Here is a 70875-nt window from a genome sequence, read left to right on the forward strand (position 1 = left end):
CTTCGGGATTCATAATATTCATAATTTTTCTCCTGGATTCCCCTCATCACATGATTCATGATTCATGATGAATATAAAAAGCTATATCTTATCTTATTAATATATAAAAAAAAAATTAAATATACACATATTGAATTTATAAAATTGCTACATATCCACTAACTAGGAAGACCGATGAAGAGGAATTAGTCATGTAGAGACATTCAATGTTCATGACCGAAAACATCAAAATAATTATTATTTGAACAACTATATATATATATATATATATATATATATATATATATATATATATATATATATATATATATATATATACCTTAGTACTTTAAATTACCTTTTATTATATATAAAATATAAAAAATATTAGATGACCATAATATCTAAACTAACACTAAAAAATTTCATATTTTTTAATTAAAAACATTATTAGTCTCTTAACCATTTTTTTGGTTAAAAAATAAAAACTCGAACCCACTTGGTGTGTATTATATTCATCCCAATGAAGACCGATATAATATAATATGGATCCCGCTAGAGAGATAATGAACTATGACTGATTTTGGAGTTCACTAAGTATCGAACTCTTGAGTTTTCGGATTTAACATACTACTCATCCCAAAAATTTCAGCTGATGTAAAAATGCAATACTAATAATTATATCTCTAATACTCCTTATATACATTGTATAAATATTCCATTGGCTCCTCGTACTTTCCCATATAATATATAATATGGCTAATGTCCAAGTTTTGCATTTGAATAATAATACACATAAGTTACGGCTTAAGACTATTCTGTGGCACCTCGGTGTCCTCTCTAATAATATATATTCATATCTATCTTCACAACATGAATGAGTAGAAGAAGAAAACCATGAGAATAACAAAGAGTAGTTAGTTAAGAAGAAGAAAAGGATCGGAGAGAAATTAAAGCAAAGATGGAGGGGGACATAGCAAACTTACCGAGAAGCATAAGCAGGAGCAGGAGCAGGGCGGCGAGTTGGAGGGATGAAGTGTTTGCGAGCGGCCGCTACTCGCGGCGGACGATGAGCGTCAACCAAGATGAAGAGGCACTCATTTGGGCGGCCATAGAGAGGCTGCCGACCTATGACAGGCTAAGGACAAGTATTTTCCAGACTGCTTTAGACACTACCGCCGATGACGCCGCCGCCGCTGCCGCTGCCGCAAGGTTAGAGCGCAGGGAGGTTGATGTGAGGAAGCTTGATATGAATGAGAGACAACAGATCGTTGACAAGATCTTCAAGGTTGCTGAAGAAGATAACGAGAAGTATTTGATCAAGTTCAGAAACAGACTTGAAAAGTTAGTTCTACCGCTTAATTAATTCATCCTTTTATTTTTTTAAATTTCTATAAATATATATAACATTTAACTAATTTATATTTTAAGAATATATTTTAAAAATGGTAGAGTGTAATTAACTTCATGCGAAATTGATATCTGAAAGTCGTTAGATGATTTGACTGATTTGACTAAATTTTCATCTAACGACTCTAAAATATCAACTTCACGTGAAGTCGACTTAATTTTTTATATATACAATATATTAAAAATATAAAAAAATTTAATTTTTATAAAATATTTTTTTTATGATATGCTTAATAAATTAAAACCTTTATTATTCTGTAATTTCAGTTATTACTTATTACTGCTTACTACTGCCTTACATATAGTTGGACCTTATTTTTCTTTTCTACACATTATTTTTGACTAACTAGCATGGTTATTTATTACTAAGAGAGCAGAGTTAATTCCTTTCAACTAGCTAGTGTAGAATTTGTATACATGTCATATTCTAACAACAATATAATAATTATTACTAATAAAATAGGGAAACGTAGTTTTATAAAAAAAAAAATAATAGGAAAAATGTTTACAAATAATAACCGGTGATTATCATAATCCATAATCATAATTCATGGTATTGAACTGCGATTTTCTCTTCCTTCTATATATAATTATAGAACTTTTTAAAAAAACTGCGCTGCCTAAAATAAGTTTTTGTTTTTATTGTTTATAGAGATACCTTTCTTGTAGTCACCAAAAAAAAGATACCTTTCTTATAAAAAGAGAATTTTCTAATATTTAACTAAAAAATAAATGTTACTTGTTCAAAAAGAAAATTAAGAAAATCTATAAACAACGAAAATGAAAGATTTGGATATCATTACGATTTTGACTTTGAAACACACAGCAAAGCTAAGTCCTAAGGCTAAGTTAAAGGTATTCTCATACCAGCGGCTGTTTTTGTCATTTTTTCCTTAATTAATGAACCCTGATAGTGTACTTAAATTAACATTAATTAGACCACTACTAAATACTAATCCTTAATCCAAGGATCATTAGCCAGCAAAGCAATTATGATTAGATTAACCATTGACCCTGATTGTTACCTTTCATGTTCAACTTTTCTATATCATATAAATTATTATTTACAACTGTAAAAGTAATTAGTAACAAAAATAAAATTATGATCCGGATAGTAGGCTGGTAAAGAAGTTGACTAAGCAAGAAATGTTATTGCAGGGTTGGAATCAGGCTTCCAACAGTGGAAGTGAGGTTTCAGAATTTGACAATTGAGGCTGATTGCTATGTTGGAAGCAGAGCCCTCCCAACACTACCAAATGTTGCATTGAACATTCTGGAAGCTGGCCTCAGTATCTTTGGGATTAGTACTACAAAAAGAAGAAGACTCACTATTCTTAAAAATGTCAATGGCATTGTTAAACCTTCCAGGTATTAATTTAACTAGGTTTGTTAAAACTAATATGCTAAGCTTCTCAAAATTTGTTGTTATAATATTTAACCATTATGTTGGGTTTGTGCAGGATGGCCCTTTTGCTTGGTCCACCTTCTTCAGGGAAAACCACTCTTTTACTTGCATTGGCTGCAAAATTGGACCCTGAGTTGAGGGTATATTTTTCACTCCTATCATATATATTATTCAAATATCATGCTATGACTCATGATGCTATTATATATTATGCTGATCATACAATTAACTATTTGGCTTGATGTGAATGAAATAGGTGGAAGGAGAAGTTACTTACAATGGATACAAGACTAAAGAGTTTGTACCAAGAAAGACTTCAGCATACATCAGCCAAAATGATGTACATTTGGGTGAAATGACTGTCAAAGAAACTTTCGATTTTTCGGCTAGATGCCAGGGGGTTGGAACTCGATATGGTAACTCGAATCAACTTATCTTAAATCTTGGTTTAATGTTTGTATAGATCAGGATCAATGTGCTCATAATTTTGGCTTTCTTTCTCTAACAATGTTATTACAGACTTATTAGCCGAGCTTGCTAGAAGGGAAAAGGATGCTGGCATATTTCCAGAGGCAGAACTTGATCTTTTCATGAAGGTACTATAATTTATATATCAATTATGTTATGTACTCAACACATATATTAACTATTCTTGCTTGTTTTTGTAGGCTACAGCAATGGAAGGAATGAAAAGTAATCTAATTACTGACTACACTCTCAAAGTAAGTGATTTTTTTTTTTGTTAAAGAAAGATGGCTAAATTTCACTTTGATAATTGTGGTGCTTAACAACTTGATCATGTTATTATATATAGATACTGGGGCTTGATATTTGCAAAGATACCGTTGTTGGTGACGATATGCGCAGAGGTATATCTGGTGGACAAAGGAAGCGTGTAACAACAGGTAATAAGATCAAGAAACTATGTTATATATCCTTTGAAAACTTTGCAATCAAGTTAACATGTGTATATATGTGTATTGTAACAGGAGAAATGATTGTTGGGCCAACAAAAACACTTTTCATGGATGAAATATCAACTGGTCTTGATAGTTCTACAACATATCAGATAGTGAAATGCTTGCAGCAAGTTGTGCATATCACTGAAGCAACCATCCTCATGTCCCTCCTTCAACCTGCTCCAGAGACATTCGAACTCTTTGATGATATCTTCTTAATAGCAGAGGGTCAAGTTGTTTATGAAGGTCCACGTGAGCATATTGTTGAGTTCTTTGAGTCATGTGGGTTTAGATGCCCTGAGAGAAAAGGAACTGCTGATTTCTTACAAGAGGTATATATATATTGGTAACATTTGGATAATGCTTTTAAGAAAGATTGGATCATAGTGTGGTTAACTGTAGTATAATTTGTACAGGTTACCTCAAAGAAGGATCAAGAACAATATTGGGCAGACAAACACAGACCATACAGATATGTAACAGTGACTGAGTTTGCAAACAAGTTCAAGCAATTCCATGTCGGAATGCAACTCGAGCGAGAACTAGCTGTTCCATTCGACAAGTCAGCAGGACATAGAGCAGCTCTTGTTTTCAAGAAGTACACAGTTCCAAGAATGAAGCTTCTCAAGGCATGTTGGGACAAGGAGTGGCTATTGATCAAGAGGAATGCTTTTGTTTATATCTTCAAAACCGGTCAAATAGTCATTCTTTCAATTATATCTGCAACTGTCTTCTTAAGAACACATATGCACCAGAGGAATGTAAGTGATGGAACTCTTTACATTGGTGGAATCTTGTTCACATTGATCATGAACATGTTCAATGGATTTGCTGAGCTGTCACTCACCATTGCAAGGCTACCAACCTTTTACAAGCACAGAGACCACCTTTTTCATCCTACTTGGGCTTATACACTCCCTAATTTCCTCCTAAGACTCCCCATTTCTATTGTTGAGACTGTTGTTTGGGTTGGTATTACATACTACACCATAGGATTTGCACCTGAAGCTAGCAGGTATTGTTCATTTACCTAAAAATGAAGTAATGTTATGTTTTATATAACTGATTGATATATATAATATTTGATGCTAACTGCTAAGCATGCTTTTTCAGGTTCTTCAAGCACTTGTTGTTGACCTTTGTTGTTCAACAAATGGCAGCTGGGTTGTTCAGGCTTATCTCAGGAGTGTGTAGAACAATGATTATTGCTTTTACTGGTGGACCTATGATGTTGCTTATTCTATTTTTACTTGGTGGTTTTATCCTTCCCAAACGTGAGTAACTAATCTAAACTAGTTCAACTAACTAGTTAAGTTGAAAGGATTTTGCTTCCCAAATTAAGTAACTCTTGATTTTAACAGGTGACATTCCCAATTGGTGGGTATGGGGATACTGGATTTCACCTCTGGCATATGCTTTCAATGCATATTCTGCAAATGAAATGCTTGCTCCAAGGTGGAATCATCCAGTAAGTAGTGTAAAAACTCTATCATTATTAATATTAAATATGAACATTTTTCATTAGAAATAATGCAAGAACTATTGTGACTAAAACTTAATTGCCTGCAGACTTCAGATGGTTCTCCCACAATTGGTGAAGCTGTATTAAACACCTTTGATGCTCCTAAACACGCATATTGGTATTGGATTGGTTTAGGAGCTCTTCTTGGTTTCACAGTTTTGTTCAATTTTCTCTTCACCCTTTCACTAATTTACCTTGATCGTAAGACCTCACACTCTAATCAATCTTAATGTCTATTTGATTACTTCTATCACTCACTCACTAACTAGCTATCTATTTTTCAAATTTTTTTTGTTAGCCATTGGAAAGAAACAAGGAATCATAGAAGATGAAAGTGAAATGGAGGTTGGGGGAGACTCTAGAGAAGAACCAAGACTCGCCACGAGGCCTGATCCTAGAAGTAAATACCAAATTAGAAAGCTTTAACTGCACTTTTTTTTATGTAAAATGGAGTAATATGCTAAATAACCATGCTTGTCTTGTTTGGCATGAATCATTTTAGGAGAAGTGGCAATGCAGAGAATGATGAGCAGCCAAAGCGATGCTAGTGCTTCCGGAAACATTGAGTCAGCCACTGGAGTTGCCCCAAAGAGAGGAATGGTTCTACCTTTTCAACCACTTGCTATGTCTTTTGATAGTGTTAACTACTTTGTGGACATGCCACTAGTAAGAACCCTGTAACATATTCTGGTTTCTGATATAGCTTTAATATCCAGTAATGTAGGCACTTACAATGGCAATTTCAATTTAACTCTGACAGGAAATGAGAGACCAAGGAGCAACCGAAGATCGGCTGCAACTGCTTAGGGAGGTAACTGGTGCCTTTAGGCCAGGTGTTCTAACTGCTCTGATGGGAGTTAGTGGAGCTGGAAAAACAACTTTGATGGATGTCTTAGCCGGAAGAAAGACTGGTGGATATGTTGAAGGAGATATTCGAATCTCTGGATTCCCTAAGAATCAAGAAACCTTTGCTAGAATTTCTGGCTACTGTGAACAAACTGATATCCATTCACCTCAAGTTACTATCCATGAATCTTTGATTTACTCAGCCTTCCTTCGGTTACCTAAAGAAGTCAGTCATGACGAAAAGATGGTAAACACTAAGCACTATATCACTTCTGTTATTTCCTTAATATTAGTGAAAGATCTTTCTTTAAATGGATTTTATCTTTGTAGAAATTTGTGGAGGAAGTAATGGACTTGGTGGAGCTTAATAGTCTCAAGGATGCAATAGTTGGCCTTCCAGGAGTTACAGGGTTGTCAACTGAACAGAGAAAGAGGCTAACAATAGCAGTTGAACTTGTTGCTAATCCTTCAATCATTTTCATGGATGAGCCTACATCAGGTCTCGACGCAAGAGCGGCCGCCATTGTTATGCGAACCGTGAGAAACACAGTTGACACAGGAAGAACAGTTGTGTGCACAATTCACCAGCCTAGCATTGATATCTTTGAAGCCTTTGATGAGGTACTAATAAACTTCAAATTTTTAATGTCTCATGTTTCTCCTTATCTATCTATGTTACAACATTTTTGACATCTATATACTTCCTATTTCATCAGTTGCTATTGATGAAAAGAGGAGGACAAGTGATCTATGCAGGACCATTAGGAAGAAATTCCCACAAGATTATTGAATATTTTGAGGTATTACAACAAATTAGATATATTTTTTTTATTGCATTAATTCTTGCTTATTAAAAAGAGGTTTCAATATCTGATTCTTGTTTATACATTGATCAAAGGCAATTGAAGGGGTACCAAAGATTAAGGAAATGTATAACCCTGCAACATGGATGTTAGAAGTAAGCTCCATAGCAGCCGAAGTTCGCCTTGGAATGGACTTTGCTGATTACTACAAATCATCTTCCTTGTATCAGTAAGTTTGCAATACAAGTAATCTAAATTACCAATGTAACAATGTTGTTGTTAAGGGGATTGATTAAGTTATGTGTGTTCTTATGATCGAGTAGGCGAAACAAAGCTCTTGTAAATGAGTTAAGCACACCTCCTCCCGGAGCAAATGATCTATACTTCCCAACTCAGTATTCTCAATCAACATGGGGGCAATTCACATCTTGTATATGGAAGCAGTGGATCACTTACTGGAGGAGTCCAGATTATAACCTTGTCAGATTCTTCTTCACATTGGTCACAGCTCTCATGGTGGGGACAATATTTTGGAGAGTTGGCACAAAAAGGTTGGAGCTGCTTTCACTTCTGGAGTGAAATCCAATATTTTTCTTAGCTTCTGTTTCAACTAATTTTCTTTTCTATTGGCATGTTTTCACAGAAATTCATCTGGTGACTTGAGCAAGATTCTTGGAGCAATGTTTGGTGCTGTTATGTTTGTTGGTATCAACAACTGTCAAACCGTTCAGCCTGTAGTAGCCGTCGAAAGAACAGTGTTTTATAGAGAAAGAGCTGCTGGAATGTACTCAGCTTTGCCTTATGCCATTGCACAGGTTAGACTAATGGATTATACATTAATTTTTCAATATACATTCTTAATAATCTAGTAGAGATTATTATGCTGATGTTGCTATTTTTTTGTTTCAGATGCTTTGTGAAATACCATATGTGTTTGTTCAAACTTCATACTATGTAGTGCTAGTGTATGCTATGGTGAGCTTTGAATGGAAAGTAGAGAAGTTCTTTTGGTTCTTCTTCATCAGCTTCTTCTCCTTTTTGTACTTCACATATTATGGCATGATGACTGTTTCCATCACACCAAACCAACAAGTTGCATCAATCTTCGCCGCCGCGTTCTATGGAATCTTCAATCTCTTCTCTGGTTTCTTCATTCCTAGACCAGTGAGTACCCTTTTCAAATTTGGTTACACTTAATACGCTGTTAGTATAAAGTAGTTTTATACGTGTATAAGCAAAAACAACTACTTGATCATTCTTATATATATACTAATTACTAACTACATCATGTGTATATATTTCAGAAAATTCCAAAATGGTGGGTATGGTACTATTGGATTTGCCCAGTGGCATGGACAGTGTATGGATTAATTGTGTCACAATATAGAGATGTAACAAAAGTAATCGATGTTGTTGGAACGGGGAAAAATGTTACTATTAAACAGTACATTGAAGACGAATATGGATTCAAGTCAGATTTTTTGGGGCCAGTTGCTGGAGTTTTAGTTGCCTTCACTCTCTTCTTTGCCTTTATATTTGCCTTCTGCATCAAAACATTGAACTTCCAAAACAGATAGAAATGCCAGGTTTTGGAGGATCATTAGTAATAGAGATACAGTGTAAATCATGTTGTAATTCTTGTAATAATGTTTGTTTGTTTGCTACCACTTCAAACAATAAATTACTTGCTTTTTAGTTTGCAGTTGTAAGCAAATTTAGTTTGGTCATACTATTTCTTTCTCTTCTTTTTCATCAACTTTATAAATTTTTTTTTTTTTTTTTTAAGATAAATGGGATATTTTTCAACTCTAGTCCACAACCCCACTACATTTACACACATAATACTTAGGATTCTATCCGCTATTTGATCTTTGAATACATTCATTGTAAGACATAGAAGATAACCACTAGACCAAAGTCTTATGTGTTTGTATGATAGGAGTTTGAATTTTCTAATTCTAAGTTTTTTTTTTTTTGTGGCTTGACTAAGATTGGAAAAAATCAACCGAAAATGTTTAATAACAAAAAAAAAATTAGCCAAAATTAATCAAAATTTACTTTATTTAATATTTATTAATTATTACAGTAATTAATGACTGTTAAATAAAATAAATTTTGATGGTTTTTTTTTTTTTTTGTCTTTCTAACATTACCAAAAACCAACCCACACCAAAAACCATAGAACAGAGGGGGAAGTGAAGAAGAAACGAATCTCACATACTCTCTAATACCTACAGCTACCACTAAGACACCAATTAATTATTGGGTTACGCTAGTTCATCTGGCTTGCTGAAATTGGGCCTAACTGACTACCAAATTAAGCCCAATCAGGCCCAAAAGAAAAGAAGTGATAATTGATTCCTAAATCCTAAACCCTAAACTAATTCGTGGCAAATCTAAATTTTATTTAAGGGTCTAGCACTGATCAATAGATTGTACTTATTTAAACAGACAAGTGAACTGACTACTTGACTAAACCAAATTGATTCAAAATTGGAAAAATAGATCTTCTCCAATTTTTTTAATACTTGAGAGAATAAAGTATAATCTCTCACCTTTAATTCTACAAGTGAGATCAAAATTAAAGATGAGAGAAAACAATAAAAAATGAAATTAAACAATAAATGCCATCCATTTTTTTTTTTCACTGTAAATGATCCCCTCCCCAAAATTGGTATATCTAATATCCGAAATGTTTCACTCATATATATTTATTGAATATGTTTTAGAAATTGCGTTAAATATGATAAGAGAATTGTTAAGTCTATATCTAGCATTGACTAATAGAGAGTTATGAATTAGTTGAAGATGAGAGGAGTGAGGAGCACTAAAATGAAGAATGTGAATTGATTATTGAATGAAGAAAGAAAAGCGTGTGGTGTGCATTTGAATTGGCAATTGGCATGGCTCAGGAATGATGAGAGATTCAGTGAACAGTGATGACCCACTTTTTCTGACGTTGCTTTTTAGGACGCAGCCACTTGAACGTGGTTTCTCACTACCCACAAATCTATTAACACCTATGCTGTCCTACTCTTTTCTTTTTCTATTAATATTAATGGATTTATTAAAAATATTTTTATAAAAATATATAACATTTAAATTTTTAATATATTAATTATTAAAAAATTAAAATTCATGTTATAACAACCTTAATATATATATTATAAATACATATATTAACTAAATTCTAATATTAAATTTATTTTACAGTTTTAAAATAGATCAACTTCTTTAAATTATGAATAAAGTATCGTTTTTGTCCCCAACGTTTGAGGTAAATTATATTTGTGTCCCTAACGTTTAAATCGTCCTATTTGTATCCTTAACGTTTGTAAAAGTAATTCAATGTTATCCTGCCGTCAATTACACATCATAAGCGCTTTAGTTTAAGTTTTAAAAATTTCTTCTTGAAGTTATAATACAAATGTCTGGGATAGAATCGATGATCTACTCCAAAAAATAGCTCATCAAATGTTGAAACTAATTCCTACAACATTTACATAATTTACTTTTTTAGGACATAATTGAATCTAAATACAAATAGTGGGTATAATATTAAAATCGAACATATCCAAGTGAGACCTAATTGAGAATGAATACATCCAAGTGAGAATAATTGAAAAATATAATCTGATTTGTTAGTATAATTAATAGTAGGATAATATTGAATCACTTTTATAAATGTTAAGGATACAAATAGGACGATTCAAACGTTAGAGACATAAATAGAACTTATCTCAAACGTTAGGGACAAAAACGTTACTTTACTCTTAAATTATTAAAGTAGAAAAAGTAAGGGTGTGTTTACTTTTAAATTAATATATTGAGACTTACAAGTTTAATATTAATTATTCATTTTTTCATTTTATCAATTTCTTATTTTAAAACATCTTATTTTTCTTTGCAATTAAACCCAACATTTTATTCATGGACTTTTGCAATTGCTTGCTTCGCTTTTCAATTAAGAAATATCATTTTGTTTTAGACAACACGTGATGGGAATTTTTACTTCTTTACTTTCAAATTTCAAGAAATCAGTAAAAACCTCCACCGGATGCACCTTTTAATTAACATAACTTTTTATACATTATATTTGAAATTAAAAATATTAATAAAAAAACAAAGAAAATATTGTACAACTATAATTTCACTTTTTGTTTTTAATATTAGAGAAGAATGTGTATTTTGTTGTATTGTAAAAATGACGGATATATTACAAAATTTTGAAAGAGAAATAAAAAAAAATGTAAAGGTCAAATTTGAACATAAAAAATATGAGGATTAGTATTTGTGTTTATAATTTTTTTTATTTTTAAAATCACAAATCTAAGAACCAAATTTGTATATTTATAAAATCTCATCATAAAATTTAATTCTTAAATTTTTTATCTTCGTATTAAAAAAAAAAAAAAAACTCAACAACGAGCCATTTTAAACAAAATTAGCCCTATAATTTCTCCTGATTTAGCTGAGACAGAATTTTTAGTAAAGTAGAATATTGTCATTAATTTGTACTAATACTAATTTGTACTATTTGTTAGTTAAAAGGTTTGTGTTAATGATTCAATACTCTCACTGTTTCCTTTTGATAAGGTTCATTAAGATTTCTTTATAAGGATTCAATAGAAGACATTCATCAGATGTTGAATGAATATGTTAATATATTTATATTCATGTACTGCCTTCATTCATTAGTAAAGGAGGGGAGGAAAGAAATAAACAATTGTATTGAAAAAGAGGGTCAATCAGTTAGATTGAAAAATAATCATGCCATTATTCAGATTTTTCTTATTCTTATGAAATTAATTAAGTCATATTCATTAGTAGTTATGTTAGTGTGCCCCCCTTTAAAAAGAGAGGAACCTCCACCAGATACATTTTCTAATGGATTGACAATAAAACCCTTGGACACTAGTCCCAATCTATCATTGCAACCAATAATAATAATAATAATAATAATAATAATAATAATAATAATAATATATTTCGATACATTATCAGTATAAAATAATTTTATACGTATATTTAATTATGTATATATAATATTATATTAATAAAAATAACAATTTTTTATATTAATAATATGAATATTTATTTAAAAAATAAATAGAATGGAACGATTATTTTACACTGTAAATACATAAAAAAAATTCTAATAATAATGCGATTATTATTAAAGCAAAGAAGTGTGGGTACTAATGACATTGTGGATGTGATTTGCGATGTTAAATAAATAACATACATGCATGCATGTGTTGATTAGGTCGCTTTCAGCCATAGATATCTGCTTTTCAATAATACCAACGCAAGTTGGCAGAGATAGACGAGGGTCTGTGTCTCTTAACTATTTCTCTTGGATACTTATTGGAGGATAGAAATGGAGCTTATTTATTTGGGAGAGTCGTCCACTTTGCCTCTGCAGTATCCGAGAGATTAGTCATTGAATTTCCGGACTGATAGATACCATGGTACAAACCAAAAAAAAAAAAAATCTGCTTCTCAATAATGAATAAATAGCATGAGGTTTTGGTTGGAAGTTGGAACATGAATTCAAAAGTGAGTCATTAGTAGCAATAAAATATGGTAGCCTCGATTGAATGGCCTACAAAAGTGGCTAAACTCCTCTGTTTAACGCTAATTTTAGCTGGAGCCACCACCGTTTTAGAATTACTTGTCAAATTGCCATGAATTGAATTAAAATATCTCTAATAGTTGTATTCTTAATGGCCACTTAAATCTTTCTACGTAAAACGTTAAAAGTTAATCCTATAAAAATATTAAAGGTGTTTGATTTTTTCTAAATAATGGTTGTTAATATCAATTTTAATTTGTGGGAAATTTGCATGTGATAAATGTTATTTAGGAGGGTACAGGGTCCGATTCGTTCCAAAGATTCGGTCCAGTTTCGAACACTTTAAGAGTTAATTTAGTGTGATTTCATCGAGTTTAAAGTTGGGTAAGGGTCTTAAAAATAGATCCGGTCATTATTTTGGGTCTGTGCCATAGCTCGGGTCACCCGAACTCGGCTCGGTGGCCCGATCTTTGTACACAATTAATATTTTGTGTTATTAGTGATGGATGATGGCTATTCTTATGTGAAATTTAAATACTGTAAATCTTAATATTTTGTATTATTAATCATTATAAGATTATAAGTTAATGTTTTATGTTTAAAATGCATAAGACTTTAGACTAATGCATAATATTATGTTATTTGTATTGATTTAAATATTTGGTGTTATTAGATAATATTAGTATTGATTATAGTTATGCTTTAATTTTAAAGAATAGTTGGTTCTTGTTATATTTTTTAAGTGAATTTTATTATGTGAATTATGAAATAATGGTTGGAGATTCGGTGATTTTTATATGCCAAAAATTCGGTTTTTACCCGACCCGAAGGTGCATATGTTTCATTGAGTCTAGAATCAGATTAAGTTCTAAAAATTAAGCTTGGTCTATATTTCAGATCGGATCTGAATTAAGCTAAATCCGATGTGGCCCGAGCTATGTACACCCTAATGTTATTACCGCAAGCTGAAAATTGCACTTTCATTAGAGAAACATGGTGCTAAAATAATGAGGCTAATTAACTCATCAAAGGAAAGGATGACATTTATGAATAAAAGACAGTGATATATATGATAGGAATTAAGGGGAAGGTGACATATATATGAGTTACGACATAAAATGTTTTAGGATTATACTCATAAAACAAGGTGAACCACTTTCAACCACCATTGTTATCACCTACAATTATATTTGGTCATGCCAATCTCTCACCTACCCAATTTTATGCCACAACATTATTCGCTCCTCTATTTCTCAGTCTTGGATTTTAATTCCAGGATGATTCTTTCCTCTAACCTTTTCTTTTCGGGTTAAATTATGCTTAGACAAATCTTAGTATTTTGAAATGTTTAATGTTTAAACCCACTTGTTAGCAATAATATATTAATATTCCATTACATATTCTATTCTCAAAAAATATAATATAATATAATGATGTATGTTTTCATATTAGAAGTGCTACATATGCATTCCCCATATAGTAAATACACAATTTTTTTTTAACTCATTTTACGAATAGCTTTAATAAGTTAAAAGTAATTTTCACATTAGCACGCATATTGTCCATTATTAAAGATTTAATTATTGACAGGTCCGCTAATTATAATATCAGGGAATGTTGTTTGTTTGTAACTTTTTATGTTCCGGTAATCACTATTATTATTATTATAAGTAATTTTACATTGATGGAATAAGCATAATACACGACAAGATTAAGATGGCAGGGAAACCAAAACACAGAACATTGTATTTTGTTTGCAATCTAAACCCAAAACCCTGACCGATTGATACGAAAGCTTTGGTCATTGATTGAATCTTATGTGAAGTTTTGTGAAAAGGACCTCACTCTTATAGTAAAGTTCAGAGCATGAATAATAATAATAAGATTTTATTATTCTATTAGTTTTTATAGTTTCATTAAATTTTTAATTAAGTATTTATATTTTTTTTAATTAAATCTTTATATTATTTTTTATTTTGTAATTATGTCATTTTCATATAAAAAATATTAAAATTAGTAGAATATTTTTTTTTCAAAATATATGCGTTAAATTTTTTATTATGAATATTTTTAATTTGTAAAAAAATATTTAATTAATTCTAATATTTTTATACTAAAAAAAATTTAATTACAAAATTAGAAATACTATAAAAATCTAATTAAAAAATTATAAAAATTTAATTAAAATTTTGATAAAATTATAAAAAATAATTAAATAATTAAACCTAATAATAATAATAATAATAATAATCAATCTGAGGATGGTTGCTAAATCAATTTGCATTAGGAACATATATATTGTTTTCCGACATGATTCATAGTACTAATGGTAGTTCCTAAATTCTTGTTTGATTGGGCAGATGTCAATCTAGTAAGAGGCTTTAACCTTGGATACTGCCACTGCATGATACACTTGCCGCTACTCATTCCCACCTGTGATCACAACCCAATACATCCCCATGCATCGGAACAAATGTTTCACATCTTTTTTTATCCTTTTATGAAAACCATATAATGGGAAATCTCCAATTTATCCATTCATCAACTTGAGATTGTCTTTCACTATTTTAAAAAGAGAGTTAATCATTGAGAAATTTCGTATAATCAATACCTTTTAACCAATATTAAATTAACAACTCTATTAATCATTGATTAATTGATTTATTTTATATTAAATGCAAAAAAAAATTTATTATATAACATATCTTTTATACCATTAAATAACTCATCCATATAAGATATGAATTTAACTAATATGTTTTAAAGGTATATAATAAGAATAAATTTTTGAAATATTTTTTAATAAATACAAAATAAACATATTTAAAATTTAAACTTTTGTATTTATAATATAATTTTTTTATTTGTAATCTTAATATATGACACTAAATTTATAAAATATATTAAAATATAAAATACATATGGATTAATAGTTAAAATATTAATTAATAGTATAAATGAATACATGACATCTAACATGTCCAATTAGACGTTGAACAAATATTTTTATAAATATTTATCAATTTAGTCTATTTTTTTAATTAAAAAAAATATATTCTTAACCTAACAACATTAAATTGATAAATTTTTATAAATATATTTGTTTATGCTAGATATTATGTATGATGTGAGTTAACATTCTATATCATTAATTATTGGTAAAAATTAATAAGTGAGTAATTAAAAGACAAAAATAATTAATTTATAATTTTTAAAAAATCAATTTAATTAATAAAATCTTTCAAAAGACAATTTTTTTTGTGACTTCAAAGACGAATTTAAAAAATGAATAATCTTTTATGAACTAATTTAATTGTTAAACCCAATTCATAATAAAAATAAAATAAACATTATATATATATATGTACATACTATTATAAATATTTTATCAATATGATTAACAAAAACATGGCAAAGCCAAGAAATCACATTTTGATACAAAGTTCCTAATTAGGAAGAGCCAAATTTATTTTTTTTTCTCTTTAATTTAGTATTGAAATTTTCATACTCTAATAAATTAAAAGTGTGTTTGAATTAATTATTAAATTAAAATAAGCTAATAATTCACAAAAAAAATATACATCTTTTACATGAAATATATTTTTTTTTTGGTGACTTTACATGAAATATATTAAGTTATTAACCAAATATTATTAAAAAAAAAGAAGAAGAAAACAGGAGAATTAGTTGTAGTATTTGAACAAGTGGAGGGTAGTTCGGTAATCAAATGGAAACGAGTTGGTCGTGCTCGTGCAATTGGACCTCCCAACCTTCCCTTTTTATTTCAGAGAAAGAGAGAGAGAGAGAGAGTTGTACTTCACTTCCATTCTCTTCTCTTCTCTGTTCTCTCTCATTGATTCATTCATTCATTCTGTGTTCTCATTGCAAGAGAGAGAGAGAGAGAAAGGAAGGAAGGAAGGACACACTGAAAAGTGAAAACAGAGGCGAAGCTAAGTGAAGAAGAAGAAAGGGGGCGAGAAAAGCAAGGGAACCTTCCCTTAAGACTCTCTCCTTCTCTCTCTCTCTTTTATACATTTGTCTCTCTTTCTCTTCTCTTCGCTTATACACTCACCTCACCAACCAACACCGCACCGCTACAACTCTCTCTCTCTCTCTTTCTGTTTCTCTCTCCTTCTTCCATTTCTTTCGCCACCATGATCTCCTCCAGCTCATGCTCCTTCCTGGTATTGTATACCCATTTCTCCACATCAGCACTACTAGATTTGCATCACTTTGTTTTTCCTTCTTAACGTTTCTAAATCATAATGGCTTTATATTCTTTGTTGTCAATAATTTGTTATGACAAGAATCTAGAGTTGGTATAAAATTTCACTATATTTCTGGGTTTCTCGAAAAGTTTGATTTTTTATTTAAATTCTGATGAGATCAGCTGGTTTCTTCATCTGGGTATCGAGATTTCATCTTGTTTTGTTTATTTATGTTAACTTTTTTTGTGCAGAGCAACTCAGCTGTAGCTGGGTCTCGCAGCTTCTCTGGTGGTGCGAGGAAGGGTCCTTCGAGTCCTTTCAGGGTGGTGTGTTTGGCTCCAAGCAATGACAGAAACGGAAGCGTTGTGTTAGATTCTCCCGCGAAGAAAGAGCAGATAAGGAATGAACCAACATCGCCGCCTGCTGAAGAGGAAACAGTCTCTTCCGGTGGCCCTCAGGATGTCTACGGCGAGGATAAGGCCACGGAGGATCAGTTTGTTACCCCTTGGAATGTCTCTGTTGCTAGGTGAGATTCAATCACATTACTCATCTCTTAATTTATGACCCTTTTGGGTTTTGACAAATGCATGTGCCTTAAAAAGTTTCAACTTGTTTCGGTTTAGATTCAAGTTGGATGATTTGTATTTGCTGTTATCTGAATTGTGGTGTGCCGTACTGAATTTTGTATGAACAAGTTCTGATATTATGAAGGAAGGATAAATATTTTTTTTTTCCTTCCCTCCTTGTTCATGTTGCTGATTTATCTTATTATCCAAGTGTTTCAAAAGCTGGCAGCCGAGGTTGAAGGTTTCAGCTTCAGCCTGTTAAAATTTGTGGTTGAATTTGGAACATGTACTGTTCATGATCCAACCAGTTCAATTGGGAAAATCTCGTACGGCTTTTAAAACAATTCTCAACTTGTGTGGTCAAAGAATACGGTGTGTTTGTTATGTATTCTTAAAAAATGATTTTGTTAGTTGATTTTTATTAAGAGAGCCAAAGATGTTAAAAAGTGATATTTTTTAATATGAAAATGAACAGTCATCTTCATAGTTTATAATAATAATAAACAATAAAGTGATCTTTTGGGCGGCAAAAAAGATGAAGCAAACGTATATGCGTGTAACGCCTGTTGATTTGTGTGACATATGCTCCTTATGTTTGTTTCTTGTTGAATTTTAAATAAATTAAATAAACCAGTTATACTAAGCTATCCTGTATATCCATCTTTCAACATTTTAGTCCAGTTGTATAGTTTTATGTTTCTTTTGGGGCGAGTCTGTTATATGTGATCATTGATCATACATGGGCTTAACCTCCATTTCTTAACAGTGTTTTTTCTCATTGTGGTGTTGGTTGATAATGGCCTTGATGGCACTAATCTATGTTCCAAAACGAGAAGATTATATATATTTAATGGGCTAAGTTTTGTGGCATGATAAAAGTTCTTACATTTTATGTCTTTTGCTTTTTAGCGGTTATACATTGTTGCGAGATCCCCACTTCAATAAAGGGTTGGCCTTCACTGAGAAGGAGAGGGATGCTCACTACTTGCGAGGTCTTCTTCCCCCGACAGTTATTCCGCAGGAAACTCAGGTCGGATATCTGATTAGAAGACATTAATACTACTTTTTTTTTTCATACTTACCAAACTATTTGATTGTGTATATGAACATTAGTTAAATGCTTAAAAGTTTATTGCCACTTAATTGTGCAGGTGAAGAAAATGATCCAGCACGTTCGTCAGTATCAAGTTCCATTGCAGAAGTACATGGCAATGATGGATCTTCAGGTGTGGCCTTGTTTCTTGGCCAAAATACTTGTGATCTTGGCCCTTTTTTGCCCCATTATTTTTATATAGGACTAGGAAATTCATCTTTAATGTGAAATAATATCTTGGGGCAAGTTTCTTCAGACAGTTTGTTTTGTTAGCTTGGATTCGGCTTCTAATGCTTTCACTTCAATATATTCCTTATTGCAGGAGAGGAATGAACGGTTGTTTTATAAGCTTCTTATTGAGCACGTCGAAGAGTTACTCCCAGTTGTCTATACTCCAACTGTTGGTGAAGCTTGCCAGAAATACGGAAGCATCTTCATGCGTCCTCAGGGTCTTTATATCAGCTTGAAAGAGAAGTAAGCTTGACTTTGCTTGGAATTATTGTTGATGAATATTTCCTGTGTTATATGTGTTGCTTACGTTGTATATTGTTTGGGTTTGAACTTAAAGGGGGAGGATTCTTGAAGTCCTAAGGAATTGGCCTGAGAAGAACATTCAAGTCATTGTTGTAACTGATGGAGAACGGATCTTGGGTCTTGGGGATCTTGGTTGTCAGGTAATTTCTTCTGTACTTGTTGAAATTTATGATGTATATAGTCCTATGAATCAGGTCTAATGTTGCAATCTAATCTTTGGTAACATGTTGTGTCTTCAGGGAATGGGAATACCAGTTGGAAAACTTTCTTTATATACCGCACTCGGAGGAGTTCGTCCGTCTGCTGTAAGTATATCCTATAAATTATCGCTGCCTTCCATTTCTTGTCATGCCTATAAATATAATATAATCTGATAAAAATTTTCAGTGTTTGCCTATCACCATTGATGTGGGAACAAACAATGAGAACCTGTTGAATGATGAGTTATATATAGGGCTCAAGCAAAGACGGGCGACTGGGCAGGTTCGTGACTAATTTTCTTTTCTGAGTCATCATGGAGTTAATCATTTATCTAATATGTCATAATGTTGACTTCGGTTTAATTTTTCTGAATCCAGGAATATGCTGAACTTATGCATGAATTTATGAGTGCTGTCAAGCAAAATTACGGGGAGAAAGTCCTCATTCAGGTATTAGGCAATATGACAAGCCATCTTTTTTTATTGGATGTGAAGTGGTTACTAACTTGTCCCTTTTTTTATGAATCTGTTATAGTTTGAAGACTTTGCAAACCACAACGCATTTGATCTACTTGAAAAATATAGATCAACCCATCTTGTTTTCAATGATGATATTCAAGTAAGGAATACTAGTCATCAATACTTAATTCCTATACTTTGCTAACTATAATATATCCAGCTCTGAAACCGTATCGACACTGTTCCAGGGTACAGCATCAGTGGTCCTTGCTGGACTAGTTGCAGCTCTGAAATTGGTTGGGGGCAACTTGGCTGACCACAGATTCTTATTCCTTGGTGCTGGAGAGGTAGGTCCATGCAGTTCCGCAATTGTGCTCGTGCTTCCTTCATTGGTTCTAAGATGAGGATGAAATTCTAATGGTCTTAAACTTTTAATTATGTTGGTGATTGTAGGCTGGCACTGGAATTGCAGAACTTATTGCACTTGAAACATCAAAACAGGTTCCTTTCTGTTACTGAGATGATGTTTGAAACATTGAAACACTTTCATTAATGTTATGATATTCATTTGATGAGTACTTTAGATTTATTAAGAAACTACCCTTCTTGATGCAGACTAATGCCCCACTAGATGAAGTGCGCAAGAACATTTGGTTGGTGGACTCAAAGGTTAGTGTTGAATTCATCCAAGCTTCTCCACTTATACAAAGTAGATTCTGATTTTCTGTTAGTAACATTCTTGATCCCCTTACTTCTGCAGGGATTGATTGTAAGTTCCCGAAAAGAATCGCTTCAACATTTTAAGAAGCCATGGGCCCATGATCACGAACCTGTTCATCGACTCGTAGACGCTGTTAATGTATGATTGATCTTTCTGTCCATTACACACGTGCGCACGCGCGTGCGCGCACAGCAAAAATTTCAATATTCTTACATTATCTATGTCTATGTTACCCTCTCAGAAAATCAAACCAACAGTGTTGATTGGAACCTCTGGACAAGGAAGAACTTTCACTAAAGAAGTTATTGAGGCAATGGCTTCAATCAATGAGGTACTACTACTATTTCAATCTGTTTTTCTAACTACTATGACATAGTTCATGTCCATTTAAGCTAACAAGTCTATTACATGATAATGCATGCAGAAACCTATCATTCTTTCACTTTCCAACCCAACTTCACAATCAGAATGTACTGCTGAAGAGGCTTACAAGTGGAGCCAGGTAATAAGATACCCCTAGTAGTATTTCTATAATTAAGTTCGGGTTTCGAGTTTAATTTCGATGTTCTTACCTTGTACATGTTTGGTATCATCAGGGTCGCGCCATTTTCGCTAGCGGAAGCCCATTCCCTCCGGTTGAGTATGAAGGAAAAGTTTTTGTGCCTGGCCAGGTTTATAGTCCTTCAGAATTCATATGTAAGAAAAAGAAATGTTGCATAGAACAGTGCCTAATTTGAATGTTTTCTTTTATGACAGGCCAATAATGCATACATATTCCCCGGATTCGGTCTCGGTTTAATAATGTCCGGTACCATTCGCGTCCACGACGACCTCCTTCTCGCTGCATGTAAGTGCACCAGAACCAGCCTTAGAACATAAATTTCAATAATAGATAAGATGTGAACGTGTGTTATGTTAAGCAGTTTAGTCAAACATGTAAAATCATTTAAATCATTTAACGGTTCTGAGTTACCAAACATGACTTTTTGTGGAAACAGCGGAGGCTTTGGCTGCACAAGTGAGTGAAGAGAACTTTGAGAAAGGACTGATATACCCTCCATTCACCAACATCAGAAAGATTTCAGCACACATTGCTGCCAGTGTTGCTGCTAAGGCTTATGAGCTTGGTCAGTTCTTTCACCATTACATCTTTTTTCGAGTTATCTTTTTTTAAAAGATCTTATGGAGAAGTAAAAATAATTTTATGTTTGGATATCTCATGCAAAAAGATCTTTTTATCTATCAATTATGTTTGGGTATAACAATATAAAAGTACTTTTTTGTTTATTTATTACACGAAACACATCTTTTTTCTAAGGAAAAAAGATCTTTTAAAAAAAGATGTAAATTACAGCTTCTCAAAAAGGATGTTTTTTTTTTAATTTTTCTAGTGCTTTTACTTTTACTACTAGAAATTTGCCAAACACGCTAAAAAATAAAAAAAAAATCTTTTTTTATTGAAAAAAGATCTCTTTTTTAACAAAATAATGATCTCCAAACAAGTTCTAAATACTTTTTTTTTCTGATTATTTCTAACAATATTATTTATTTATTATTATTATTATTGTTGTCAGGGTTGGCCACTCGCCTTCCACAACCCAAGGATTTGGTTAAGTTTGCTGAGAGCTGTATGTACACCCCAGCCTACAGAAGCTACCGGTGAATCATAATAGCCCTTTAATCTTTTTTTTTTTTTATAAAATTATTACCTTTATTTTTGATAAAATCACTTTCAATTTTTTAATTTTTTTTAACCCCCTTGTACTTGTTCTGTTACTGTAAGTTATCATATATTGTATTGGGTAAGGGTTGGAATTAGGTTTGAGTAGGTTGGTGGTGTTAGTTTTAGTTGCCTAGTTGGACTATAAGGGTAGCTTGGTAATTTCTCATATCCATATGCAATGAAATTTATTTCCAAATATTTGAAAAGTAAGCATTCCCATGTGTTGAATATTTTATACAAGTCATATATATGATCATTTATTTATTTTTAATTGGAAGAGTAAAGAGTGTGTATATATATCTATATATATAGATGGAAATATTTCAAGTGCATCGGTACTACCGGTGTTTCAATTGTTTTAACCGTTGATTTAAATTATAAAAAATATATATAATATATATTAATTGAAATCAACGGTTAAAACAACAGAAATACTGGTGTTCTCCGGTGCACTTGAAATGTTTCCATATAGATATGGTTGGTGTTGAATTAATAAAATAAAATAAAATGAATCATGGCGTTGTGCAGACAACAGGAATGAATGAGCATCCAATGGTTGTGATGAATAAAGGAGGCTTTCTTGGAAATACTGGCAAGAATTAATTGTATTACGCGTCATGATAAATTAAATATGTTTTGACTTATATGGGAATAATAAATAATTTGCAACACTTGTGTTCCCTTGTGATAAATTAATTAATAGTAATTACTAATTAGCTTTCTGTTCTTGGCCTTCACTATTCTCTAACCTCTAACTTGCCGTATGATGCATCTCAATACATGAATTAATCATCCATTTCTTGCACGACACACACACACACACACACTTGCTATGTATTCAATTTTATCATTAATTAAGAAGGCTGGATTTTATTATCTTAAGTTAGTCTAGTAATTAGTTCATTTAGTCGAATAGTTAGTTCATTTGTTAGATTAAGTAAGTGTCGATAATTCGAGTTCTATTTTGTGTACGAAACAATCTATTAGCTATTCTTAAACTCCATTCGGATTCTATTTTGTGTACGTAACAATCTATTAGCTATTCTTAAATGGAGTTTAAATCTGTCACAGATTATATGCAAAATAAAAAATATATATTGAAAATAAACTAAACAATACATGTATTTAACTATTTATACACAAATATATAATTTTTTATATTATAAATCACAATAGTAGGAGTATCTAATCAATTGGAATTTAAAACAGGAAAAATTAAGTTTTAAGTGAGATTTTTTATAAGAGGATTTGCATTGCAGCATTTAAAATAGCATTTATAGTTGGGCTACCTTTCAATTCAAAATAGTTGTTGGTTCAAAAGTGTTATCATGGTCCTTAACATTGTGAGGTGGATAAGACATATAATTTGGGCCCATTACATTGGAAGAGGTTAACATAGCCGAGGTTGTCACATCATGGATCTAGGACACCCTTACTTGGGGTATGAATGCATCTCTTCCACAAAAATCCCATGATTGAATATCAAGTACACTCCATAGGATGGGTCACACGTTCTTTGAAATTTCTCACTAACCAAAAAAGATTAAAGATCAAAGCCATCATAGACTTGTGTTGTCTTAATCTCTTACCATGCGAAAAAATCATGGATGCCATTTTGTATTTTCTATCCAAAAAAAAAAAAAAATAGACAACAACCTATGAAGCACGTACACTTCGTTGTCGTGTCCGCGTGTCGGACACATTTCGGACACGACACTCACCAACACTCATCCGACACGCGTGTCTGCTATGTCCAACCGTGTCTTAATAAAAAATAAAAAATTCTTCTCCAGACACATCTGGACACATCTAAATACCATCACGTGTCAGTGTGTCCAGTCTTATTCTTATAATATATTCTTAAAATAACTTTAGATATAATATATATTATTATTTATTAAAACAAAAAATATTTTAAATATTTGATATAATTAAAATAAGATATTAAAAATAATTAAAAATTTTAATTTATATTTTAATATCAATAAAATATCAAGATATCATTACAATTCATCTAAAAAATAATTTATATTTTATATGTATGCGTGTCCCGTGTCATGCAAGATTTTAAAATTTGTATATCGACGTATCCCGTGTCAGTGTCTGTCCATCATAAACAACAACCAAAAGAACTACTATGCAATATGATGTGTGTGTATATACTCTATAGTTGCATTATATTTTGTCTTCTTCTACATGTCTCATAGTCTAACATAATAATATGATGTGAATGCGCCATCTTATTCTAAAAATTGCACTAAATATATATATCCTCATTGCTATTTCAACTTGACGTGTTAAAGAATGATTAGTTAAGTGTTAACAAGCGTGATTAATTATCTGGCCCTAAATCTTCATTTAATTTATCATGTGTTGCCATGGACACATGAAAACCTATTATTAGGAGTGTAGAGAGATTCAAGAAGTATATAACAAAATACCGAAAAAAAAAAAAGGAAAAAAGAAAAAAAGAGAGAGACGTAATCTTAATATCTGAGTCAACAGTCAAGTCTTTGCTGTTGTGTGATTTCTTCGTTGTTTATGGGAAATCACCCCAAAATTTCTTATATGAGTTATATCCTTTCCCTCCATTCATGAACCTAGCTACTCTCTATTCATGAACCTAGCTAGTTTCCTTTCATCTTCTTATGAAAATATTTACTATTTTTTTCAAGAGTAAATATCCTTTTTGTCTTCTGTTTTTTTTTTTTAAATTGACAAGTCGTCCCTCAATATTTAAAAAATGACAAATCAATTTCAGTTTATCTTTTTGTTAGACACAATAATCTTTTTATTAGACAAATTGATTTTTGTCTATTTCTTTCATTAGACACATCAACCCCTGTCTATTGGTCACAGAAGGATCAATGTGTCTAACGGAAAAAATAGACAGAAACCAATTTGTCATTTTTTAAAAGTTAAGAGGCAACTTGTCAATTTTCAAAAAATAACAGAGGTCAAAAAAGGTATTTACTCTTCTTTTCAATCCTTGTAAAGTATAGTTGTGACATAATACTGATGAGTATTATATAATAAAACAACTATATTACATAGTATATATTAAAATTAGTTATTAATATATAATACATATTAAAATATAAAATATATATTAAAAAAATTAAATTATATATATTTGTATAAAATTAAAATACATAATGACTAATTTTAGTGTATAAATAATATTTTTAATAATAAAAATAAAAATACTATACAAATAACTAGTTTCAATAATAACAAATTATTAACAGCGCATCTCTCTTGCTTTTATGGAATTATCATGTATAGTCTTAAAATTATTTAACTCACTATGATTCTTTAACAATTCAATGTGCTGCAGTTTATTGTTTTCCACACACCTTATACATTTATTTATAATTTGATAAATCTATGCTAGGCTCAGGTATTTTTGGAAGTTACTCACCGAGATAACATATTTTATTAATTAGTACCTAATATGCGTTCGGTGCATGATATTATAATTTTAAAAACTTAAACTATTACTTATGGAGATGTTTTTATATGAAAATAATAATTAAAATATTAATACATATTATATTAAAATTTATAATTATTATTTTGTTATGAATAATGAGTTTAGAAATAACATATTATTAGTTACACTGCTAAAGTATGAGACAGTGTGAGTGTAGGTGGTGCAATTTGAAAATGTTCCCTAATCCATGCCTTCACGTGTCCGTACAAATCATAGCGGATCTTTATCACTGGAGATAATCTTGTTTAGTAATAGGTCTGAATATTTTGAACACAATTATTAGGATCATAAGCTATCTATGCCTACCACTCCATATGTTTTGTCGAGTCAATGAATCTGACCTATCAAATTTCTATATGCCTGGATTGGAATTAGAAATATATATATATATATATATACGAAAAATATTAAAAAATTATTAAAATTTATTATTTTTTATTATTATTTAATTATTAATATCTAAAAGTGTAAATTAAAATATATTATTAAATTATTAAATTAAAAAAATTAAACTAATAATTAAAAATAATAACCTAAATTAATAAATTCTAATAATTTTCTAATATTTTTTTTTCTATATATATGCTCAATAATTTTTTCCCTCATGTTTAACCGAAACATTTGTGAAACTAGATTTCTATCTTTTATTTCTTTAAAAATAATTGTCATATAAAATATTCATATAATTCTTTTATAAAAATATTTCTTTAATATATTAGTATATGATCATGTACTAATATATTATTAAAACATTACAAGAAAAATAAACTATCTATAATATAAAAAATTATGTTAGGAAATTATTTTAATTTTTTAATTTGTTTGTGGGCAATACATATATTAATTATAATCACAAATTATGTTATTTTAAATTAAATGACTTATATAATGATGATCTCATTTATTGTTATAAATGCTAAATTGAATAAGTCATTATTACTTTTGTTTTGGAATTAAATGAGAATAAAACCAAATACTATTTTTTTTACCAAACATAGGAGATTCGAACCCGTAACCTCTTAATTGAGTATGGGAAGATTATGCCATTTGAGCTATAACTCATTGGCAACCAAATATTATCTTTTGTTCCTTAGATAATTATTTTTTGAATTTTAAATATATTATCTTTTGGATTTTAGATACTATTTTATTTGGACTTTAGGGTTTAATAGATGCTATACTCAAATATAAATAGGTCTTCAAGGTTTTGATCCCAAATATACCAAAACCGCCTTTGTCGCTTTTTCCACATCAGAAGAGTCACAATTCAGCCGCCTATGATATACAAGACTTTAGTTGAGAAATATCGAAAGAACCACAAGATCCAAACTCTTTCAATCTTATAATTCATGTCTATGAATTCAGATAAACTTCCGTATTCAAGTATTTTTTTTCTTAATGATTTAAGGTAGATAATTTTTGGGTTGAGAAAATGCTAACAAATTATACAAAATATAGCATATACATAATTAGCAGGGATATTATTTAATAAAAATGATTTTCACAACTACTCCAATTGTTTAATTCAAGAAATTAAAAACGAATTAACGTGTATGAGAGAAATCCACGTTTTTATTATCTTGAATAAAAATTCCAACCACCTTAATATATAGACTTGGTAGAACTAAAATAACCGATTAGAGTTCTTACTTCTTGCAAGTTACATATATATCCTCGTGTGACATTCATTTTAGATTAGGTGAGAAAATAATGTGACACGTAATGGATTATTTGAACCCACGTAAACTAGAAGTGGGATCCTTGAGACACGTGGCATTTTTTTATCCTTATTCCTTAACTACATTAATCCAAAAGTATTAGTATTAAAAATGATTAAATATTTATTTACAATTATTTTTGCAGTGGTTAGTAAGATTTTTGTGTAAATTTTAGTTTCTACATTTTCAAATGAATAATAACTGAAAAGTAAAAAAAAAAAAAAAACCGACCAGCTGAATCCACATGGATTATGAAAGCATTCATTCTTTGAGAGGTGTCTCTAAGAATCCAACAAAATTTTTTTCCTTAAATAATCAAACACTCATACGTTATCCAAAATGAATCATATCTCTTCTGAAACATTATCTATGAAATTCTGTTTTCATTTTAAGATAACAATTAACAACCACTAATATACCTTTCAGTAAAATACTAAAATTCGAATGCATTAGTATTAATTTAACTTATGTTATGTGTTATATAGTAAGAAGGGGTAGTAAAGTAAATGCACAAGAAAGAAAACGAGCGATGGAGCGCGTTCTGCTAACATTATATCGAAACACTAAAATTAGAATTCCAATTTTGACCTCGAAAGTTTGAAAATATCCCAGACTTATCCATCCATCACCCTCGTTTTTCTGCCATAAACAAACACATGCAATCTTTCTTTCTCTTCTCTTCTCTCTCTCTCTCTATCCATTACGAATCACCAATCAATCATCACGTAATCTTCATCTTCTTCTTCTTTTTTTTTTCATTTTCTTTTTTTTTCTCTTCCGTGTGATTAGTCCTTCCACCGAGTCAATCGGCATGACTCGGCGGTGCTCACACTGTAGCAACAACGGCCACAATTCCAGGACATGCCCCAACCGCGGCGGCGGCGGCGGAGGCGGCGGAGGAGTGAAGCTGTTCGGTGTGAGGCTGACGGATGGATCAATCATAAAGAAGAGTGCGAGTATGGGGAATCTCATGACGCTTCACCACCATTGTTCGTCTCCTTCTTCCTCCTTTGTGGCCGCCGCCGGCGATAACCCAGGCTCGCCTGACCCTGTCGGTTACTTGTCCGACGACCCTGCCCACGCCTCGTCCTTCGCCAACCGCCGTGGCGAAAGAAAGAAAGGTATAGTTATCGCATTTCACGGAATGCAACCAAAAAAGATGAATAATCAACATTTTCTGAATTTCTTATCGCATTTTAATTTCAAGCTAGGAACTTTCTCCTTTTTCTTAGTTGTATTTTCCTTTTATTTAAAGAAAGAACATCTATTTCGGCATTTTTTTGTGATATTTGAGATGCTAAGGAGAATTTAGTTTTGTTTGTTGCTGATGATTGTTAAGGTTAAGGTGAAGAAGGTAACGAAGCTGCGCATTTTACTGGGTTAGGTTTGCTTTTTAGATCTCTGGATTAATAGGGTGCATGAAATTCGTTCATTTTGTGGAGGAAGTTGGGTTCTTTATTTTTTTTCCCCAAGATTTTTCTTCCTCCAAAGAGTATGTTTAAACTTTGCGTGGTGCTAGAAAAAGAGAAAGAAATGAGTGAAATGGTGGTAGTGCATTCTCTGATTGATCATTAAGGGTGGGCATTTATGATTTCAATATAAATGTGAAGCATTTAATACCATGGTACGTGTATCATAAGCATGTTGAATTTATAGTGCCAACAAGAGAATGTTGAAATCTGTTTCCAAAACCATTTTGATATTTATGGTTTCTTCTTCCTTGGAGTAGGAAATGTCGGTGGAAAATATTATACTTCATGCCTTCTGTTACATATATTTCTGGCAGTTTAGGTTGAGATCAAGTTATTGAACAAAAAAAGGTTAAATCTATATCTATTATTTGGAAATTACTCTTCCATGGAGTAGTTTTTTGCTTGCTTGATTTGAGTCAATTTGCTTTTCTGAACCATAAGCAATGCCCTTATGTGGCTTAGCTAGTTTTAGACACTAAGGTTTCTTTTGGAGAATGCATATGTTTTTTAGTGATTAATTTAGTTAGCAAGCCATTTAAGGTTGTAGTGGTGTGGGCCGAGGCATGTATGTATATGAGCCATGAAGCTCCTCCAAGAAAATTTTCATCCCAGTTTTACTCCCAACCAAACGTACCGTAATGTCATTAAGTCATTGATCAAGCACACTTGCTTATTGGATTACTCTATTTTCATGTGTTTTAGGTGTTCCATGGACCGAAGAAGAACATCGGATGTTCTTAGTTGGTCTGCAAAAGCTGGGGAAAGGAGATTGGCGTGGAATATCACGTAATTTTGTTGTATCAAGGACCCCTACTCAAGTAGCAAGTCATGCCCAGAAGTATTTTATCCGACAGAGTAATGCTACCCGGAGAAAGAGGCGTTCCAGCCTCTTTGACATGGCTCCGGATATGGTAGGTCTTGACATATTTGATATGCGAAAAATATCTATCTAATTAAGGGAAAATATCTTGGCATATTATTATTTCATGTTTAAAATCCTGTAATTTTTTCTCCATAACATGTTTCTTGCTCTGTAAAAAGTTTACTATTAATGTGATTAATCCGCCAATGGGACCATTCCATAGTTTTAGCTGGACATTGATTATGGTTGATGAGTATTATATTGGTGTATCTGTTTCCACTGCCTTTCTCTGCTTTCCTCCCCAGCTAACATATTTTTTAAAACAACCATATGGCAGCCTACGGATCCGCCTTCGGTGCTGGAAAAACAAGTACTGCTTCTGACCTCTGAGAACTCACAATCTCCCAATGTAAAATCACAACCTTCATTAAATCTATCTCTCAAATCTGAAGTTGACCCCATGGAAATTGCTTCTGAAGAAAATGTGAAAGAGAACAATGTAGCTAATGGGTTGAAACCAAAGGCTGCTGAATACTTCCCAACTTATGTACCTGTCCGATTTTCCATATGGCCATCACTGGAAGCTTCCTTTCAAGAAAGTAATGGAGTAGAGACATCTCATCATGAGGTTGTAAAGCCAATTCCAGTCGTTCCCAAGAATCCGGTCAATGTTGATGCACTTGTGGGAATGTCTAATCTGAGCATTGGAAACACACAGATGATTCTTGAAAGGGAGCCTTCCCCACTTTCCCTGAAATTGTTAGGAGAGCCATCGAGGCAGTCGGCATTCCATGCGAATACTCATGCGCCTGTTGGCCGGACGGACCTAAGCAGTGGCAAGAACAATCCAATCCAAGCTGTTTGAATCTATTGAAGACAACAGTAAACTAAGCCTTTTTTTGGTCATCTTTTTCATTTGTAATATCACATAATTTTTTTCTCCTTTTCTTTTCTAAGTCATAGTGTTTTAATGTTTGGAAGATTATCTTCCAAGTAGTATGAAAAGTTACATGATGGTATGTAGCTCAGGTTAGATCAATTCTTGACAAACATATATTCTTTCGTTCTAAGTGTAAACAAATGAAAGCTTAAATAATCATATATATGGCCAAGAGGTTTCTCCTCTTCCACTAGGTTTGGTTAAAATCATTGGTTACCTAGTATCTCAGATACTTTTATATATGTCTCTATGGACACTTAAAAAGTCATCCCTGCATAACAAAATCTGGATAACTTGATTGCATCTACTATTGGCCTTCATCTATTAACCAAAATGTCAAGTTAATGACATCCCTTACTACAAACCAACATTGAAATTCTTTGTTAAAACCTTGAGTAGTTGGCAACCTTCAAGCAATAATGAACTAGACAAAGAATTCAACTGATATTTCTCTAAATCTTATACCTTAGCACATGATGATGCCGCATGTTGATTTGTGAGATCAAGAACAAAGAATATGTAGACTAAAGATATCAGAGACTCATTAGTGGAAGCCAGCAGTAATATTAGTGAGAGAGAATAAAAAACAAAACATATTTATTTAAACAAATCAGCAGATATATATTTCACTTTCACATAAAGCACTGTACATTTTTCCCACTACACACTCAACAACTCTTTGCCTTCAATTAATTACTTTGCAAAAATATCAAAGGAAGCTAAGTATATATATACATACACATGCAAAATATTTTCCTTGTTTTTCATAAAGGGGGCATGGAACAGTAAAGTACTAAACTTTATGGATAGTAAATCACAGATGAAAATCTAGCGAAGCAATACATGACAATATGACATGGTATCAGTATGATACTATGATTGCTCGCAAAAGCAAAAGCAAGAACGTTCCAAGGGAGAACATGGCCGATTGATTTCTCATAATCTCACCACTCAAAACACACAAGCTCGTCTTTTTTCACTCTCCACAAGTTGCTTCTCTATTACTGCTAATAATATCACCGATCTATGCTCTCTGCACTTGTGCTTCTGTTACTTGCTGCTTTTCCACTTAGGTTAGGACTTATGTGCAGTCATTCACTTCTGAATTCGGGTACTGGAATCTTCCATATCAAAGGCTCTGTTTTTACGGGACCCTTTTCTGAAAAGTTTGCAACTTCGGTGACCGTATCACTTTATTATTATTGTTATTGTTTTGTATGAGAACTGTTTTGATCTCCGAAGACTAGGTTTTGAGCATGATAGCTCATAGTTGCAATAGAGCAATAGATAGGTGACTAGAACTTTTTTCCAATTAATGCCTCGAAGGGTTTCGGCTTCTACTATTGAGAGCCCGTGATCTAGGACTAGGAATAAAGTGAGTGTTATTTTGGATTATTTAGGGTTTAGCTCTGTTCAGCTTGTATATTAAGATTTGGGAAGTGGAAGGATACGAAAATAGAAATAAGGTAGCCCTAAAATTTTGTTTTTTGAGCTTAATTTAGGTGAGTTTTTTGAGTTTATGATTTAGGAATGGCTTCTTACAGGCCTTTTCCTCCTCAATCTTCGTTTCGTCCACCAAGTCAAAGTCAAAACCCTGCTGGTGGATGGAACTATGGTGGTGGTGGTGGAGGAGGAGGAGGAGATGCTGCTGTGTCTTCTTCAGCTCCCTCTACTTCATTCCCACAAGGTGGTTACAATCAAATGCCTCCAAATGCTGGATATAATCATGCTGCTGGTTATGGATCATCAGCTTCACACCATTATCAGCAGTATCCATATCCACCACCACCACCAGCTCCTCCTGAAACCTCATACCCTCCACCACCACCTCCACCTGCACCTGCACCTGCACCTTCAATGCCTCAACAAAAGTTGCAACCTCCTCATGCTCCTCCAATGTACTATCCTCCTAATCAATACTCTCAGTACAATCAGCAGCAGCCGCCACCGCCTCCTTCTTCGCCACCGCCCAGTGCATCTATGCCACCACCACCTCCCCCTAGTTCACCACCACCTCCTGCTTCAGCTTCTTTGCAAAGTCAAAGGAACGAGGAAAGGCAATCGCATGATCGCAGTAAAGGGAAGCTGAAGGAGGCTTCAACTTCCGCCAGACGTGAACACAAGCATTCCAATCGTGGCATTCCTCATAAACAGCAGAAGCCTGCTGTTGCTCCAATGCCAATGAAGAAATCAAATGGGCCTCCTGGGAGAGCTGAGACGGAGGAGGAAAGGAGGTTGAGAAAAAAGAGAGAATTTGAGAAGCAAAGGCAAGAAGAGAAGCACAGGCAGCAGCTGAAGGATTCCCAGAACAGTGTTCTGCCAAAGACTCAGGTATCTGGGAAGGGGCATGGTTCGGTTATAGGGTCACGGATGGGAGAAAAGAGGACTACTCCCTTATTGAGTGGTGAAAGGATTGAAAATAGGTTGAAGAAGCCAACTACATTTCTATGCAAGATGAGGTGAGTATGTTGAAATCACTTTTGATTTTAGGTTTTCCTCAGGAGCATCTCTTTATTAGTTATTTGCAGTAGTTGTTGTTATTTTTTTCTGTGGTGCATTGTATTGGATATTGATTAATTATGGGATTTGTTCTGTTTATGGAGATTCCATATAAAAATGAGATTTACGTTCATTTTTTCTTATGTTAATTTCTCCATTGCGTTATGCTTTCCGAATGAGATTTATGTTTCATCAGTTAGTAATCATTCATATTGCAAGCACATGAAATTATTATTCTAGATGTTTTCTGTTGGTGCTAACAAATTGCGAATTTACAATCTGTTTCTCATTTAAGGTTCCGAAATGAACTTCCAGATCCAAGTGCACAACCCAAGCTAATGGCATTCAAGAAAGATAAAGATGAGTACGTGGTTGTATTTCATGTTTATTTCAGTATTTAGCTTCCAGTGTACCAAGAGTTATATATTCACATGATGATGCAGTCATTAATGGTTAATGGTTTCACACGTTTATATTGTTTTTGCGCCCTTTTATTGTTATTATTATTGAATCATTTTGGTTAGGCATGAATGTTCAGGCTTGTACGGAGATGATGATGCTTACGTGAGAGTGCTCGTAAACGTACATACTAGTTTACTAAGATGTAAGGATATAATGGATTAATAAGACGTTAGTAGGCAAATGTGCTGTTCTGGTACTAAATGAGAATTGAGATATGTCCTGCAAGTAATCAAACAAATTCTAAGCTACCAATAGCATAGATAGAGTGTATACTGAGTGAACCAAGTGATTCCTGAGTGCTGAACACTAGCTTTTGCAAGAATATTCATGGTTGAAGATCATTTAATTATAACCTGATCACTTTACATTAGTTGTGTGTTTTTATCCTTTTTCATGTTGACTAGCTATGCTGGATTGAATTGCTAGCTCATACTTCTCTTATCCCTCATATTAAAGGATATATACTACTGATAAGTGACATTTATTGGAAATATTACAGTGGCGCTTTCTAGACTAATGGCTTAATTATGCCTTCCTTTTTTCCTGGTAATTTCATGATGGTAGATATGCAAAATATACGATCACATCCCTGGAGAAAATGTACAAACCCAAGCTTTTTGTGGAGCCTGATCTTGGGATACCTTTAGACCTGCTTGATCTCAGTGTTTACAAGTATAATCTTCAAACCCTTTTATAAACTTGAATTTGATTGTATCATTTATGCTGAATGAGCTGGTTTGATGAATTTTTTTTCACTTGTCATATACTCTTACAGTCCTTCCAGTGTTAGACCACCCCTTGAACCAGAAGATGAAGAACTGTTGCGAGACGATGAAGTTGTTACTCCAATGAAAAAAGGTGGCATAAAAAGAAAAGAAAGACCTACTGACAAAGGTGTTGCATGGCTTGTCAAAACACAGTATATATCTCCTCTAAGCATGGAATCGACAAAACAGGTATTATACATTTATGTCGATATAACAATGCATTACCCTCTCAACACAATCAATAGCTTATGAAGATATTGTTGTAGTCTTTTACTGAAAAGCAAGCAAAGGAACTGAGAGAGATGAAGGGTCGCAATATTTTGGAAAATATTAACAACAGGTAGAGTGGTGTCCAACTATCTCATCTGACGTTATTTTACAAAGAATTATTATTTGACAGTAATTATAACCTTCTAACTATAATAAAATGATCTCATTTAGGGAAAGACAAATAAAGGAAATAGAAGCATCATTTGAAGCGGCTAAATCACATCCCGTTCACGCAACTAACAAAGATGTGTATCCTGTTGAGATTCTGCCGTTGCTGCCTGATTTTGATAGGTATGACACCCTATATGCATTGAAAGAATAACTTATCCAGCTGTATCTTATTCATCAGCCGGTTCTTATTTTCGTACACAAAAGTTGAATCATTTGGAACTAAGAGAGTCATACTTTGTTGTGACATTGGAGTTCATATTAATTAAGCTGACATTTGCTGCCCCACTATGCAGGTACGATGATCAGTTTGTTGTTGCGGCATTTGATAATGCTCCTACAGCTGATTCTGAAAGCTACAATAAGTTGGACAAATCTACACGTGACGCCCATGAGTCGCAGGTAACTTATGGTTCTAAGATAATTGAAAGTGATTTTGTTCGGAGACTCATGTATATCCATGTTTGCAAGTGCACACGAATACATGAATATCTATCAACTTTATTCTCTCTCTCTCTCTCTCTCTCTCTCTCTCTCACACACACACACACACATACACAGTTCCAAAAACAGTTGCAGTGTTTGCAATGTGTCTATCTGTCTTGGCACTGTGATGACTATTGTTGCTAACTGCTGCATATGTTTGAATCATAGTCCTACTTATTTATTGGTACATGTCCTATTTATTTTTTGCCCGCAGGCAATTATGAAAAGCTATGTTGCATCTGGTTTGGATCCTGCAAATCCCGAGAAATTCTTAGCTTATATGGTCCCAGCACCTGGAGAGGTAGATTTGCCTCTTATTCAATTTTGCTTCAGTTCTGAAGCACAAGTAACTAGAATTAATACTGTGATTAGCTGCTGGATTTATCTGAACTTTGTGGTGGCAGATGTCAAAGGATATATATGACGAAAACGAAGACGTCTCATATTCTTGGGTCCGCGAATATCACTGGGATGTATGTTGCCATGGATTTTTTCTACCAAAACACTTTTCCAACTTAGTTGTTCATTCATGTATCATCTAGTAAACAATTTCCCTTTTAATACTCCTGGAATCTTTATTTTCCAACAATAGGTACGGGGCGATGATGCACATGACCCTACGACGTACTTGGTTTCGTTTGACGAGTCAGAGGCACGCTATTTGGTATTTCCCTCGAAACACATTTACATCTCTTCCAATGTGATAGCTCATGATTTATTGATTACTCTGTCAATTTGTTAATTTGATATGCAGCCTCTTCCTACAAAGCTTGTTTTAAGAAAAAAGAGAGCCAGAGAGGGAAGATCTGGTGATGAGGTTGAACAATTTCCAATACCTTCAAGAGTGACTGTAAGGCGACGGCCGAACGCCGCTGCAATTGAACTGATGGATTCTGAGGTATGGCATCGTTAATACATCGAAACTCTTGTTTGCTTTCGTAGTCGTAAAATCGTTCCATCTAATATTTTGATGCTTTTAAGGCTTATGCAAATACGAAGGGAGGGGACATAGAAATGGATGATGACGACGACATGGAAGAGCAACATAGAGTTGCTATGCAGCAGCAGGATAATTATCAGTCTAGTGGAGCAGAAGATGACATCTATGATTGATTGATTCTTTGATGCAAATTTTGCTGCTGCACCTTCATGATAATTTCTCCACCAATTTGTTTTTGTATTGATGGTGGCTGGTAGCTGAATTTGAAGTGACTTAAGATTCTCCATTGAAGGATGAAAAATGAGATGAGAATCGCCATGTTATATGCCGATTTCAACTCATACATTGTACTTCCCAATTGTAGGCAGTTTTAAAGTTATAGGTTTTTCTGTTAATTAAAATAGAAAATAATGAAAAATAAGAAAATGTAAAAATATGTGTAAGGTAACATGTTTCTTATTAATTCGGTATATTTGTTGGCCAAATTTTTAAGATCTTAGTTTCTTTGGAACATGCTACTGTTTCTTAGAAAGAACTAATGATAAACAGCATATTTATAGAACAAACTCGATGAAAACTAGCATGTTACATTCATGTCAGTGTCGAAGGTCATTTTGCTTCATTTTGCCAAACTCGCCTTTTTACAAGTAACTATCCACTATGCAACGAAATTGATATTTACAAGTGTTGATATCCACCATTTCAAAAACTTGCAGTTTATTCTTTTGGTGGAAAATCGCACTTCAAGTTGGACGGGAGGACCTTCCAGTAGCTTGGGAAGTTGATTGTGAAGAACATCAATGATGACTCCTATATCAAATTATTGTAAGAAGCAATAACAGAAGTTGTTGCATCAAACAAAATTGTTCATTTTCCCGAAACTAAAGATGATCAAGTTACCAACCATGCACGCCGACATCTGATAGCTTCGCCTCGAACACTTCTCTTTTTATCATCGAGAGCTTTTGATATTGACCGCAGTACCTGTTGTAATCAATAGGATTAAGATGAATAATAACTGTTAGACATGGACAACGCTGTGCATTCAAGGTATTCAACACTTGTGGGAAAGTGAATCATTCAAGTCATAACTGTTATCAAAGAGAATATTAGTCAAAAGATGATAATCATCTATTCAAGCTGAAAGATTCACAAACCTGTGTTCTCATAGGATAGATTCGGGAATGTGGCAGCTCAGACATGGCAAGAAGACATTGAATAGCTGTCTCTCGAACAAGCTGCGTAACAAGAAAATGAGAAACCAACATTAACACCATATATGACATTGGAATATTGGATCTTTGTACAAGGAAGTTCTGATACCGTCTTATTAGGATAATCTACAAGTCTAGTCAGACAGTTGATGATAATATGTGCATTCTCGGTTACAGCTTCTGTTCCTGCATACATAAGATACATAAAAGTGCAGAGTGATAAACATATCCCACAGATAGCATGCTATATCTTTCTATAAACAGCCACATCTGCATGAGCAAGGAACAGGGACATAGGTAATTAACTAATTACAAATTTATAAATACCAGGTATGACGCCAGAACTTAGCAACTGGTATAATGGTCTAATGATCAATGTTCTTATGAAATTAGCAATTTGGAGTTGATCAAATTTCTTTCTCAAGGAAATGACTAAAAGCAACTAAGGGCAGCCTGGTGCACAGCATCCCAGGAAAAGGCCGCACCCAAAGTGTGTAACTAGCCTAATGTAAGTATAAGTGACTAATTCCATGGAGAGAACTCAATTGTTGCTCCAAGGTCTACCCTTTCAAATGACAAAAAGTAATAACAAATGAAAATAAGATTGCATCACATAAATGAAAACCTACTATACACACACCTCTTGGCCATAAAAATTCAGATAACAGAATATGAATTCTATAGGCATTGTAATTACCATTTTTATTGGTCAATATCCCAGATAACAAAAGCAACAGGCCATATAAAATATCTTTATCCTGGACATCCTCTGTTAATATTGACATGCAATCCAGGAGAACTGGTATGAGCTGCAAATTATTGCAAAGAAAATTACTTTAATCAATCATTGATAGAGAAAGTCATTACTAGAATCTAACAAATATATAATTTCGCAATTTTAAAATTTCCCATACTAACCTTGTTTGCGTCATTTAATATAACTATTAGTGGAGTATCAGATATGATATGTGCCATGGCTCGATACAAGAAAGATCTGAGAGTGTAAACAAAATCAGTTTAGACATTTGAAGGGGAGAAAGATAAAAACACCAAAGTCAAAACACTCATTAGTAATATGATGTGGTGTTCGCGTATATAGGGGTTCTAGCGGACAATTCAAGTCTCTAAGGCATCAGAATAATAAAAAGAATACTAAAAAATTACATTCCATTGGGAGAAAAACACCTACCTGGAGAATGAAGGGTGAGAGTTTGTGATCAACTGCTGAAAAACTGGCATCATTGAAGAGAAAAATCGCTGCTTATAAAGTGGCCTAATTATGGCATGAAATTTTTTGTTCAAACAGACATCAGAATCACTCATAAGAACATGAAATGCATCAGCAGCACATTTCATTACTAAAGGATCCAATGGTTGCTCTTCAGTCTTTAAGCACCCTATAAAAATCATAGCGATGTCTTTAATCTTTTCCTGACCACACATAAGCAAACCTTTTCCAATCCATGAGAGCCCACAAACGGCATTGATTTGAAGCAGTCTATCATTTGCACCACCAAGGCATAAATCAGTAATAACCATCGCACTCCCGTTTGCTCCAGTTCTCTGCAACATATCAGACGTGGAAAACCATAATTTTGTGCAGAATATAATATCCAGAGCTTCTTCCAAGGTAAGGTCACTTGAACTTTCTGCACTGCTGGATTTTGAAGCCAATTTATTTATTATAGAACCCAAGGCCTGCGCAGCTGGAACAATGCCTCTGAGATGCATTATCATAAATAGATCCAGAAGTACTCTTATATTTGGAATGCGTGTCTTGGGGCAAACTGCAATAATTGCTGATGCAAATAATGAAAGTATCCACTCATCTCTATCGGAAATGTCATACTGTCCAGGACTAAGTGGCATTCTTTCAACTTTATTTAGCTGAAAGTTAGTATGCGATAACAATACTGTATAAGCTTTTAATATTATCGTATTTTGACTGTCCACAGAGCAACTTGCTACAGAAACTTTCATAACTTTCATTAATGCATCAAGAAGACCCTGAAGTAAAGGCAGAAAATATTTAATATTACTGCTTCGTAGTATTTTTCTTGCATGTAAATGATATCACGTTTGGGATTTCAACAAATATCAACATAGAATATTAATCCATAAGAGTTGCAGGAATATTTACCTTTTCCTCAAAGGGAGCACAAAAATCCATGCAATTTCCTGCATGAGCCCAAATATCTACAGCAAATTGCTCTATGAACTCCTCCGAACATCCGTTCTCATGGATCCTGTCCAAATATGTGCAATTCAAAATATCAGATTGCCAGGAAATTCTACCAGTGTAGATCCTCCTTGTTCCTTGAACATTTTAATTTTAGTTGTAATAGATTGCAATTGTTCTGTTGTTTTAAGTTGTGAACCATTTTGAAAATTTATCATAACAATGTTAATACCATTGTTTAGATTATACGACTTTAGCATTTTATTTCTAATGCAAAATCTCAGATAATTTCACATCTAAGCTGTTGGTGAAGAAAATTCAAATAGGCACAACAAAGGAAATGTAGTATATAAGCTCTGCTGAGTGGAATACCATGGAAGCAACTTGCAAGAATAGCACTCCAAAAGCTGAACAGCAGTTTCAAAAGACCTTGAATTTCTACTGGCCTGCATGAACCATGCCAGAGGATTACAGCCCAAAATCCAAAAGTAAAGCTCACAAAATTATCTAAGGGATTAATATGCACAAATGTTAAAATAATATTTGCAGAAGAGTATTACATACACAAACATCAGATACATTGGCAAATACAACTCCTGTCAACCCTTGAAGAACAGTCAGCATATTTATCTTTCCAGTCATTCCTATCTCAGATAATGCTTTTACTTTGAGTGAAAGAGGTAGATTAATATCATTGATAGAAAGCAGTTCTGCAGCTTTTTCTACGACTAAAATCTTGTAGCTCATCGCCTTTTCAGATTCATCGAACTTTTGAACAAATGAACCAATATGAAATAATGCTTTTAGTGCCGCTTCCCATAGCGTCATTTTATTGGAATCCTCTATTATGATTGACATTAGTTTCTTCAAAATATCCTCAAATATTAACATTGGTACTGGAAAAACATCTGAACAAAACATAGCCAGTATCTGCAAACCCTTCACTGCATGTCAATACCAAAAGCCAAAAACGAGTCAGCAATGAAAATATAAAACAATAAATTCAGAAGGCATGAACCAAAGAAAGACAAATTTGCATCTGAAAGTAAGATGTATGCATGTGAAGTGTATACCCTTTGTTGGAATGCTAATAATAGTTTCGAATGTATTTTATATTACTGATATGCATGTTCTCAAGTTTTGCTGTTTAGACCTACTTTGCCTGTTGTTTCTGTTTTGTCCATTACAAGGATGTCTATGTCTTTTCCTCACAAATGTGATCCTTCCTTTCCAGAAAGTTTTCATCTTTTGTTACACAGAACACACTAGGAGTTCAACACACACTCATAGTGAAGAACCAAATAACAAGAGTAGCAATACAGTTATAATTCTGGATAACAAAGAATTAGCATTTTAGGAGGGGGGGCTAAGAAAAAAAGCATTCACCTCCAACGTATATCTCTGGATCAAGGGGGCATATCTCATTACTTAATGCCAACACTGAACAAAAGGCATTAAACAATGGAGTTGAAAACCTATGAAGCTCAGTGCAGCATGTTTCATGCTCAAGAACATACTGTTCAGACACTGAAAATAATTTCCTGTATCCTTCAAGTAGTTCAATGCAGAGATAAAGTAATCCAAACTTAACTCTCTCAGAGGGAAAAACTTCACCATTTTGTGGGTTATCAAGATTTCCAACAGAAACCACATTATCCATTATTCGGGAGAAATGATTCTGAAATACTTCATTGCAGAAAGAAAGAGAAGTCTTCGCCATGACATGGAGAATACAACCAACACAATGCAGTTTCTTCTTTTCTTGGACAGGAATATTGTTGTATTTCTCATAAGAGGCAGTTGTCTTGATACAAAAGTTGACATCTTCATCATCAATTATTAAGCTAACTAATAAATTGCTATTTTGCAAAATAAGTTGCTGAAGGAGGGATAGAGCTTCTATTACTAGTTCATTCTTTGAGGGGCCAAAACCATTCAAAGGTGCTAGAGTAAAAGAAAAATCTGGGTCCTCCAAATAAGTAGATATGATGTCCTTTATTAAAGGCCACATAGCACGTACATATTTTGCGATTCTCTCTGCTCCATACTTGGAAGAGCAGGCTCTCAGATACCTTAGGGAATCAATCTGAATGCATAGAAAACAAACAAACAGAAAATCTATAATGTTATAGTCTAACACAAAAGATAGAATGACATTCCATTAACACAAACCTTTGCTGAATGTAGCGAGGAAGAAAGCTTCTCAAGTAACAAAGGAACGAGATATGGCTCGAAAAGAGGTGTGGAAGAGAATGCAGCCTGCAGGAAAGTAATATAACAACTGAATAGCATATCCTAGCCAGTTTTTGAATGAAAGATAAAATATTACAAACATTCCATTAGTTGAGGATGACAAGCAACCAAGTTGCATGAAATGAAGACTTAGTATAGATAGTTATAATATAAATGCAAGAAAATTTGTATTTCCTCTTTTTGGGTAAAGCAAACATAATAGGACCAAGGGATCTCCCAAAATAATTGAAAATAACAAGTACTGTGAGAAAATAAAACAGGTAAGACAAACCACCATAAACTTCGAATGAAGTTCCACTTACCATCAAAGCTCTTGACAGATCATCTCTTTGAACATGAGCATCATCACCCACTGGCTGGTAGAGAAACAGAAATCCAGATTACAAATAAATAACAGTCAGAATACAAATAGAATGTCCATCTTGTCAGTCTCCAATGTAACACAATATAACCACTCATATTAGTACTAAAAACATTGTCTGGAACATATATGCTTAATGATGTATGGAAATGAGTAAGCATTATAGAAGATATTCAATTGGGAGAAATATGCAAAAGATTAGAGACTTACGTGTGTAAAGTGAATAGGAAAGTAGGCTTCTAAAATATCAAAAATTTCTTCAACGAAGTTTGTATTTGGACCAGATGGATCAAGATATAATTTTCCGACAGTCTCAATAATATGAAAAATGAGCATTAAACACTCTGGATCCTTTTCTACATCCACAGCTTCACAAATTCCATAAATAAGTTCCTCGCCCTGCAAGAGAGTGAAGAACCAAGGTCTTGTAATTACGAATTTAAATAATAGCTTACATAGATTACTTTGGGATTGCATAATTTAAGTCACATATTTGCCATCATATGTTCATTCCATTTAGTAGGATATCTTATCCTCTCCTATTGAACTTGAATATTTTGTATCTCAATGTTTTCAGTATATTAAAAAATATTGAATTAAGTAAATACCAAAATTCATGCACTACTCAGAAAAAGAAAGAGTCTCATATATACAAATTATACAGTACATAAAGTCCAAAAACACTAAAATAACCATATTTTAAAACACATCAATTGACACTCAATTATAAAAAACAGTTACTATATAATGAAATGGGTGGTAATATACTTTGGTTGCAAGAAGCAACAAATCTAAGCAATTAGATATAAATCAAACGAAATTTGTCTAATCTGCCCTAAATGGAAGAAAACGGAAGTATAATCAAAGAAGGGTATAATATAGCCGATTCAACATGGTCAATTTAATAATTTATATAATATTTAACTATATGTTGATGACCTAAAACATGATACGTCACAGTTTTAATCAACGAAAAAAAAAAACTGAAAAAGACCAGTCCAACTAATATTTTGCTTCAAAGTTTTTGCTGTTTAGATTTAGCCATTTATTAGAAAATGAGTAAATAGCCATTTTGGCACCCGAAAGATTCATTTTTTGACAAAACGGACCTCAACATTTATTTTTGACAAAATGACCCCCAAAAAATATATTACATTTGACAAAGTGACCCAAATGTTTGGTCAATGGTTAATTTACCTAGTCAACTTTAAATTTTTCATTGAAGTACTAATTTATCCTTCACTTTTCTTATAAAATTACAAATTTACCCACACTCTTTCTCACCATTACCTAGCACCATTCCTCCATCCTTCACCTACATCACCGCACATCCTCCCCCTGCCCCCACCTCCGCTTCCTCCACCACCATAATCGATCTCCAATTCTCCATTGCATCAACCAAAATGAGTAAAATATTAACCTAATAATCACTCCTAAATCAACCAGAAAACTCCCAAATAGCAATGAACAAAGGAACAAAACAAAGTCTCAAAAACTGATTTCACAATAATGAAATAATGGATGATCAAATCTAATTCAATAATCAAATAGGGGAAAAACACAATAAATCCTAACAATAAAGAGTAGTGTGAGGTGTTGTGAAATTAGATATCCATAATCGCAGGCTACAGAGAAACCAAGAACAGATCTTGATCCAGAATTTCAATAGAGAACGATGAACAATTCAAAAATGGATAGAAAAAGAAGACGAAAAACAAGAAAAAAGATGAAGAAATACCTGATAAGAAAGAAAAATAAGGTTGTTTTGTGGGTGGAATAGAAAATGAAAAAAGGTGTGGGTTTTGGAGAATTTAGTTTCAATCAAGTTCGCTCTATAACATTCTCAAAACGAAAGTGGGAGATGATAAAACACGAGGTGACAACGAAGCACAGCGATGCGACTGATGATTAGAGAGAGGCAATGATGAGTCGCGAGGAGAGCCTGCCGATGAAGTGGAGGTCCACTTGCAGGACCGACTATGGCAACGACAGAAGAAGTGGAGGTTCTCTTGCAGTGGTTGTGGTTGGCCGCAGGAGAGAGAGAGAGAGAGAGAGAGAGAGAGAGAGAGAGAGAGAGAGAGAGAGAGAGGAGAGGTCATGGCAGCCGCGATGGGAGAAACAAAGAAAATGGGATTGGCAGTGGTGTTTTTCCGTTTTGGGAAGATTGGTGTCATTGTTGGGTTGTTGATGGAAACTGTTGCAATGGTAATATGATGGGGTAGTAATAAACTGATAAGTGGAGAGAGAGAGAGAATAAATGGTAGATTAGTAATTTTATAATAAGTTAACAGTTGACTAAATAAATTAACCATTGACCAAATGTTTGGATTACTTTGTCAAACGGAATATATTTTTCGGGAGTCATTTTGTCAAAAATAAATATTAAGGTCCGTTTTGTCAAAAACTGAATCTTTCGGGTGCTAAAATGGCTATTTACTCTTAGAAACTCCGGTCATATATTGCCTTATAGAAGTTTAGAGAAGCTAGGACTACCAGTGAAGCAAGCACGTCGGAGTAGCGTTCTAGCAGACAATCAAGTAGTTCAAGGGATAGCTGCAGGAGAAAATAAAAAACGAGGTTAACAGTGGAGTGCATTATATAGCTTAGATGCAATTAATAAAGGGGAATCACGGAAAAAAATCCCAATAAAAATAATTAGCATTAGAAAAGGGTTTTGCACCCAATATAAAAAAGGTTAGTTAACAAAATTTAAGCCAGTATATGATCAGTTCGACTTCTTTTCAACAAGCGTTCTTTTTCTGGAATTATTCCATAGAGAATTTACTGTATTTTTCATCTTTGGAAAATTCTAATTCATTGAGCAGAAGGAAGTATTTGCTTTCTAGCTGTAACAATAATTTACCTTCCTGTCATACTGTCCTAAGGACTGAACTTGAACATACTCTAGAAAGGACTGAACAATGGCTTTGGCATCAGTACCAGTTACCATCCCCACCACACTTTTTCTCCTTATTAGTGCCAAGCAACCAATAAGTGCACCTCGTAGTGCTCTCCAATCTGCCTGATCATGAACAATATTATATTGCTCATGGTAATCAGAGAATACCATGAAAATTTGTCTCAGTAATTATATAGCTTATAAACAAAGCATCAAAATCCCAATCAAAACCATGAAATTGTCTCAATCCAATCAACAGATGAAGTAAGAAATCCATTGACAGAAACAAATTAGAATAATTTTGACAGGGAAGCGAAAAAACTCAATTAAAAAGAAATTCAAACAAAAAACTTTAAGAAGAAATATTCATACTGACCAGCCTGTCCTTGAAGAACACAACCAAGGTATGTATATTTGCACTGCCAAGAGGTTTCGACTCAATACGCTTAAGCACCTCACCTAGAAGCAGGATTCCTGAAGTTTTCCAAGAGACACAGACATGTACTGAAGATTATTTTGAAGATTAAACTAGTAAAAGATAATGCACATCCATACACACACATGCGCGTTCGTCAACGCTACCTGTTAGAATGTGTATGAAATACACATAAATATACAGAAGTGAATTTCTACAAAACCTTAGCATATACATTAAGATAGAGAAAAGCTCAATCAACTGCCATATCAGTTGTTGGGGCAGTGATCAGAATGAAGTAGCTTCCTACTGGAATCCTATTCAGAAGAATTGCTTGCTACGCTGCATGCAAAACAATAGCAACCTGGAAAATTAAGCAAAAACGCACCTCTTGCACGAATAACATTATCTGTTGTTGTCAAATACATCTGCAACTCTCGAACCTGAATTTTGAAACAGACGGAAAACAAGAAAAGACACAAATTAACTGATGCATGAAAAAATGTATATTTTTTATTTTACTTTCATTTGTTAAGGAAGTGAAACACACCAGAACTTCCAGAGTTAAGGAATCAGATTTCACAAGACACCCAACTGAGTCCAAACTAGCAGCCTGCATTAACATGAGCATCATCATCATCATCATCATCACCAACAATTCAACAGAAAACAACTGTTTTGATTAAAAAGCAGAGATGAAATAATTATTAGCTGAAAGGAATTGAACCTGTTGAGCTGGAGTCGAAGAAGAATCGACGTATGACTCAATGTAGCGACTCAACTCACTCGGTTCCGCCATTCTCAACCACTGTTACTTTAGGGCTTTAGAATTCACAACGAGAAAGAAAGAGTTTCAGTTCGTTAGGGTTTAAACCTTGATGATTCTGCAGCTGCGGCAAAAAAAAAACGACCAGCAAATACGATTTAACTATAATTTGTATTTTATTAATTTAACATAATTAGATTAAGTATGAACTTTTTTTTGGGATTGAAATGGGCCTTTGATGAAGAGAGGCCCAATAGCCCAATTGTTATGTTACGTACTTACATTATCCGGTGACTTATGAGTTACGATGAATCTGGTTGCAATTTCCGTCCACGTGGAGGATTATTATTTTTAGAGAAAATTACAAATAGATTCCTAACCTTTTGCAGATATTTTTGTCTCTGACTATTGAAAATAACTTTTAAGTTACTGACCTTCACAAAATTTGGACGGATCAGTCCTTCCGTCTAAATGTCCCCTTCAGAGACTGATCCGTCCAAGTTTTGTGAAGGTCAGATACTTAAAGTATTTTTTAATGATCAGGAACAAAAATGTTCGCAGGACAAAAAATTAGGGACCTATTTGTCATTTTCTCTTATTTTTATTATTAATTATTAATATTTATTTTATTAATAAAACTACCCACCTATCTAACTAACTAAGTAGATCGCGGGAAGAAACCATGGCAGTGACGGCGGCAGAGTCGTTCGTGGAAATTAAGGTTCCTCAGCAGAAGCTTTTCGATGGAGTTTCTTTCCCGGCTGTACTCTCTCCTCCTCCTTCTTCAGCAACTGTTCTTCCACTTACGCGCTCCATTAAAGCCCATAAGCCCTACTTAGAATCGTTGCTTCTGAAATCGGGTGCTCTGCTTTTTAGGGGATTCACCGTCAACACCGCCTCCGACTTCAACGACGTCGTCGAAGCCTTCGGCTACGACGAGCTTCCCTACGTTGGTGGCGCCGCCCCTCGCACCAACGTTGTTGGTCGTGTCTTCACCGCCAATGAGTCCCCACCCGATCAGAAAATCCCTTTCCACCATGAAATGGCCCAGGTAAGGTGCTACTTCATTTCACCTGAAATTCAGTATTTTTTTTGTATAAAGTTGCAATCTTTCTCTTAATTGGTGGGGTTTTGTGGAACAGGTTCCGGAATTTCCTTCAAAGTTGTTCTTTTTCTGTGAAGTGGAGCCTGCGAGTGGAGGTGAGACACCAATAGTTCTGAGCCATGTTGTGTATGAAAAGATGAAGAAGAGGTACCCTGAGTTCGTTGAGCGGTTAGAGGAGCATGGATTGTTGTACATAAGGGTCTTAGGTGAAGATGATAACCCTTCTTCTCCAATTGGCCGTGGCTGGAAATCAACCTTCTTGACCTCAGATAAGACCATAGCTGAGCAAAGGTTTCATCTTTTTTCAAATCATGCCATAAATTTGCCTTATTTTGTGGAACATGCATAGCTCATATGAATGAGACTCTTGCAGGGCTACTAAACTGGGAATGAAGTTGGAGTGGTTGGAAGATGGGGTGAAAACAATCATGGGTCCAATCCCAGCAGTGAAGTATGATAAGAGCAGAAACCGGAAGATATGGTTCAATAGCATGGTGGCTGCATACACTGGCTGGGAGGATGAAAGGAATGATCCTGTGAAGGCTGTTACCTTTGGTGATGGCCAGCCATTACCCTCTGATGTAGTCTATGATTGTCTCAAACTACTTGAGGAAGAATCTGTTGCTATTCCATGGCAGAAAGGAGATGTTCTCTTGATTGATAATTGGGCTGTTCTTCATTCTCGTAAATCATTCATTCCACCACGCAGGGTGTTAGCTTCGCTTGTTAAATAAGGTTGTATTTTGATATTAGCTATGATGTATCACAATATTCCACTATCTGTGACACCCATTAATGTATTTAATATTTGTAGTCTCACGTCAATATGAAGGTGTATTATTTACCAAGATCCTGGAAAATGGTGGATCAGTATTGCATTTTAACTTAAAAAATTGTCAAAAACAATTACGAGATCAGTAGGTAAAAATTGCATTGTTACATATTCCTGCCAAGAAAAAGGATCATCTGTGACAAATTATAAGATTAAACTCAGGGCAATGGACAAAGGTGTTGAACCACCAACTCCATGACAAGTTGCTGATCCAATGGATATGAGAAAAAAGAAATTCTTGCTTTGTTAATTATCTCCCCAGAATTAGGCCACTGAAAACTTGGCTCTTCCCTGCTAGAGTTGTAAGATGGGGTCATCCTCCACACATTGTTTTGCAAGCATGGCCATCTATGCAAACAACAAACTTGTGGGGTGAAATTTTGAGAAATTACAGTTTTTTGGATCATATTGAGATGAAGAACCTTCAATTTTCTAAGGTAAAAGACAAAATATCCTTAACGGGTCATGAGTACAAGATTGGAAAAAGGAGAAACACACTTACCTTAAATACATTATCATAAGGATACAGATTCATCATGCTAGGACCAATGTTGTCTCTCAGGCTTGAAGTGCTCCTAAGAATGGAAACCATCTGCATTGAGACAACTGCTAATGAAGTTCTAAAAACTAAAGCTGAAAAACAAACACACACCTTGAAATGTCATGTTGTGATTACTGAGGTACACTATCTTTACTTAACAGTTACATCTTACTGAAAGCAGAACTTACAACAGATGCCAATGGAACGTCTGTCAGGATTATTTGTCGCCACACCTTCAGTTTGAATAACGGCCTCCTTCCCTGATATGATCTCAAAAAGAACAACTCCAAATGCGAAGACATCACTCTCAGTCATTGCAAGGCCATCTCCCAAGAATCTGCACAATATTAAGATTTTAAAAGTTGTAATCATTTCAATTCACTTTGAATGATTGTGCCTGTTGAGTGTCTGGATGTAAATTACTTAATTACTCTGGAGCAAGATATCCATATGAAGTAGCAAATTTTCTTGTTGCAGCTTCTCCAACATTTCCTTTAGCTATAAGTTTTGCGAACCCAAAATCTGATATCTAGAAACAAAGAGAGAAGGAGAGATCTGACAATTAGAGAAAATCAAAATGAAAAAGAAAATCATATGGCATAGAGAAATGTTTTGGTGTTACCTTGCCTCTAAAGGAAGCAGCAAGTAAAATGTTGCTTGTGGTGATATCTTGATGGACATCATGAGCTTTTGCATGCTCATGTATGTATTCAAGGCCCCTAGCAGCATCAAGCGCAATCTGAACCCTGATGATCCAAGAAAGCGGCAAATGACCTGTAACCAAGAACAAAAAATGAAGGATCTTTAACTCTATATTTTAGAGGAATGTTTGTGTGTGAATCATTTTCAATTTGAAGGTGAATTTATATACATGACAAACATCAAAGCATCTTCACGATGTTACCCTTATAAATGGCTTCTGAGTAAACCCATTTGAGCATATTGAGAATCAAGAAAATCTCGTTATCATGACTGGCTGCATAACCGATAAATTCTACCTTGAACGAAGTAAAGAAATGCCAAGCATTTAGCTCCAAAATCAAAGCATATAATTTACTTTGAACAACAGTGAAATTACCAGGATAGCATGATGAACCCTGCACATAGCTTTCAATTCTATCATAGATTCTTTAGTGTGTGCAGTTGTCATCCTTTTGATAGCAACTTCCTAGAAGGATTTACATGCATATCAGAAACAGTATGAAAATCATAACTTCCCTATGAACAGATTTAGTAACCTAGCCACAAACCTGGTCCCTGAATAGACCATAGTAAACAGAACCATCTGTTCTGTGTCCAAGCAGATTTGAATTAGCGAAACCATTAGTTGCGCCAAAAATCTCTTTAGTATGCTAAAACTATAGGCTTCTCCATGCCAAATATATCAGGTCTTGTAGCTGCAGTAACAAATATAAGTTATGCATAGCCTCCTGAACATGTGTATAGTGGAGAATCCAATGTGAGGTTGATTACTTGAAGGTTTTGAAACTGTAATTTGGAGATTGCTGGATTCACCATCGTCTCGCTCCTCGTCCAAAGTACTTTTGCCACACATGTACCCTCCAGAACCACAAAAGAAACTTGGATTCCCATGAATATGTAATTTATGAGATATCTTTCCTTCCTCATCATCTTTTACTTGATTACTTGCTTCAGCAATACATTTTGATGATCTTAGGGTCAGAGTAATACAAGAATAATGCTCAATATGATAAGAAAAATCCAACCATTAAGCCCCCAATGATCCATCCAGAGGCCACATTGTCATTATGATTGACTTGATCAGCTGTAAAAGAAAAAGTGCATCTTTACAATTACTTCACAGACAATCATATTGTATGGTTCAAACTTCAAACAGTTAAGATACACAAGTCATTTATTATATCCTTACTTAAACTATACCTGAAAAATTATCAAAAGATGGTGAAGGGACAGGAACTGAAGGAGTGTCATTATTCCAATAATGATGATAAGGCTCTCCAGGAACTGCAATGCAGTAACATGGAATACAAAAATGTTCATTACATGAATCAATCAAATAAAAGTGTCTGTTCTATTCATGCATGGCTATTCTATTCTATGCAGTTGAAGGAGAATCACCACTCACTTGAATTGAGAGGTATATAAAACAGACAACCAACAATGACATTATCAGGATTGTCAATGGCATTCACTGCTTCAATGCTATCCCCATCTCTGATTACATAACTCACCAGATAGTTCCAGAGTCCACTTGAGCAGCCACAGAACAACCTCAGTGATATAACAGAAGCAGTTCTTGCCCAGTGATTGGTCTTAGGCAATAGAGCATCCATCACCAAGTCATTGACAAAGCCTCCGTGAATGGATTTCACTCTGAAACTGGTGTTGGATACATAGTTCTTGGTAGCAGCACCATAAGAACAGTTCCAAATTATGTGTTATTTTTTATTTTTGCATATTGCAACATGTTTTTTTATGTGTATGAATTATTTTTTTTTCTCATTATATTTCCTAAACGAAGAATTAATTCGTCTCAAATTTTTTTTGTTTGGTAAGATAATGGGCCTAAGCTTTAAGTATCGAAATTCTATTTAAGAGTGTGGATGAATTATTATTGCTCATTACTGATCATAAAAGCCCAAAACAAGTAGGAGCTTTAGCAGGCCTTCTTAACCAAATCCAATCACGGAAGCATGATGGGCCGCCTCGTTTATTAAGCCCAGTTTAGGGGATTGGCTAGAACCTCTCTCATTGGGTTTATTTAACTATTTTAAAACAATAGATATTGAATCCGACAAGACACCAAAAAAAAAGGACATTGAATACGATAAATTTCTTGATGGATAACCGGGTGGGGTGAGGTTCGAGAATAGTGATGGATGAGTGAGTGAGTATAAAAGGCCAAGGTTGTAGGTCATTTGGGTTGGGTTTGTTTATATGGACAGATAGTGAGACATTAAATTATTTTAATTTATCACCAAATAAAATATAAAAACACAAAATTTTATATTTTTATTATTTATATCTTGTTGTCAGTATTTTGTCTTGTTCTAAAAAATAAACACAACATTGGAGCTTGGAGCTTGGTAAAACTTTTTCAAAAAATGTTTGTCTTTTAAAAATATAAATTCCTATAAAAAAAATTATGTGTTTATGCTTATTATTTTTTAAAAATAAGTATTTTTAAAAATATTTAAGATAACAAATTTTAAAAATTATATAAATTAAAGAAGAACGAAAATCATGTAATATTGATTTTTTTTTTTAAATGTTTATATATGTAAAAAAGCCTAAAGTATCATCGGTCATTCAAGGGCTTTTCGTGTTTTGTGATATTGTAAATTAAAGAATTAAGTTGGTAATTTTGATAACAGCACCTACATATAAGAACATGAAAAGAGGACAAGAGCTATGTCCCACTAAAAGGATTTGCCAATTCAAGCGAATCATTCTCAGATCTTCTTTAGTGTAAGCATATACACGTGAAAAAGAAAAGCTACTTTACCCACTCTCCTTGATATATAGTATTATATTACTTTCTCTTTTTCAAAGCATGTGTTAGTTAAAAAAATTACTAATTAAAATTTAAATGTTATGTTTTAGTTTAACAATTTATTAATCAATTCATATTTGACTCTTCTAATTAATTATATTTTAACTAAAATTTAATAATTTTAGTAATTATATATAACCAAAAAGAAACAACTAATTTAGAAAAAAAAATTTAAAAGGCTAATATTTTCAGTTATAAACGTGAAAAATGTTTAACAATAAATACATTAATTATTTAAATTTTAAAATATTATGAAAGAAATTGTATACACACCAAAAAATATTTAAAATTTTAAGTGATGTGACAGGTAAAGATAAACAACTTTGGCAGTCAATATCATACACCTACCGTAACTAAAGTTAGTAGTGAGTCAAGTTAATTAATTAATTAAACAAGTTGGGAAACACTTTAATTACCCATTCATCAACTAATATTTTTTACTAAAAAAAAGATTAACGAAGAAAGCGAAGGATGAGGTTTTCAGAGGGATTGGTGGTGGAAATTGAGGTTCCACAGCAGAGGAACCTTCACGGCGGAGCTCGATTCCCAGCCGTCGTGACTCCTTCTTCTTCTCCTTCTCCATCTCCGCAGCAACTCATAGAATCTCATAAACAGTTGCTGGATTCGCTTCTTGCGGAATCTGGTGCTCTGCTTCTGAGGGGATTCCAGCTGAACACCCCCTCCGACTTCAACGACGTCGTTGAGGCCTTCGGCTACGACGAATTCCGCCTGGCGAGTATCTCCGCACCACGCTCCAAAGTTGTAGGGCGTGTGTACACCGCCAATGAGTCCCCGCCGGAGCAGAACATCGCTTTCCACCACGAGATGGCCCTGGTTCCTGAGTTTCCTTCCAAACTGTTCTTCTTCTGTGAAGTAGAGCCTCAGCCTGGAAGTGGCGGCGAGACTCCAATAGTTCTGAGTAACCTTGTGTACGAAAAGATGAAGAAGGCGCAGCCTGAGTTCGTTGAGCGGTTAGAGAAGCATGGCTTGTTGTACACAAGGTTCTTAGGTGACGACGACGACACTTCTTCTCCAATTGGCCGTGGCTGGAAGTCAAACTTCAACACCACAGACAAAACCCTAGCCCAACAGAGGTAATTACTAATTAACTAGTTTCACTGTTAAACCACTTTTTTAACTTAGCCCGTGACAACAATAAAAACGTTTCACACAATGTGTATTCTGTTGGGTTAAATTTGTGAGCCATAAGACGTTTTTATTGTTGTAGGTTAAGGTAGAAGAGTGGTTTAATATTCACAGTTTTCACTAATTCAGTCATTCAAAATTGAAATTGGAAAAATGCAGGGCGAATGAAATGGGGATGAAGTTGGAATGGTTGGAGGAGGGAGGAGCGAAGATGATAATAGGGCCAGTGGAAGGTGTGAGGTATGATGAGAGGAGGGAATGCAAGGTGTGGTTCCATACTATGGTGGGATGGGATGATCCATCAAAGCCTGTGACCTTCGGTGATGGGCAGCCACTACCGGACGGTGCGGTGAGTGATTGCCTGAGAATAATGGAGGAGGAATGTGTTGCGATTCCATGGAAGAAAGGTGATGTTCTCATCATTGATAACTTGGCTGTTCTTCATGCTCGAAGACCATGCAATACACCCCGCAGGGTTCTTGCTTCACTAGCTTCTTAATAAGTACTCTGCATGAATTATTCCACTTCATTAATAACATTATTATGTTCCCCTTATATTACAGTGTATGTATTTCACAATAAGCTTATTTAATTACCAAGAATGAATTCCTATGTTTTGTTTGCCTCCCTTTGATGTAACTTTTTGTCTTGGATTGTTATATGCTTTGGAAACTTGTGAGGTCTTAAGTATCGGAAAACTCAAGACAAGCACCATCAAGTGTTTGAAAGTGTAGGAGATTATTAAAGAGTTTTCACTCGTTTGGAATTGGAAGGGTCTGCATTTAACCAAAAACTGTACTAAATTAATATGGCAGCTACTCAAATGAAGATGCAAAAAACATCTTTTTATGAAGATACTTTGTATAAAAGTGTGATTTATTAATTTGGCCACATTTCAAATAAAAACAACACTTTTATAACATATCAAAATCTAACCCTACAATCTATCATCTAAGGATCAAAAAGAAAAATCATCACATGAAGACAATTATAATATCTTCATGGGAGTACCCACCAATTAATATATACGCTTTTAGTAAAATAAAGTGAATATTCACCTAAAATTAATAATTAAAAATTTGAAAAAGCTCTGCATCCATGAATTTTTTACATGGTTGTTAATCAAGTAATTTCCTCCACACACGCGTCCCCCACCCTCACTCGTTTGTGATACACGCGCTACATATAACGTGCTGCAATCTAAAGTTTTACTCAACGTAAACCTTCTGCTGCAACGTAAACCTTTTTCTTCTTCTTCTTCTTCTTTTCACGCTCGTTTACGCACGGAGCGTCTTCTTCTTCACCTTCTTCTTTGTGTTCCTCCTTCTCCTCCTTTTTTGCGTTCCTTTTTCTTCACGTGTTTTCTCTTTATCGTCATTCTTTTGTTGTTGTTGCTGCTGTATTTTTTTGTCTTTTCATCCTTCTCTCTGGTGAAGAAGCAGTAGAAGATGAGGAAGAAGAGTTTTGAATAGTGCAAAATGAACCGAACACAATACTCATGGTGAATCGAACACAGTACTCATGGTAAACCAAACACAATACAATTGTATAGTACTGAGTGAACGAAACATAATCCATTATATAAAATCAAATTCAAACAGCTTTCTGTAGAATGAACCGAACACAGTACTCATGGTGAAACAATTGTATAGTACTGAGTGAACGAAATATAATCCATTATATAAAATCAAATTCAAATAACTCTGCCTACAATTTACATATTATCAATTCAATTCAACTCAATTCAGTTCACCATGAGTACTATGTTCGGTTCACCATGAGTACTGTGTTTGGTTCATTCTGCACTATTTAAAACTCTTCTTCCTCACCTTCTACTTCTTCACCAGAGAGAAAGAGAAAAAAAACAAAAAAATACAGCAACAACAACAACAAAAGAATGACGATAAGGAGAAAACACGTGAAGAAGAAGGAACGCGAAAAAGGAGGAGAATAAGGAGAAAAAGGAACGCGAAGAAGAAGGCAAAGAAGAAGCGCGAGAGAAGATGAAGAAGCGTGAGGGAGAAGAAGCGTTGAGTAAGAGCGGTTTCGTGTGTGTTGGGCGCGTGTATTTCACGTTTCATTTAATGGTATTTGATTTTTTTTTTGTTGGGCCAACTTGATTACATGGTTTTTTTTGGTGACTGAATATAACACAAAGAAAAAACACCTAAGAGAAAGAGTAGCACTCCTCTCTAATAATAATGTCTAAATTATTAGGGAATTGTAACCACTCTAGGTACACCTGCTTGTTTAAAGCAGCAGTCTTAGCCATTAAATCAGCCGCTCTGTTTGCTGTACGCTGGATGAGCACTAAAGTAGCTGTCCAATTGCGCTGAAGCATCTCTTTGATTTTGCCAAACAGATCAGAGTCATTCGTAATCATGCTGGTTGTGCCTCGCGAAACAAGAAGAAATGCATCAAGATTATCAGTTTCACATATGACCTCTTTACACTCGCAATCCCAAGCCATAACAAGCCCTCTCCAAATAGCATGAAGCTCACAAGAGAGTTAAATGGATGTGTAACATCCCTGTTAAAAATTATTAATTAATAATTTAATTATTTAATAATGATATGTAATTATTATTTTCATATAAAAATTGTGAATGATTATTTTTTAGTTTATATTTTTAAATATTGTTAATTAATTGTTGAATAAAAATAATAAATTGTGAGTTTTTTAGCATTTTGTTTTGGTAATTTATTTCAAAAAATGTTAAAAAAATCAATAACTGTTATTATTAAAATAATAAATTTAAAATTTATAAATTTTAATATCTAAAATTGATTAAATATTTAAAAAAATAATAAATTTATTGACCATATATATATATATACAAGTTTAATCACCCGTGCCATGCACGTGATAAGATTGAAATTATAATTTTAAGATGTTATGTTAAATTTTATTTTAATTATAATAATTTAATTAATAAAAGAATAACTTGTATGCGTTGTTTTTCTTTTCTTAATATAGTGTTAATTGTATTAACTATAAAATAGTTATTTAATCTACTTTTTTCAATAAATCAGGCATATATACTCAATATGACCATAAATAATCTAGTAATACTTAAATCTACCAACAAAATTTTATATGTTGGTTTACTGTGAAGTAAGAAAATACCAAAATCAGCTCAAAATGAAGAACAATTAACCCGTGCCATGCCATACACGTGATAAGATTAAAGTTGTTATTTAAACTTGTATTAACCCATGCATGGTACGTGATAAGATTAAAATTATAATTTTAAATTATTTTTTTAAGATTAATTTAAATTATAATAATTTGATTAATAAAAATATAATATGTTATGATTTATTTGTTTTTCTTAATCTAGTGTTAAATATATTAATCCTAAAATAGTTATTAATTGGTTTTAGTAATCTACTTTCATCAATAAATCAAACATATATACTCAATGTGACCATAAATAACTTAATAATACTTAGACCCACCAACAAATTTTTATATGTTAATTTACTGTCAAGTAAGAACATATCAAAATTAACTCAAAATAAATAATAAATTATTAGAGAATTCTAATGCACAAAATTCTCTAATAAACAATAAATAATTTAAATCTACTAAAAAACAACTCAACACTTTTCTTTGATGCCTGCAAAACATATACTTAAAATAATATTATATCAATGTTAGCATACAATTTTACAATCATCGACCGTATTTACTGTACATGACTCCTTCTTAAAAGTTATTCTACACACATGTGCAGTCGGAAGATAAATTACTGGACTTTATTTTTCTAAATTATTATAATTATGTATTATTCATTAAATGCTAATTGTAATATTGTAATAAAATTATAATAAAGATATTTTTCTAAAATAATTTAGAAGAGAGAATAGTGCTTTCATTTTGGAGGAAAAATGAATTCATGAGGAATTGTACCTCACTTTTATTAGTTGATAATGTATTAAATATTGATTTTATATAATTATAATAAAAATATTTATCTAAATTAGTATAATCATGCACTATTCGTTAAATGTTAATTGTAATATAATTATGATAAATATATTTTTCTAAAATAAATTTAGAAAATAAAATAATGATTTCATTTTAGAGAAAAAATGAATTCATGAGAAATTAACACCTCACTTTTATTAGTTGGAGAAAAAATTCAATTTTAGTATATTTTGTCATTATTATACATTTTTCTCTAATCATATATCCACCGTTTTCTTTTCTTTGTTTCAACATTTTGAACCTAGGTTTAACTTCTCGTAGTTCTCACTTCTTAGTTATTCTATTAGATGTAGTTGATAACTATTAAAATTCTTCGATTAATATAGGAGAAAAATATATTATTATATGATAGAAGTAATATGAGTATATTTTATTATTAAATAAACAAAGTTAATATAAAATAAAATTATACATAAAAAAGCAAAAAAAAATTAAATTAAAATAACAAAAATGATAAAAATATTATTTTTATAATTTTGTTTTGTCATTTTTATGTATAGAAGATTAGAAAATAGTAAAATTTTAACTAAATTAATTTATATTTATTGTATTCAATTTAAATAAGTAATAAATTATCTTATTTTAATTTATTTTTTAAATTTATATATCATAAAAATTAAATCAAATAATTAATATACCTAATTTTAAATTGTGTGATACTTAAATATCTATTCAAATCAATTAGTTGATATAATTAATTCATCATAATGAATTATTTTTAATGAGTTAAACAAAATAAAGTAGAAACATGTTATGTTGATTCTATCATTAAAGGTAAAAATTCGATTTTTATATAATAGAATAGATAGATATAATAGATAATATAATAGACGGCGAGAAAGAGAAAGATAAACATTTTAGATTCTAAGTTGTTTTATTTAGATGTTGCAATGTGGGTATCACATTATTTTACTTATTCTACCCTATGGACCCTTTTGTAACTTTATTTCAGTATCAATGGAATTTCACTACCTTTGTGTACTAAATTAAAATTCAAAATGAAACTAAAAAAAAAAAGAGTATAAAATTATTGCTCTAAAAACACTCTAAATAATAAAAAATCAAATTAATTTTAATATTAAATTTATTAATACGGTTTTAATTTTATATAATAGTTAGATAATAAATTAGTAAAAGCAAATAGAAGAATGACTTTAACATAAAATTATAATATAATTTATTTATGAAAAAATAATCAATAATTAATATTAATAAATATAAAAACTATCCAAATACTTTGATCAAAAGTATGAGTGGTTAATTATTATTCATTATTAATAATATTTTCTTCATAACAAAAACTGAAAATATTAATAATTCAGATTTAGATTTTAGAAAAATAAACGTATAAGTAACAAATGATCTATTTTATCATGTATATTATAAATTAATTAATTAAACTAACTGATATAATGAATTATAATTAATTAATTGGTATAAATTATAATAAATTATATGATATTAAAAAAATAAATGAATACAAAAAATAAAAAAGAAATAAAAGAATAGAAAACTACAATAAAATAAATTGAATGTGAGTTTTTTTTTCTTTTTACAAATTTTATATCACATCCGCTTCAATAATAATAAATAAAAATACATCAACTTAATATCTAAGAGAAAATGATGAGATAAAATCGTAACACAATTCTAAAATAAAAGCTTAAATTAAACCATAATATCATTGCACAACACAAATTAAAAGTAATTTCACACTACAATATACCACACAAATAGGTAAATAACTTAAGCTTAATTACGGATTTTTTACGGATTTTTTTTATTTACGTATACATGATAACACCATGGTCTATAAATACTTAATGGATAATATATCATATATTGATCTGAATGATAAGCACATGAGTTGAAGAGTGTGTGCTGATTTGTGTCCATGATAGTTACCTTGTGACGACGCCTCATAGGAAGAAAAAGAATTGTTGTAAAAGCTACCCAACGAAAGAGTAATTGGTAAATGAATAATATTTTCTTCTAGTATTTTTATAGTGGTAAAATAAAAACAGAAGGAATAAAAGTTTGTATTTTTATATTAGAAATAGAATTTAATATTTATCCTAAAAAAATTAAATAACTAATTAGCTATATTTAAATAAATAAAATAAATTAAATAAAAATATTTTTAAGAATTAACCAAATCAATTAGTCGATACAAATAATTAGTATAATTAATTTTATTTGATTTATTGAATTCAAAAAAATAAATTAGAAAATAATTGATTGAATTAATTAGTTGATATAATTAATTTATTATAATTGATTGGATTTAATGAATTAAAAAAAATAAATAGAAAACATAGGAGACAATGATTTTTTTAACTAAATTAATATGTATTTATTGTATTTAATCAGTATAAGTAACAAATCATTTATGTTATTATGTACCTTATAAATTAATGAATTAAAATAATTGATATAATAAATTACAATTATTTGATTGATATAAATTATAATAAATCGTGTGATATTTAAATACCTAATCAAATCAATTAGTTGATATAATTAATTTACTGTAATAAATTGTATTCAATGAGTTATAAAAAATAAATTAAGAAACACGCTAAGAAGTATCCCACGCCCATCATGAAGTACAAAAATTCAATTTTTATATAATAAAAATATACATTTTTATATATGTTATAGAAATATGATTTGATTCCATTAACTTGCTTATTTTTTTTAACTTGCCACCTATATTCAACATGGAATTTTTATTTTTCTAAAATAAATTTAGAAGAGAGAATAGTACTTTTATTTTGGAGAGAAAATAAATTCATTAAAAATTGACACCTCGCTTTCATTAGTTGATAATGCATTAAATATTAATTTTATATAATTATAATAAATATATTTTTCTAAATTAGTATAATCATCCAATATTCATTAAATGTTAATTGTAATATAAATATAATAAAGATATTTTTCTAAAATACATTTAGAAGAGAGAATAGTGCTTTCATTTTAGAAGAAAAATGAATTTATAAAAAATTGACACATCACTTCAATTAATTAGGAAAAAATACAATTTTAGTATATTAAGTAGAAGTATATTATTATTATTATTATTATTATTATTAAAAATATTTTCGATTGATAATTGATAAGTAGTTTAATAATGTATTAAATATGGATTTTATATAATTATAATAAGGATATTTTCTTAAATTAGTATAATTATGCATTATTCATTAAATGCATTCATTTTGGAGGAAAAATGAATTCATGAGAAATTCATACCTCACTCTCATTAGTTGAGAAAAAACCTAATTTTAATATATTAAGTAGATTATATAAATAGAAATACTTGCTAAGTATATATAAAAGAGGAGATATATAATTATATATAATATAATTGCTATATATGTAACAGATATAAATTGTTATAATTATAGAGACTTACTATAATTATATTAAATTTAATTATGAATGTAAATAAATAAAAGTGATAATAATTAATATTATTTTTTTTTCTTTTCTATATTTAATATTTACCGTAAATATAAAAAATATTGAGAAAAAAAGTAGATACTGACTTTATTTTATTTTATTTTACGTCATGGATTTCTTTACTAAAATTAATGGAAGAAAAAAAATATTTGTTTATATATCAATTTCAATCACAATAAATAAGATGAATCGATTGAACAACTAACAAATTTAACGGGTAAATGTTATTTTTCATTTATGGAAAAAAGGAGGTAATATGCATGCGTATATTAATATAGAAAGAATATATACTCACAACTTTAAAATCTTCAAGAATATTCGATTGTATTATCCTTCAAACCAAAAAATTCATCATTTATTTTCATTAAATATTTATATTAATTCAATTAGATGAGTGTTTTAATTAAAGAAAAGATTATTATTATTATTATTATTATTATTATTATTATTATTATTATTATTATTATTATTGAATAATAACGATAATTATTGTTATTAATATTAAATTGGTTATATATATATATAATACATTGTTACTTCTACAATTGTGCAATAATATTTCCTTTTATTTATTAACTAATTAAACTTAGTTATTTATATTAAATATATTTAATGATTACTAAAAATTAATCATATAATTATCATTATTAATAACCAATTTATAATTTTCTAAAATATTATTTTCTATATTATTATTATTATTATTATTATTATTATTATTAATGTATAGGTCACCATTAAGATAATAACTTGTCACTAATAAAATTTTAGGATAATGAATAAAAAATAGAACTAAAACAATATAATTAAAATAGTTAAAAATATTTCTGATTGATAATTAGGTTAATAATGCATTAATTTTTGATTTTATATAATTATAGTAGAGATATTTTTTTAAATTAGTATAATTATGAATTATTCATTAAATACTAAGTATAATATTGTTATATAATTATAATTAAGATAATTTTTTGAAATAAATTTAAAAGAGATTAATATAATTATAATAAAGAGATTATCTTAAATTAGTATAATTATGTATCATTGATTAAATATTAATTATAATACAATTATTTCAATTAAAGATAATTTTTAAAAATAAATTTGAAAGAGAGAAATAGTGCAATCATTTTGGAGGGAAAATGGATTCACGAGGAAATGACATCTCACCATCATAAGTTGGGGAAAAATTCAGTTTTAGTATATTAGGTAGATATATTGGTATAAATTATAATAAATTATATAATATTTAGAAAGAAAATAAAATGAATAAGAAGAAAATAAAAATAAATAGAATAGATAGAAGAATACAATAAAATAAATTGAATGTGAGAGTTTTTTTTTTTTGGTACATTTCATATCACATCCGTTTCAATAATAATAATAAATAAAAATACGTCAACTTGATATCTAAGAAAAAATGATGAGATAAAATCATAATACAGTTCTAAAGTAAAAGTTTAAATTAGAACATAATAATATCGTTACACAACACATATTGAAAGTAATTTCACACTATAATATACTACAAACAGGTAAATGACTTAAATTTAAATACGAAACATTTTTTATTTATGCATACATGATAACACCATGGTCTATAAATACTTCATATATAACATATCTTATATAGCTCCGAATGATGAGCACGAAAGTTGGAGAGTGTGGTAGTTTGTGTCCACGATAGTTGCCTTCTTGCAACGACGCCTCATAGGAAGAAAAAGAATTGTTGTAAAAACTATCAAATGAAAAATTTATTGGAAAACGAATGATATTTTCTTCTAGTATACATGGTCTTTTATAGTGGTAAAATGAAGATGGAAGGAATTAAATTTTATATTTTTATATTAGGAATAAAATTTGATATTTATTCTAATAAAGTTATTATTATTATCAATATAAATAGGTTAACAACTTGCCACTAATAAAATATATGTTCTCAAATTTAGATTCATGTACCACAGGAAGACACTATACATAGACTTTAGTAAAAAAAATAAATATGTAAATTACCTATTATTAAGGTAATTTTTTAATAATGCATTAAATTTTGATTTGATACAATTATAATGAAGATATGTTTCTAAATTAGTATAATTATATATTATTCATTAAATATTAATTACAATATAATTATATTAAAGATATTTTTTATAAAATAATTTAAAAAAATTATTTGATATACGTGAATCGGGCAACAAAGATTTTTTATTATTATTATTACTATTATTGATATTATTATTATCATTAAAATTATTAAAAGTATTTTTAATTGATAATTAATAAGTAGTTTAATATTGCATTAAATATTGATTTGATATAATTATAATGAAGATATGTTGCTAAATTAGTATAATTATATATTATTTATTTAGTATTAATTATAATATAATTACAATAAAATAATTTAGAATAGAAAAAAAATTTTATTCGTTTTGGAGGGAAAATGGAGGCATGAGAGATCGACACGTCACCTTTAGTAGTTGGGGGAAAACCCAGTTTTAGTATATTAAGTAGATAAGTAGATAATATTATTCTTTTTGTAAATACGTATCTAATCCCACCACACCATAAGGTTCAGCACCAACGTGGACGATTGCTAACATGTATTTTTATCTAATTCCCGTATATTTTTTCTTAATTAATCAAAATACTTTCTTTTACCCAATAAATATATATGATATGAGAGATGACCAAACATTAATTATACTCCTACTTTTTGTCTCACCAAATGTGTAATGGATGAAATTATTTATGTTCTTTTTGTCTCAAATATTAAATAGGGTAAATATAATTCTATTGTTATAACTCAAGATTTGTCTAGTAACTTTAATTATATGAAATATAATAAAACAGAAGTACATTTGGAAAAACATACAAAATCCATATTATACTTTATCTTAAAAAATATAATAAAAAAGACAAGAAGATGACAATATTTACTTTTTTAAACTTCTTCCATTAATAAAATCATATTATATTTTTATTATATGTAAATTTTAAAATAAATTCACAATTAATTTGTCCAAAGTTTCTCACTTACATGACTACCACTTCAACAATAATATAGCATAATTTTAATGAAATTTTTTAATAACATAACAACAAAGAGAAATAATAATATTAGTAACAATATACTTGCATTTACTCTTTATCACACTTTTGTAATAGAAAAAAAAGTAAAAACACTTGATCTAGCTAACTCTATTCTTTTTAGGAAATTTCGAGTAAGAATAAAGGGTTACATTCAAATCAAATTTTTATTTTAATTTATTCAAGTGGTTGTAATAATTTCTTAAATCACGCGTTTTTTCTCCTTCTACTTCTCCTCTTTCTCGTATTTTTTCTGTTTCTTCTTCTTTTTTCAAATTTGCATACACAGATTTTTCTTCTTTCCTTCTTTTTCTTCTTCTTCTCTTTCTTCTCCCCCTCTTAGAGATTATCAATTCAATTCAATTCAGAACACTTGCGTCCATTCAATTTAAAACAATTCAATTCAATTCATAATAAACCGAACATATTATTAAGGTGAAATAATTGTATAGTACTAAATGAACGGAACATTATTCATTATATAAAATCAAATTCAAAACAAATTTCTGCACAATGAACCGAACACGTTATTAAGGTGAAACAATTGTATAGTACTAAATGAACAGAACATTATCCATTATATAAATCAAATTCAAAACAGCTTTTTGCATAATGAACCGAACATGTTATTAAGGTGAAACAATTGTATAGTACTTGTTGGGAATAAGTAGTATGACCACAATCCAATCAATCACGTGTCAAATAATTTATTATTGTTATTATATTAAAATGTTAATATAATAACGTCCTTGATTAAATTTAGAGATTTATCATTGTGATAGTGATCACAATATTGAGAGATAAATCTTTTATAATTTAATCTAAATTGTTCTTGGTCATAGGATTATTAAAAAGGACATTAATAATCCGGAAAGATCAATATATATATATATATATAATGATCTTCATTGGATGAAGATTAATAGATCTCATTTATTTAATTATATATATAGATGGTGCATATAGAGATATGACCATTGAACTGACTCACTTTGAGAATTTCTAATGGTTATAATTACCGTATATTTGTCAATAGGATATTCTCAAGATGAACACAGTAATAGAGTTTCCTTTGACCTGCGACTATCATAGTAATTAACAACATATTTATTATACTTTGATTCCGGACACCTAATACCCTAGGGTGCTAGTTGAATGGATATTGGGTATGATGTAAATACTTGTAGAATTAATGATCAGTCAATAAGGAATCCGTCAACTCTCGGTAAAGAATTTGAGCTCTATGATTATAATGAATGAGATGAATAAACCTTGGCCAAGGAGATTGAATGAATGAAGAAATGAGTTTCTTAGGTCATTCACAGTTTATTATAATAATGGTAACAAGTTAGAGTTTGACAATTAAATCATACTCTAAGGGTTAACCAAGAGCTGGAAAGATGGAAGGAACTATACTTTGTTCTTCTGAGGTTCTTAGTAAAAATATATTACTTCATACTATCGAGTCGTTGAGGAGTGTTGCTAGACGCCAACCTTGATTAGTAAATTTAGTACGACTAATTTACTACCCGCTTAGTATTGAACCTATGGGGTCACACACTAACGAGTGTTCTAATCTTTGTTGTAGAATTATTTAATTATTATTTTGATTTGATCAAATAAATAATTATATTAATTCAAATGGAATATTATTATATTTTTTGCTAGCACCAAGAATATAATAATAGTATGATAGTTGAGAACATTAAATGAGATTTGAGAATAATTAGTTATTCTATTTCTAAATTTGGATGAGATCCTAACTGATTCTGTTTTCAAATTGAGTTATGATATGATTCATAAAATTTGAATGATTCAGATTTGGAATTTTAAGATATGATTTAAATTTGAATTGAGAATCAAATTTAAAATCAGTAACAAATCTCATACTATATATATGTATGCCAAGAGTAGAGGAATGTAAAAAGAGACGAGAATAAAATAGAAGAGTTTTATTCCTTTACCTCTATACACATAAATGTATGTGAGCCTAATTCTTAGAGAAGAATTTTATGGCGTGCAAAGAGTTGCAAGAGGTTTCTCAATTTAGATCAGATGTCCATTGGTCAATGAGTTGACAGCAGAGATTGGTCTCGGTGTGGATACGCATAGCGCCTTCGTACCATCGAAGGAGAAAAAAGATTTTTACTAGCGTACTCAGGTATTTAGATCTGATCTACTATATATTTATTATTGGAATAAAGTTTAAGCACAAAATAGATCTTTAAGGATTACTTTCTTTTCTTCCGCTGCGTGTTATGAACACATGGTAATCCTTCAAGATTATTAAGGTGAAACAATTGTATAGTACTAAATGAACAGAACATTATCCATTATATAAATCAAATTCAAAACAGCTTTTTGCATAATGAACCGAACATGTTATTAAGGTGAAACAATTGTATAGTACTAAATGAACGGAACATTATTCATTATATAAAATCAAATTCAAAACAGTTGTGTCTACAATTTAGAGATTATCAATTCAAAACACGTGCATCCATTCAATTCAGTTCAATTCAATTCAATTCATAATGAATCGAATATGTTATTAAGGTGAAACAATTGTATAGTACTAAATGAACGGAACATTATCCATTATATAAAATCAAATTCAAAACAGCTTTCTGCATAATAAACCGAACATGTTATTAAAGTGAAACAATTGTATAGTGATAAATGAACGGAACATTATCCATTATATAAAATCAAATTCAAAATACTTGTGTCTACAATTTAGAGATTATCAATTCAATTCAATTTAGAACACCCGCGTCCATTCAATTCGATTGAAAAAATAATCCATTAGCAAAATATTGGTATTACGTTGTTGGCGATGACAATAACAAAAGAAGAGAATAAGAAGAGGAGGAGGAGGAGGAGAAACAGAAGCAGAAGAAGAATCTGCATGTGCGAATAAAGAGGAGGAGGTATGCGTGAATTTGAAAGAAGAAGAAGATGACGTATGCGTATATTTGAAAGAAGAAGAAAAAGAAGAAGTGCCGGTAATAACGCTCTTTTAATAAGAGTGATTTTTGTTGATATTAGGTCTATTTAAATAAAATTAAATAAAAAAATATTTAAATATGTAGCACTCTTGTTCTAATAATAATATCTTAGTCAATCCCCATATATATTTGTTTTTTTTTTATGAAACTTTTACTCTTTACTAATTCTTATCAAGTTGAATAAGTAATTTATTTTGTAACTTTTGAGAATTCTATAAATTTCTAATAGCTGTATTCAACTTGAATCTTTTAATTTGTTTAAAATAAATTGATAAATTAAGTTTAATTTTAACATACTTTAATATATTATATGTTATTATTATTTATGTGAACTTGATTATTGTGACTTATAATAAGTTAAATTGGAACAATCAAGATCGTCCATTTTAATTTGCTTTGATTCATGTAACTGAATACTCAGTAATATATTTTATATTTTTATTTGAACAAATTCAAATGTAAAAACATCACAACAAAAACAAAAAGTTACAAAATTTAAATATCGTAGACTAAAGTTTTCAGTAGTTTCTTGAAGTATATGACTTGTTAAGAATTAAGAGTATATGATGAATTTTCAAGTTATGTTGGGACAACTGAGGTTGAATAAAACTTTGTCTAACAGCGAAAATATTAACAATAATTTCTTTATAATTTGTGCGATTAAATAGATAATACCAAAAATAATTCTATCAGTAAATATAATAGCACAAAGTCACAAAAAAAAATACCAGAATTTTATTGTAGAAAAATCTTTAAAAAAGGGACAAAAATTTACGGAATTTAGTCTAATAAAATTTTTCACTATCAACATAATAGGTATACAATCAATATTCCTAGTGATACTAGAGCATCTCAACAATCAACAAAATACATTATCAAAACTGATAGATTAACATAAATTCTCTACAAAATTGATATCTTAAATTAAACAAAAAAAAAAGGACAATACAACTAGCAAGTTATATCCTAATATTCATCTCTATATCAAAAATAACATACTAAAATTTCATAAAAAATAAAACAAATTTATCAATTTAATTGAATCAAAATAACATGTCATTTTCTCCCAATTTTTTTTTCTTTTTCCCTGCTTAGTTTGCTTTCATTCAAAATGAATAAAACTCTTCTCTCTCCCGTAATTTATTAGTTATTTTATTTATTTATTTTCTGTTTTTAAAATTGTGTGAGGTTCACTTGAAGTTAGAGATCCACCAACAGCTTGTTGATCCAGAAGTAAAGAATGAAAGAATGTTATGCATAAATTAAACTTAATAGTTATTAGAAGCTAATTAAGCTAACCATTGTTCGATTCAGCGAGGTTTTAGCTGATTTTAATATTTGATGACCTAACAATCAATTAAATTAATCGTGTAAACAAACTATTTAATTAGTTTGTTTGATTAAGATTGAGTATCCACTCTTTTCTTTTCTTTCTCTTGTATAAAAAATATATATTTAATTATCTTGTATCTTTTAGGTTAATTTTTTTGATATTATAAATGGAGGAGTGTAATATATTTATATTATATTAGTTTAGTATGTCACCAAAAAAATATTAGTTTAGTATAATACACTGCTATGAAGATTGTTAATATTATAAAAAATCGTGATTAATCGATTTTAGAAATAAATAAAAAATAAATAAAAATGAGACTAACAATTTAAAGTAGGATAAAATTTTTTTAAAAATGAGTGAAATTGATAGTCTTAATTTTTTAAATTGATCTCAGCTATTAATCAATTATCCAATGGTTCTTGATTATTCTTCCACTTTCTTTCTTTTCATTGAAATCGTCAGTAACAATTTTTTTTTAAAAACATAGTCAACGATTTATGTGAACACAGTTATAAAATCCATATATATGAATTACACATCCAAAATCTCATTTCGTTGCATTACACAAATCTAATTAATTAATGTATGGTTGGATTGGATGATTTTCTTTACAAAGTTTAATTCAATTTGATTCATGGGATGGATGTTGAGATTTTGTAAATAGAAAAAAATTAAATATACATAACAAAATTTAATAGAATATTAAAAAACAAACAATAACCTAACAATATAAATAAAATTATAAATTAATTAAAATATTTTTTTTAAATTTATAAAATATTTATTAAATAATAATATATAAATAAGATAAAAAAAATTGTGTAATACGACAAAATGAGACTTTGGATAATTGGATGTGTAATCTATATATATAGATTTTATAACGGTGTCTATAAAAATCGTTGATCAAGTTTTGAAAAGAAATCATTACTGATGATTTCAATGAAAAGAGAGAACGTAGAAGAATAATAAAAAACCGTTAAATTATTGATCAATGACTGAGATTAATTTAAGAAATTAAGACTATCAATTTCACTCATTTTAAAATTTTTTTTTTTATCATACTTTAAATCATTAGCCTCATTTTTTTGTCTTATTTTAAATTGTTAGTCTCATTTTTATTTATTTTTTTATCAAAAAATAGTTAATCACGATTTTTTGACATTAACAATCTCTATATCAAAACATTATATCAAATTAATATAATATCCATATCAGAACATTATTGTTAGTCGAAAAATATTTTCGATTAAGATAAATTAATTCGAGATATTGAAGAAATGTTAGGGTGAGAACAAAGGTAAAAAAAGGCACATGTGCAAGTATTATTCAGGTGTTACTCGACCCAAATTTGATTCGAAGTCCTGATTGAATCGACCTAGCATAGTTGAGCAAGCATTTGGATAAGAAATCAAATAATAGCTCGAATAAAGAATCGAGCAGTTACATTAAGTCGAGAAGTTAAAGGTTTTCTTCAAATGAGGAATTTATGGACAACGTTTATAAGGAAGAGAGGGAACGGTTACCTAAGAACCCGCGTTCGAGGCAGTATCGTGTGATTAGGGGTCGGTTATAGATGTGGGTTATAAATATTAAGAAGTTTTAAGGAATAATGGTTGAAACTTTACTTTAGAAATTACTCACGCACACTCGCATCCTAAGAACTTTTTGAGTCTGCCTCGAGTCAATTATGTGTAGAGCTCCTTCCACATATCTTTATTTTCTTTTTAAATTTCATGTAAACTTTATCTTTTAAATAAATTTATGTTTCAAGCAATGTTTACCTTTTAAATGCAATTTACATTTTAATACTTCTAATTTTCATGACCAAAGTTCTTTGACCCAGTCGGAGATATTTTTTATTGCTTTCTTTAAAGTTTAATGTAATTTCTTTCAATTTCAGTTAATTCCCTTTTGAAATACTTTGTTTTATTTCTTTTATTCTTTTATAAGTTTTAATTTATTTTTTGTTTAAATAAATGTCTAATCAAAAGTATTTTGATGCACTTATAAAAAACTGATACCTACAAAAAATGAATAAATTTTGCTCCTAAATTATTAGATATCCAACCACCATCAATTTACTAAAAATCGACAAAATAATTATATCAAATTAATATAATATCAATATATTACACTCCTCCGTTTATAATATCCAAATGAATTAGCTCCAACCATACGAATGATAAAATTAATGTTCGAATCCAAGGAATCTTTTATCTCAAAATTGTCTAAACTGCACTGCGAATAACACTAAAGTTGACAAGTGCTTAGGAGCACGTGACTGTAATTATGAATTTGTATTGTGATTGCATTGCAACCAAAATTACAGAAGTACCCCTGGAATAATGTAGGAGGGGTTAGGTAGCCGGAATGATTGGGACTTTGGGAGAACATGTGATTTAGCAGACGGAATATAGTTCACACAATGGAAAAATAAAAATTATATTTATACTATTAATTGTATATTTTTATAAATATAAATATGTATTAAATATTTGAATATTTAAAAAAAATACAGATATAGGATATAACATTTATGGCTACGACCTACCAAGTTAAAAGCAGATTAAAGCATAGAAGAAGTGGATGTGGATGGAGGCACCTGTGGCAAAAAAAATTCTCAATAACCATCACTTTTATTAAAATTTAGTAT

At 31.3% G+C, this 70875-nt stretch overlaps 7 protein-coding genes and 1 pseudogene across 12 annotated transcripts; 6 read left to right on the plus strand and 2 right to left on the minus strand.

Annotated features, from left to right (window-relative positions):
* The first annotated feature begins 729 nt into the window (after positions 1-729).
* Positions 730-8651, plus strand: LOC107612652 (ABC transporter G family member 36). Of its 2 annotated transcripts, none has more exons than XM_088496449.1 (22): positions 730-1323; positions 2548-2757; positions 2850-2934; positions 3051-3210; positions 3314-3390; positions 3463-3516; positions 3609-3699; positions 3784-4085; positions 4170-4768; positions 4867-5027; positions 5115-5221; positions 5323-5476; positions 5574-5675; positions 5778-5941; positions 6036-6368; positions 6452-6742; positions 6838-6921; positions 7020-7153; positions 7248-7475; positions 7568-7739; positions 7834-8088; positions 8229-8651. In XM_088496449.1, exons 1-22 carry the CDS (start codon positions 941-943, stop codon positions 8499-8501), a joined length of 4419 nt encoding a protein of 1472 aa, XP_088352575.1. In that variant the 5' UTR covers positions 730-940; the 3' UTR covers positions 8502-8651. The 2 variants fall into 2 exon arrangements, with proteins under 2 accessions (XP_088352575.1, XP_088352576.1); XM_088496450.1 differs by having other exon boundaries at positions 792-1323; positions 5115-5228; positions 5330-5476.
* Positions 8652-16224: 7573 nt separating this feature from the next.
* LOC107612692 (NADP-dependent malic enzyme) lies at positions 16225-22725 on the plus strand. 3 transcript variants are annotated; one of them, XM_088496452.1, is made up of 21 exons: positions 16225-16683; positions 16959-17233; positions 18183-18303; positions 18425-18499; positions 18689-18840; positions 18935-19040; positions 19140-19205; positions 19288-19383; positions 19479-19550; positions 19636-19719; positions 19808-19906; positions 20013-20060; positions 20175-20228; positions 20320-20418; positions 20522-20611; positions 20705-20782; positions 20877-20951; positions 21037-21127; positions 21279-21407; positions 21855-22358; positions 22433-22725. In XM_088496452.1, the coding sequence occupies exons 1-20, from the start codon at positions 16654-16656 to the stop codon at positions 21941-21943; spliced, it is 1929 nt and encodes a 642-aa protein (XP_088352578.1). In that variant the 5' UTR covers positions 16225-16653; the 3' UTR covers positions 21944-22358; positions 22433-22725. The 3 variants fall into 3 exon arrangements, with proteins under 3 accessions (XP_088352578.1, XP_088352579.1, XP_088352577.1); XM_088496453.1 differs by having other exon boundaries at positions 21855-22347; XM_088496451.1 differs by having other exon boundaries at positions 21855-21939; positions 22532-22725.
* Positions 22726-27853: 5128 nt separating this feature from the next.
* LOC107612693 (Homeodomain-like superfamily protein) lies at positions 27854-30694 on the plus strand. The gene is made up of 3 exons (XM_016314394.3): positions 27854-28335; positions 29389-29597; positions 29886-30694. The coding sequence occupies exons 1-3, from the start codon at positions 28026-28028 to the stop codon at positions 30411-30413; spliced, it is 1047 nt and encodes a 348-aa protein (XP_016169880.2). The 5' UTR covers positions 27854-28025; the 3' UTR covers positions 30414-30694.
* Positions 30695-31245: 551 nt separating this feature from the next.
* Positions 31246-36565, plus strand: LOC107612611 (protein PAF1 homolog). Its single transcript, XM_088496455.1, has 12 exons — positions 31246-32947; positions 33283-33351; positions 34014-34121; positions 34225-34405; positions 34483-34556; positions 34658-34777; positions 34951-35056; positions 35355-35441; positions 35545-35613; positions 35733-35804; positions 35895-36038; positions 36122-36565. Exons 1-12 carry the CDS (start codon positions 32019-32021, stop codon positions 36251-36253), a joined length of 2091 nt encoding a protein of 696 aa, XP_088352581.1. The 5' UTR covers positions 31246-32018; the 3' UTR covers positions 36254-36565.
* Positions 36566-36619: 54 nt separating this feature from the next.
* On the minus strand, positions 36620-46340 carry MET18 (ARM repeat superfamily protein). Of its 3 annotated transcripts, none has more exons than XM_016314305.3 (20): positions 46129-46340; positions 45952-46014; positions 45790-45844; positions 45363-45460; positions 44951-45109; positions 44581-44640; positions 42298-42486; positions 42029-42082; positions 41646-41732; positions 40860-41559; positions 40038-40417; positions 39846-39919; positions 39435-39540; positions 38484-39301; positions 38213-38288; positions 37992-38103; positions 37404-37480; positions 37238-37318; positions 36985-37064; positions 36620-36890 (listed from the first exon to the last, which is right to left on the minus strand). In XM_016314305.3, exons 1-20 carry the CDS (start codon positions 46198-46200, stop codon positions 36878-36880), a joined length of 3354 nt encoding a protein of 1117 aa, XP_016169791.1. In that variant the 5' UTR covers positions 46201-46340; the 3' UTR covers positions 36620-36877. The 3 variants fall into 3 exon arrangements, with proteins under 3 accessions (XP_016169791.1, XP_020964122.1, XP_088352580.1); XM_021108463.2 differs by having other exon boundaries at positions 44951-45133; XM_088496454.1 differs by having other exon boundaries at positions 36823-37064.
* Positions 46341-46807: 467 nt separating this feature from the next.
* On the plus strand, positions 46808-48120 carry LOC107614033 (clavaminate synthase-like protein At3g21360). Its single transcript, XM_016316238.3, has 3 exons — positions 46808-47218; positions 47310-47563; positions 47646-48120. Exons 1-3 carry the CDS (start codon positions 46850-46852, stop codon positions 48004-48006), a joined length of 984 nt encoding a protein of 327 aa, XP_016171724.1. The 5' UTR covers positions 46808-46849; the 3' UTR covers positions 48007-48120.
* A 278-nt stretch (positions 48121-48398) lies between these two features.
* LOC107610298 (lysM domain receptor-like kinase 3) lies at positions 48399-51379 on the minus strand (annotated as a pseudogene).
* Positions 51380-52574: 1195 nt separating this feature from the next.
* Positions 52575-53951, plus strand: LOC107613978 (clavaminate synthase-like protein At3g21360). Its single transcript, XM_016316187.3, has 2 exons — positions 52575-53274; positions 53486-53951. The coding sequence occupies exons 1-2, from the start codon at positions 52652-52654 to the stop codon at positions 53823-53825; spliced, it is 963 nt and encodes a 320-aa protein (XP_016171673.1). The 5' UTR covers positions 52575-52651; the 3' UTR covers positions 53826-53951.
* Positions 53952-70875: the final 16924 nt, after the last annotated feature.

Source organism: Arachis ipaensis, chromosome B8 (genome assembly GCF_059453495.1).
Source record: "Arachis ipaensis isolate K30076 ecotype BB chromosome B8, ASM5945349v1, whole genome shotgun sequence".
In the NCBI taxonomy this organism is placed as follows: domain Eukaryota; kingdom Viridiplantae; phylum Streptophyta; class Magnoliopsida; order Fabales; family Fabaceae; genus Arachis; species Arachis ipaensis.

What these genes read in the sequence shown, in the direction of transcription:
- LOC107612693 (XM_016314394.3), top strand. Translation starts at nt 28,026, where the DNA reads ATGACTCGGCGGTGCTCACACTGTAGCAACAACGGCCACAATTCCAGG. An exon ending in CCGTGGCGAAAGAAAGAAAG is followed by an intron (nt 28,336 to 29,388) that starts GTATAGTTATCG and finishes CATGTGTTTTAG; the next exon opens with GTGTTCCATGGACCGAAGAA. An exon ending in TTGACATGGCTCCGGATATG is followed by an intron (nt 29,598 to 29,885) that starts GTAGGTCTTGAC and finishes ACCATATGGCAG; the next exon opens with CCTACGGATCCGCCTTCGGT.
- LOC107612652 (XM_088496449.1), top strand. Translation starts at nt 941, where the DNA reads ATGGAGGGGGACATAGCAAACTTACCGAGAAGCATAAGCAGGAGCAGG. An exon ending in CTCCAAGGTGGAATCATCCA is followed by an intron (nt 5,222 to 5,322) that starts GTAAGTAGTGTA and finishes AATTGCCTGCAG; the next exon opens with ACTTCAGATGGTTCTCCCAC. An exon ending in TGCCTTATGCCATTGCACAG is followed by an intron (nt 7,740 to 7,833) that starts GTTAGACTAATG and finishes TTTTTGTTTCAG; the next exon opens with ATGCTTTGTGAAATACCATA.
- LOC107613978 (XM_016316187.3), top strand. Translation starts at nt 52,652, where the DNA reads ATGAGGTTTTCAGAGGGATTGGTGGTGGAAATTGAGGTTCCACAGCAG. An exon ending in AAAACCCTAGCCCAACAGAG is followed by an intron (nt 53,275 to 53,485) that starts GTAATTACTAAT and finishes GGAAAAATGCAG; the next exon opens with GGCGAATGAAATGGGGATGA.
- LOC107612611 (XM_088496455.1), top strand. Translation starts at nt 32,019, where the DNA reads ATGGCTTCTTACAGGCCTTTTCCTCCTCAATCTTCGTTTCGTCCACCA. An exon ending in GCATGGAATCGACAAAACAG is followed by an intron (nt 34,406 to 34,482) that starts GTATTATACATT and finishes ATATTGTTGTAG; the next exon opens with TCTTTTACTGAAAAGCAAGC. An exon ending in AGTCAGAGGCACGCTATTTG is followed by an intron (nt 35,805 to 35,894) that starts GTATTTCCCTCG and finishes TTTGATATGCAG; the next exon opens with CCTCTTCCTACAAAGCTTGT.
- LOC107612692 (XM_088496451.1), top strand. Translation starts at nt 16,654, where the DNA reads ATGATCTCCTCCAGCTCATGCTCCTTCCTG. An exon ending in CCAGCTCATGCTCCTTCCTG is followed by an intron (nt 16,684 to 16,958) that starts GTATTGTATACC and finishes TTTTTTGTGCAG; the next exon opens with AGCAACTCAGCTGTAGCTGG. An exon ending in AAAGACGGGCGACTGGGCAG is followed by an intron (nt 19,384 to 19,478) that starts GTTCGTGACTAA and finishes TTCTGAATCCAG; the next exon opens with GAATATGCTGAACTTATGCA.
- MET18 (XM_021108463.2), bottom strand. Translation starts at nt 46,200, where the DNA reads ATGGCGGAACCGAGTGAGTTGAGTCGCTACATTGAGTCATACGTCGAT. An exon ending in TCCAGAGATATACGTTGGAG is followed by an intron (nt 40,418 to 40,859) that starts GTGAATGCTTTT and finishes ATTGACATGCAG; the next exon opens with TGAAGGGTTTGCAGATACTG. An exon ending in TATTAAATGACGCAAACAAG is followed by an intron (nt 38,104 to 38,212) that starts GTTAGTATGGGA and finishes AATAATTTGCAG; the next exon opens with CTCATACCAGTTCTCCTGGA.
- LOC107614033 (XM_016316238.3), top strand. Translation starts at nt 46,850, where the DNA reads ATGGCAGTGACGGCGGCAGAGTCGTTCGTGGAAATTAAGGTTCCTCAG. An exon ending in TCCACCATGAAATGGCCCAG is followed by an intron (nt 47,219 to 47,309) that starts GTAAGGTGCTAC and finishes TTTGTGGAACAG; the next exon opens with GTTCCGGAATTTCCTTCAAA. An exon ending in AAGACCATAGCTGAGCAAAG is followed by an intron (nt 47,564 to 47,645) that starts GTTTCATCTTTT and finishes AGACTCTTGCAG; the next exon opens with GGCTACTAAACTGGGAATGA.